Source organism: Papaver somniferum, chromosome 3 (assembly GCF_003573695.1).
Source record: "Papaver somniferum cultivar HN1 chromosome 3, ASM357369v1, whole genome shotgun sequence".
Taxonomy (NCBI): Eukaryota; Viridiplantae; Streptophyta; class Magnoliopsida; order Ranunculales; family Papaveraceae; genus Papaver; species Papaver somniferum.
This window is the reverse complement of record NC_039360.1, coordinates 133,023,697-133,095,785: the sequence shown is the minus strand read 5'-3', so window position 1 is coordinate 133,095,785 and position 72,089 is coordinate 133,023,697. Positions and strand designations below refer to the sequence as shown.

The 72,089-nt window shown below is 38.1% G+C and overlaps 2 protein-coding genes and 2 long non-coding RNA genes across 6 annotated transcripts; 3 read left to right on the top strand and 1 right to left on the bottom strand.

Moving 5' to 3' along the window:
* The first annotated feature begins 20,531 nt into the window (after nucleotides 1-20,531).
* Nucleotides 20,532-22,975, top strand: LOC113361647. The gene is made up of 4 exons (XR_003365246.1): nucleotides 20,532-20,654; nucleotides 20,773-21,054; nucleotides 21,758-22,197; nucleotides 22,645-22,975. It is a non-coding gene; the product is annotated as an uncharacterized LOC113361647 (long non-coding RNA).
* A 17,606-nt stretch (nucleotides 22,976-40,581) lies between these two features.
* LOC113357419 lies at nucleotides 40,582-43,166 on the top strand. Its single transcript, XR_003363617.1, has 3 exons — nucleotides 40,582-41,308; nucleotides 41,407-42,052; nucleotides 42,360-43,166. It is a non-coding gene; the product is annotated as an uncharacterized LOC113357419 (long non-coding RNA).
* A 524-nt stretch (nucleotides 43,167-43,690) lies between these two features.
* LOC113357418 (26S proteasome non-ATPase regulatory subunit 6-like) lies at nucleotides 43,691-46,691 on the top strand. Its single transcript, XM_026600800.1, has 8 exons — nucleotides 43,691-44,090; nucleotides 44,184-44,298; nucleotides 44,828-44,918; nucleotides 45,031-45,176; nucleotides 45,280-45,499; nucleotides 45,591-45,699; nucleotides 45,849-46,017; nucleotides 46,156-46,691. Exons 1-8 carry the CDS (start codon nucleotides 43,955-43,957, stop codon nucleotides 46,205-46,207), a joined length of 1,038 nt encoding a protein of 345 aa, XP_026456585.1. The 5' UTR covers nucleotides 43,691-43,954; the 3' UTR covers nucleotides 46,208-46,691.
* A 975-nt stretch (nucleotides 46,692-47,666) lies between these two features.
* Nucleotides 47,667-53,694, bottom strand: LOC113357417 (DNA annealing helicase and endonuclease ZRANB3-like). Of its 3 annotated transcripts, none has more exons than XM_026600797.1 (24): nucleotides 53,388-53,694; nucleotides 53,234-53,288; nucleotides 53,059-53,150; nucleotides 52,912-52,967; nucleotides 52,717-52,792; nucleotides 52,472-52,538; nucleotides 52,287-52,353; nucleotides 52,058-52,124; nucleotides 51,727-51,810; nucleotides 51,587-51,628; nucleotides 51,248-51,403; nucleotides 51,099-51,176; nucleotides 50,619-50,687; nucleotides 50,452-50,517; nucleotides 50,235-50,363; nucleotides 50,028-50,084; nucleotides 49,683-49,772; nucleotides 49,446-49,511; nucleotides 49,266-49,334; nucleotides 49,090-49,194; nucleotides 48,860-48,985; nucleotides 48,660-48,718; nucleotides 48,539-48,575; nucleotides 47,667-47,984 (listed from the first exon to the last, which is right to left on the bottom strand). In XM_026600797.1, exons 1-24 carry the CDS (start codon nucleotides 53,532-53,534, stop codon nucleotides 47,772-47,774), a joined length of 2,073 nt encoding a protein of 690 aa, XP_026456582.1. In that variant the 5' UTR covers nucleotides 53,535-53,694; the 3' UTR covers nucleotides 47,667-47,771. The 3 variants fall into 3 exon arrangements, with proteins under 3 accessions (XP_026456582.1, XP_026456583.1, XP_026456584.1); XM_026600798.1 differs by having other exon boundaries at nucleotides 53,059-53,144; XM_026600799.1 differs by lacking the exons at nucleotides 52,912-52,967; nucleotides 53,234-53,288; nucleotides 53,388-53,694 and having other exon boundaries at nucleotides 53,059-53,145.
* Nucleotides 53,695-72,089: the final 18,395 nt, after the last annotated feature.

The following is a 72,089-nucleotide window of genomic DNA, read 5'->3' as shown; positions in this document are numbered from 1 at the left end:
CCTCATGAATTCCTTCAACTTGATTGCACGACTTGATCACATTCCATCATGTGTTTGAACACACGTGTCGTAGACCGCCAGACCAAAACCCTAAGTGATATCCCCCCAAAGTGACACGATTGACGTCTCGTGGTTTGTTAGTCAATTGATGACTTCGTGGTTTGATTGGACGATGAGTCCATGTAGTTGCTGAGTTGAACATGATGTTCTGAAACTCATGAATTCAACATGTCATGAGACAGAGGTATAGTTCTTACGATGAAGTGAGCAAGTATTTCTCATTCGATGGATCGTTGAATATTGATTGTTGAACCAATATTCCTTGGTTTGAGCAAATATTTATCATCTGAGCAAGTGTTGCTCATCTGATGGATTATTAGCAGCGTTACCAAAATATTAATTAAAGTACTGGTTGTTGAACCGAGCATAATAAATAAGATTAATGACCATGAGGTCGTCGTAAAATTATTAAGGTTGGAATCTGGAATGATGATCCTTGGATTCAGAAACCCTAATTTGATCAATTGATGATCAATTCATGGTTCGACAGAAGTTTAACCATGGGATGAAGGAGGGAGTGACTACATGGGACCGTGGATCAACCATGTAATGTCCATATGCTCACGTGAGCAAATACAAAGAAATCCTGAAGAGTTGACGATTTGTTGGTGAAAGAATGATTAAATGCTGGTTTAATCATTTATTCGAAAATGCTCGTCTGAGCCTTAGGTGAGAAAACCTAATTAATTATGATGGAGTGAGGGATCGACCATGGGGTCATGAAACCGGACCTTGGTAGTCACGTGACCGCCTGATGATCACTTCATGAAAATCTAAAGTGTTTGGAAGAGTTTTTCACCTAATACGTGCAATTGTGCAAATTAGGTCAAAACTATGAAAATTGATGGAACCGGCTTCCGTGAGCGAAAGAGCTAATCTTGGTCGGTCAAGATAACGTGCTCGTGTCCCCAAGGCGTTCGCGTCTTAGTCCTAAGAATTTTGATATTTTCTGGCGTGCAATTGAGCGTTCATTCGAGAAAATATGCCCTAATTAGGGTTTGCTGAAACGAGGAAAACTTCATGAGATGATAGAAAATAATTATAAAATAAGGAATGAGGAGGCGTGGGACCGCCGTGGTCAAGGCATGGTCGGACGATCGTGACCACGGTCACGTGGTGCCTTTTCCTTCAATTTATAATATTTTGATGATTTTATGAAAATTCTTGAATTTTTGAGAAATTTGATGAATTTAGGGAGTTTCCATGAATTGAAGGAGTTTACATGACTTGAAGGAAGCAAAAAATATTAAAATAATAAAAATAAGGGCGTGTGGGACCATGGAAGGCATTGTCGGCCGGCTTGGGCCAGGTCCCACGAGTTTTCCTAATTTTTGTGTATTTTTCATGTATTTTTGATGAATTGAGGGAATTTTTCCTGATTTGAGAGAAATACCATGAAATCAAGGAATTTGATGAATCCAAGGAAAAGTAATAATAAAATAATAAAACAAAGGGGCGTGTGGGACCGGCTAGGGCATGGCCGGCCGGCTAGGGGCCCGGTCCCACAAGTTTTCATAATTTTATTTTATTTTATTATTTGATGATTTGTACAAAAATACCATGAAATCAAGGAGTTTTTTCATGAAATTACTGAAATAACAATAAAATAATAAGGAACCGTGAGGTGTGGGGCCGGCTGGGACCAAGGCATGGCCGGTTGGCCAATGGTACGCCCCACACTTCTCCTTAATTTTATATTATTTTTTATGAATTTAAGAAAATAACATGAAACCGAGGAGTTTCCTCGGGACGAAGGAGATTTGATAAAATGAGAGAATTTTCATCAAATCATGGAAAATAATAAAAATGCATTAAAAATATAAAACTGGCGTGAGATTGAAGATGACACAGTCGGTCGATCGTGTGTCCGTGCTCCCAGCACCTTGGTCAATATTTTTAATTATTTATTATTTTCTTCCCTATTTACATAGGTTCATCGTTTCGTTATATTTTTAAATACTCGTTCGTGCGGTGACTGTTAGTGTATCGTCGTTAAATACACTTTCACCATTTGAATCGGGGCTTACTTAGAGGTAGCTCAGACGCCCGGTTGTTGGTTATTTATTACTAATTGTGGAATTCAGTGGAGAATAATTCACAAAACTGAGTAATAAGATGTTTATTATTAATTCATAGAACCAGCTGAGGATTCGACTACGAATTCAGAATAATAAAGTGAGCATTACCATTCCATGGGATCGTAGATTCGACCATAGAATCGGAGTAATTAAGATTTATCTATTACCATTTATGAGACCAATTGTGGATTCGATCATGAAATTGGAGTAATGAGATAATATAGTTATTGCTATTCTATGAGATCAAGCCGTGGATTCGATCACAGAATCAGAACAATTGTTATTGCCATTCCATGGGACCAGTCGTGGATTCGACCACAGAATAGGAGCAATTGTTATTTCCACTCCATGGGACCAGTCGTGGATTCGACCATGGAATAGGAGCAATAATAGATTATTCTGGGGAATTCAGTAGCGAATGTCACGGCAGAATTAATCTTAATTAGGAACAATTAACTTTGTGGATGTATACTAGCAGAGCAAGCTGTCTAGGAGCATTAATTATCCCGATATGATCTTGTCGGTAAGTCATATTCTTTATATAGTCAGGGTAAACTCGTTGTTTGTTCCTGAAGACGTTATCGTTCTATACTAGCAGAGCAAGCTGTCTAGGGCCGTCCATCTCGTGATACTATATAGAAATAATCACTGAAAGTGTTCAGTATTCATGAGATATGCCGTTGTCCAGTCATGAGACTACATATCTACATGTACTCTGAGAGAAAGTACTCTCCGTTGAGAATTCGATGAGAGACCCATGTCTCAATACTCACGTCTGATTGCTGGATCAGAGCTTCTTATAATTATGAGTTTACGATTTTAGCCCTTGTCGAAAATCCACCATCTACACATGGAATCATGAAAAATAATAAAATACGAAAAAAATAAAAGGAGAGGGGTTGGGGACTGGCCACGACGGCGTGACCAGCCGACCGGTGGGCCCGGTCCCTAGGCGCCTCTTTTATTATTATTAGAAAAACGGAAATATCCAGTAATTTACAAGGATTTGGCAGGGAGACGCGCAACAAGTTGCGCCCCAAATAAATAATAAATGCAATAATAATAATAATAATAATAATAACAACGGGCCCCTAGCTCAGCTGGTCATCCCCGTTCCCCAAGGTTTAATGTTAATGCGTTCCAGGAGGTCCCAGGTTCGAGTCCCCAATGTCGTAATATTGCAGGAATTAACATGGAAGGTAGTGTTAGTTTGGCCCCCTTGTGACACAATCTCATCCCCCCTCCCGCCGTTTCGGCTCCCTTGGCTAGGTTACTCATGAGGCTCGCTGGTAGGTTAGCACAACAACCTGTTCATTAATGTAGTAGAATGTCGTTGGAGCTTAGCTTGTTAGGCTTCCAACTAGTTTCATGTAATAATATCTATCCAATAATATAATAAAATAATAATATGTAATAATAATAATAATAATAATAATAAACGCAAGTAATATGAGGAATCGTTGGAGTTATCGTGTTATTAGTCTAGGATTTATCTTTTTAACGGTTGGTATTCTTTCAGGAGCAGTGTGGGCTAATGAGGCGTGGGGGTCATATTGGAATTGGGACCCCAAAGAAACTTGGGCATTTATTACTTGGACTATATTTGCTATTTATTTACATATTAGAACCAACCTAATATTTATTATGTAGGGTTCCTCATTTTTCCATCATTAGTACAAAACACATCATGGCTAAGTTTTCCTTTGTTAGTGGTAGTCAGGATTTGTCCTGGCAAAGATAAATCAAGGGTTGTGGTTCTCCTGACCATCCCATACGATTCGCACGCGTGGAATTAATTCCAATATTACGAATGAAAAATGAATAATCAAGTCAAGATATGGATTTTCAAAAATTATAACGGAGATTTTCGAACTCATGACCTATTGTGTTGTAAGAATGACCTCTAACCAGTGTTCCACCTTGGTTGGAATTGATAGAAAAGATAAATCAATGGTGGTGGTTTGTTCGACTTAAATACCATAATTTTTTATTAATTAGTGTTTCACTAATGGCACATAATAAATAATCTATTCATTATAAAGTGCTTTATTGATTAGTGTTTCACTAATTTCTCATAATAAATGACTAATCATTTTTTAATTATAAATGGTTTCTTAATTAATTATAATATTTATTTCTATTAATAAGTAATCTTGATAAATAATATAAATAGACATTTTCGACGACAATGAGTAGTAGAAGAGGTGGAGGCCGAAAGATTAGTGGTGGTTAAGGGCGGCGTCAAGCACAATTGTATTTATTTTTGTTCTTTTATCGTAAAATGGGATACAAAGTCCATTTTTCACATGTATCCAATTTGCCAAGAATTTTTTATCCCTCTTTCCTCAAAATCATGTCTCCGTCCCTGGTTTGTGGTGGAAGAAGTAGTGACGGTGAGTGCTGGTGAATATTGACAGACAATATTAATTTTATGTTTTCGTTACAACATCGAAAACATCGTAGTGTGAAAGATGTGGTCGGTTTTTTTAAAACTTTTTATAAAGGAAGGTACCATATATTTTAGGGATGATATCATACAAGCCAATATTTTCATGATCGTAGTTGGATCACCCAAATGGTACCCCTGTTATCTTTGGTACTATATCGTATAAATCATAATTTTTTAATATTAAAATAAAATGGATTGCAATACAAAAAAGAATATATACACGGAATAATAATAATGAAACTAATCAATTGACGACATTTTGTTCAGTCTAAACCTTATACATGGCATTTGTGATTGAAAATTAGAATTGCGTCCAACAACCTACATGGGATGGGCGGCAGTGGTGGAGTCAAAAATTGACATTGAGGAGGCCTATTTTTTTTAAAAAATAAACATGTAAACTTTGGTGGACTAAACCATAAATATATATGGACAAAGTACTACTTATAAAATAAACCAAAAAATTTATGTAGTTATTAAAATTTTAAGGGGTTAGAGCCAGGTTAGTCAACCCTTGGTTCTGCCACTAGGTGGTGGTGGATAAAAAAATGGATTCATTCACTGGGTTAGAAGGTATAGTAAAAACAGATGGGTAGATCACACAAAGAAGAACATGACTGAGAATACTTCAATAATTTGGTCAAGAAATAAGGTCAAAATTTTAAGATCAACTTTCTATAGGACTAAGTAGATCGGCTTCGATATGAGCCGACTAAAATATGGATTAATAATAATTTCCACGTAAGACAATTGCAAAACATAGTTTGGCTAACTCTGCCTATGTAAAGAGTGGTCAAGATTTTTCCTTCCTCAATTGCTATGTTATGTGAGAAGAAGGTGATATCTAAGATTGAGGTATAATTCAAATCTATTAGATTCATACCATTTACAACTGGATGCCTTGAAAAAAATTGACGTGTTGTTATTATTATTACAGGCAAGGGATATGTTGACCATACTTGCGCAAATAACTCACTTCGCAAATGATTGGTGTTGCATGTACTGTCTAGAATGCAACGAGGAATTTGAGGAAACAAGGTACCAGAAGCAGTGTCCAGAGTATTTTGGATATAGTACCTTAGACCCGATGTAATACTTATGTTCTTTTTTTTAGTTCTTTCACAATCTATTTATTTAAGAAAAATGAACGTTACAAATACATAACATCAACAAAAATTAGGCAGATTGCGTTTGAAAATAATGGCTATTGATGGTCCGGAAACGACAAACAAACGAATTGTTGTAAAATAATTGCTGGGATATACAACGGATTACTTGATACGAATGAAAGAGGTATAACTATTTCGATTCTGAAATCACATAACGCTCACAATAGAAGATGACATCAAGTTTAAAGTTAGTAACAAACATAATATGGCTAACTAAAATGTTAAAAACAAACAAGATATATAAACTTAGAAAGTCATGGGACTTGAAGAGGCCAACTTTGAAAACTACAATCTTAGGAAGCAACGACGAATCAAGGGTTGTGGTTCTCCTGACCATCCCCTACAACTCGCACGCGTGACGTTAGTTCCAATATTATGAATGAAAAGTGAATACTCAAGTCAAGATATGGAATTTCAAAAATTATAACGGGGAGGTTCGAACTAATGACCTATTGTGTCATAAGAGTGGCCTCTAACCAGTGTTCCACCTTGGTTGGAATTAATAGAAAAGATAAATCAACAACGGTGGTTTGTTCAACTTAAATACCATAATTTATTTATTAATTAGTGTTTCACTAATTGCACATAATAAATAATCTATTCATTATAAAGTGCTTTATTGATTAGTGTTTTACTAATTTCTCATAATAAATGACTAATCATTTTTTAATTATAAATGTTTTCTTAATTAATTATAATATTTATTTCTATTAATAAGTAATCTTGATAAAAAATATAAATAGACATTTTTGGCGATAATGAGTAGTAGAAGAGGTGGAGCCCGAAAGATTAGTGGTGGTTAAGGACGGAGCCAAGCATAATTGTATTTATTTTTGTTCTTTTATCGTAAAATGGGATACAAAGTCCATTTTTCACATGTATCCAACTTGAGAAGAATTTTTTCTCCCTCTTTTCTCAAAATCCTGGATCCGCCCTGGTTTGTGGTGGAAGAAGTAGTGACGGTGAGTAGTGACGGATAATATTAATTTTATGTTGTTGTTACAACATCGAAACATCATAGTGTGGAAGACGTGGTTGGTTGTTTTTAACACTTTTGATAAAGGAAGGTACCATATATTTCAGGGATGATATCATACAAGACAATATTTTCATGATCGTAGTTTGATCACCCAAATGGTACCCCTGTTATCTTTGGTACTATATCGTATAAATCATGATTTTTTAATGTTAAAATAAAATTGATTGCAATACAAAAAACAATATATACACGGAAAAATAATAATGAAACTAATCAATTGACGACATTTTGTTCAACCTAAACCTTATACATGGCATTTGTGATTTAAAATTAGAATTGCGTGCAACAACCTACATGGGATGGGCGGCAGTGATGATGGCAGTGGTGGAGTCATAAATTGGCATTGAGGAGGCCTACTTTTTTTTAAAAAAGAAACATGTAAACTTTGGTGGACTAAACCATAAATATATATGGAGAAAGTACTATTTATAAAATAAACCAATAAATTTATGTAGTTATTAAAAATTTAAGGGGTTAGAGCCAGGTTAGCCAACCCTTGGTTCTGCCACTAGGTGGTGGTGGATAGAAAAAATGGATTCATTCACTGGTTTAGAAGGTAGAGTAGACACACTGGGTAGATCACACAATGAAGAACATGACTGAGAATACTTCAATCTTAGAAAGCAGCGATCCACAATACCATAATATTTTTTTATAAATATTCAACATAGGATATGTCAACTTTTGGTAAAGTATCTATTGACGACCTATTAATTTGAAATAGGATCAGAGAGCACAATATGTATTCAAGGTTCTTTATGAAGTAATGTGTCTCCAGATTGTATTCCAAGTGAAGGTAGGAACATACGGAAGTGACAAAATGTCCAAGACTTTTGAAGTTACCAAAAGCTTCGTTAAGGCGAACTGCTAGACACAATACTTTGTTGAAGATTTAATTGCAGAGGTTCTCATATATACGATCCCTTTGAAAAGGTAATGGGTACACATTTTAAACATTGTCATCTAATGGATGTTGAAAAATTACAGGAAAATCATGTCACATTAGAGAGTTTGTATCATTCGGTCGATGCAAAAAAAAATACTATTCTCTGCCTATTTGGAGGATCGACAACATGACCATGATAGATGAGTCAGCTGGAGAGAAATAGGAGCATGTGGAGACTTTTATATACGATATTGATTAGTTGATTTCACTGAGATGAGCGCTGCTGATGACATATTTCCAAAAAATATTAAAACTTCCATGTTCATGTAGAGCATTATCTCATTATAAGCAATGAACCTAAATAAAAAAGTGTCTGGAAGTTAAGATTATATTTCTTTCGTGTGAGCAAATCTCCTGCGGTAATATATTAAAGGAAAAAAACAAGAAAAAAAGAGAGGAAAATCCCAACTATTTTTATGACAAACACATATTAAATCATAAGGAGTTGACAAGTATTCGGGACACAAATTATACGAGATATTAAAAATGAACCAACATCATGGCCCCTGCCGTTATGGCACGGGTTAAGGGCTAGTATTTATTTACATATTACTTGTATTTATTATTATTATTATTATATTATTTAGATAGATATTATTACATGAAACTAGTTGGAAGCCTAACAAGCTAAGCTCCAACGACATACTATTACATTAATTGAACAGGTTGCTGTGTTAATCTACCAGCGAGCCTCATGGGTAACCTAGCCAAGGGAGCCGAAACGGCGGGAGGGGGGCTGAGATTGTGTCACAAGGGAGCAAACTAACACTACCTTCCATGTTAATTCCTGCAATATTACGCCATCGGGACTCGAACCTGGGACCTCCTGGAGCGCATTAAACTTTGGGGAACGGGGATGACCAGCTGAGCTAGGGGACCGTTCTTCTTCTTATTATTATTATTATTATTATTATTATTATGAAAGGGGGCCACTGAGGCATTTATTAAGCAAACCAAAAGAGAAAACTACAATGACTTGGTTGGGAGTCGCGCAATAATTTGCGCACCAACACCTTTCTGAATAATAATATGTAGCCTATGAAATAGAATACTGCCTAAATGATTATTCACATCTTGATCTGCCATACAGTTCTTCAATCTCTTCACGAAATCAATGACGTCGTCTCCTAGTTCCCCTAAGGTTGAAAATGCTAACCCACCGAAACTGTACCCATGAGCGGAACATATATCAGCATACTTGTTACGCTTGCGGGTAATAGCGGCTGAAATAGCATATCCTGGGGTGAAACTTCGGTTACCGCCTTTAGAAAATGGGGAGACGCCCGTGACGTCGAAACATATGTCGCGTCCATTTTCCCAATTATAGACCATGATATCTGCTGGTTTGAGAGGAGTGTTCTTGTTTGTTGTGAGGCCAAGTGCGACTTCTTTCCTTGCTGCAACTCCAGCTTTGTAACATAATTCCGCAAAGAGATCTCTTACCATATCGTGTCGATATTTCAAACCAACCTCACTAGCACAGTGGATGGCGTGATCCCCGAACCGATCCATGGATCTTTTGCAGCAAGAACAAATGTTATCGTCGTCTAAAAGAGGAATCCCAAGACGGTATCGTAGCACTGCCCTGAATTGACGCGGCCCAATGGACTGATTCAGACCCTGAATGGGAACAGCCTTAAGGTAGTCTTGTGCGTGTGTTTTCTTGTTGCACTGCCATAGAATGGCATCCCGTTCTGACATGGTATAAGTGGTTGATATAGTTTTCATAACAACCTCAAAATAACACTTCGCCAGGAGGTGCATAGGCTGGGGGGCGAAGTCTCTGATGTTGAAAGAAGAAGTAGATAAACCACAAAATTGCATGAAAGAAGCAACTGCACTATGAAAGTTAGGGCCGAGATCAGTTGAAATAGGTAGGAGTTTGCTTTGCAGGTGTTCGGTTTGATAGCAGGAGGCGATGTAATAGTATTGGATGGTGTCTTCCATAGAATAAACTCCCAGACCTCCACAATTGATAGGTAAGGTAGCTATGCGCTGTTGCAGTTGTCCAAAGCCTGGACCATCAGCAGTGATTATATACTGCAGGAACTGAATAAGGTGTTGATCAAAACGTCTCTGTGCAGCCTGCATGACTTGGGGCCGTGTTGTACGCATAGAAAAATACAATTTGGAGACACCAGCACAGTTACGGAGGAGTAGCAGCTCACTCTGGGGCTGTTTTAACTTTTTGATGCAGTCCATCAGGTGTATAGTTTTGTTGACCCTAGCCATGATTGTGTCGCTGCAGTATTGGTCATTTAAGCTGACAGGTCCTCCCAATAAGCGCACACCATCAGAAGGTCTGCAAATCTCTGCCGGAAAAGCCGCTCTACTTCTGGGGTCTGAGTTAGGCCAAAAAACTTCAGTTTTTCGAATGTTTAAACCAAACCTCTTGCAGGTCCATCATCTTGTATGATCTGTAGTGCTTTAGCCACTTCCAAGGTATCCCCAATTAATGTACCGTCATCTAAATACCATGCATTGAGGTCCAAAGAACACTGTGATGCTATTTTACAAACAAGAGGATGTAGTGCCAAAGAGAAGAGTAGGGGACCAAGAGGGTCTCCTTGTTGAACTCCTTGTGCGGAAGATAAGGTGAACTCATTGTAATATAATTTGGCAGGTTTTGCATAGCAAAATTCTACCCACTTCGATATACTTGGGCATTTCGCACGAACCTCATTGATTATGACAGTTCTATTGACCACATTAAAGGCATTAGAAAAATCGACTAGTAGCATAGTCAAGTTGTCATGGGTACCTTTCAGTTCCAATAGTCGATTTGCAGAGTGTAGTATACCTTCACCACCACATGGAATGCCCACTCCGAATTGATGTTTACCAAGGTATGTCGTCATGTCTTGAAGGACCGCTGTAGCAGCTAATTTGGAGCATAATCTCCTCCAGATTGTACCCACTGCAATCGGTCGAAGGCCTCCACCAGGCTTAAGCAATGGGGTTAACGGTGCACTCGCTATGTATTGGCCAAGAGATGATGGGCATTTTTATTATTATTATTATTATTTTCTCTCTCCCGTTTTATGCAGGATTCCTCATTTGTCCATATTTTCGAATGCTCGTTCGTGCATTTGGGTGCTCATTTTTACATCATTGTCGAGTACACTTGCACCATTTTCTTTGGGGCTTAGTCGGTAATAATCCAAATGCCCGATTGTTGAATATTTATTACTAATTCATGAAACGGAGTAATAAAATGAGTTGAGTGTTTATTACTAATCCATGGAACTCATTCAGGGAATTCAGGGAACGGAGTAATAAAATAAAATGGTTATCTATTACTAATACATGGAATCATCCGGGGGTAGCCATGAAACAGAGTGTTGAGATAAAAATAGATTATTTTATAGGAATTCAGTCGGTGAATGTCACGGTAGAATTAATCTATTAATTGTAGAATCGAGATATGAGATAGTTGAAGCATCATACTCATTCTGAAAGGTGCATAGTCAGGGAACAACGTGCAGCGTTGTTGACGTCCTAAAGGCTTTTAGCCCTCCAGCAAAAAATTATGTCCACAGAGCCGCCTGAATCTACACACGGTCTCTCTACATAGTCAGGGAACAATGAGTATGCCGACGTCCTGAATGCGTTAAGCCCTCCGACAAACAATTATGTCCATAGAAACTCCCAATCGTTCTTCTACGTAGAGGGGGGGTATCTCTATGTAGTCAGGAAACAACGAGTGTCGCCGACATCCTGAAGGCGTTAAGCCCTCTGACAAACAATTATGTCCATAGAACCGCCCAATCGTTCTTCTACATAGAGGGAACGATGAAATGTGCAACATCGAACACTCAGCTAGTGGGAGGCCTTTCGAAAATCATATTCATCGAGAATCTGAGAGGTACTCGATCAAAGATCGTGAAAACGGTTCACGGATCGTAAAATATGAATCGTCACATGCATTCCTGAAGCCGGGTCAGAAACACGCATTATCATGATTTTACGAATTTGACCTTTGTCGAAAATCCACCATCAACATTAAGTCCCATGTTTAGTGAGGGACAGTCATGTGCCGCAGTAAGCATTAGATGGTGATTTTTTACGAGACGAGCACCTGAACTCAGTCGTACAAAGGTATTTTCATAATCCCTAATTTGCTCCAATGGTGTCATGTACAAACAAACGCTTAGGTGAGGATCCTAATAGTATGATAGAGTATCATCTCGTGATCACGGATAGATGAAGCACTGCTGATTTGGACGGTCAGAAGTCCGGTTTTGGTCGGTTTAGCGTTTACGGGTCCAGACCCAAAAAGGAAATCCTTGTTTTATTAGGCTTTTGGAAATAAACTTTTTTTTTATTTCACATTGATTTACCAACCAAGTATCTCTTCTCCCTCACGTCCGGGCAGAGGAAAAAAAAATATTTGTACGCCGGAGCTCCACCATCACCGACTGTCGTCGGCCGATTTCCAGCGAACTCCGGCACCGACAAAAAGGTACGTGAATTTATTTTTTTGCCGTGTTTTTTATTTGTTCATGAATTATCCATGAGTTGTTCAAAAACCTATATACGTTCATGCATGCATGAGTTTTATGAAAGCTTTCTATTGAGAAAATAGGTTCGTTATCCTAAGAAACAAGCAATAATCTCTAATATGAAAGAGATATATAAATTCTTGAAGAGACATAGTCTAGTTGTAGTAGACAAAATTTTATTTATAAGGTTTCATGAAAATAAAATTTTATTTTGAATATGAAGATTTTCACACAAGTAGAAAAAACCCTCATTTCGTGAATAAACACTCGTTTGAGCGAAATCAAAGATTTTTTTTAACAATAGTTCACGTAAAAAGAGATTTTATTTTTTTTGAAATTTACATGATTTATTTACTCACATATTTTTTTTGCATACGTGAGTTTAAAAACTTTGTTGAAAAAATTAATTTTGTTTTTTTGAATAATTATTGGGAGCAAACAATCATACGTGATGAAGTGTTGTTTATATGAATTTATGATGTATGTCCCATAATAGAAAATCAATGAGTGTTCATACGAAAGAATCATATGGATTATTCATAATTTCGTGAAAAGTCAGGTGTCAGACTCTAAATAATGAACTTTGCTCGTCTTCGTAGGTTTTGAAGGAGCGAGCAAGTTTTAAATCTTTACGTTATTATCACTACAGCTAGTGAAACCGTAAATAGATAAGAGTTGAGAATTACCATTTTGTAGATACTATGTGTGCATCCTGGCTATTCTGTTGTGCTTTAATTCCATTCTATTGATGAAATTTGTGTATGGATGTTACAACAACTTCGCAAAGATGACTGATTCTCGTGACAACATTTCTGAAGACGATGCTCTAGGGAGGAAGCTTTCAGTGAGAGTGCTTCTACAGATGCATCTTCCAGCAATGATGATTCTGGGACTTCTGGGAAAGAAGAAGAAATTCCAAGACTTCGGAACATTCCGAATACTAATGATGAGTTCTTCGTATTTTTGTATAGACCCGAAAAACGTCCCTCAGGTTCCTCGTTTATAAATCCTGGAAGTACTACTCAGAACATATTGGTATCTCCTCAAGCAATAATTCGGTTCTGTTTGCAAGGGAGACACTATTTGGCTTCACATGTGGAATTCAAACTTTCCCGAAAGCCTTTGACAGACTTTTATAGATGGGCAATACACATGTTGGGTTATACCCATTTAAGAGTTATGTAGGATCGTGCACAGGTGACGCGAGCAATTCAAGCGTCTGGAGATTTAGTCATTCATCATGATACACGAGGTATGACGGCTTTGCTTGCTCATTGGTTCATTTATACTCATACTTTCATATGCATATGGGAAGAGTTCACCATCACTTTGGAAGATGTAGTTGCTTTATTGCGTCTCCAAGTTACTGGCAATTTTCCTAAAGAGCTCTCAACAGAGGAGACTACAATATGTGACACACTGAAAGTTGTGAGGCATGATCTCAACAAGTCACACAAACTTTGTTATATTCGATGGTTGAAGCACTGGTGGCCAAGAGATAGAATTCATGAAGAACCTGTAGATGGTGTATTAACTATTGCTGCTTTCTTATGCTTGTGGCTCTTTAGAGACGTCCTTGAGGATAGTGGACATGTTTTGAAGCCAGTCGTGATCCATTTTGCCATTAAAATGGACAAATGTGAGAAACTTCCTATCAGTAGTCTGTTTTTGGGTTCACTGTTTTCCAATTTAGACTCCTTAGTCATAGACTCTAGCGTTTCCAACGGCTTTATGAAAATTGAGACGTGTGTTAGCACAATGTTTCTCCAAGCTTTGGTGTGGGATCACTTTGAGAATTATTCTCTGACTCCTCGTAGCATCTTGCAAGGACAAAATATCGACACTCATCATGCTTTCCTTGAGAAAGACAACGTCAGGATTATGCGGTGGTCCAAAAAGCAACCACGACGCAAGACACGCCTCACCACTATTTTAGACAACGAGTCTGAGTTTAATTTCCGTCCTTGGGTATCAGTTCCTATTCTCCTTTCACAATTGATCACTTTCAATGTTGCTTAAGAGAATGCCACTTTGAAATCTGGCATCGGGCTGAGCGATGGAGAAAAATATTTTATACTGAGTTGCACTCCTGGTTATTTAGTATCAGTAATTCATGGAGAGTTCCAAGTGGAAGAATATAACATCGACAGAGCAGCTCGACAGATGGGTCTCGATCAGTGTTCTCCAGGTCATCGAACAAATAATCCATCGGTTGAGCATATGAAGGCTCATCTAGATTGCACACGTGTGGAAGGAAATGATTACTGTTAGAGCATGGCTCGGTTGAACCCACCAAGCGTTGGTATGTCAAGTTTGGTTGTCATATTTTAGTGAATCAAAACTCATGTTAAGAGTCGCTTGATTATGTACTAGAGTTAAACTTCGTATAGGTTAGCTTGAAAGCATTAGGATATGAGACATTACAAGTATTGCGAAGTCTTGAATATGTGAAGAAGAAAGGAGTTATAACGACAACAATCATCCTTCCACTTGAGGTTAGTGATATTTTACTTGAACTGTTTCATTCCCTAACTTATCTTTCAAGTTGTGCATATTGAAAACATAACTGCGAAGTATATTTGAACTCTAGATAGACATAGTATTAAGGAATACAATACAAGGTTTATTGCTTAACCATTAAACTTTGTAGATAAGACATCGCCATAATCATTTGAATGCTATTGTGATTATGTATGGGTATGAGGTGAGTATTTCATCCTAGGGAACAATGTTTACATGTGTTCTAAGGAAGTAAGTTCATAAACTTGTTTTGTGAACCGAAAAGGAAATTTCCAGGTGTTATTGGTTTTGTTATTCATTGCATATCTTATGAACAACCAATATGTGTGATAAAGTAGAACTGCTCACAACTTGTTGTGTTTTTGGTAGAACTATTCACAAAGGCCTGCCTTTTGTATTGGTATAACTTTTATTAGTAAAACCAATCTTAAGTAATCACCTTGGTATGATCGGATCATGTCTTCCTTGGGGAAAGGGAACCGATCATTGTAAGGGAAAGGGGAACCGATCCTAGTAAGGGAAAGGGGGAACCGATCCTTGTAAGGGGAGCAATACATCAAGGGGAACTGATCCTTGTATGGGGTGCAGCAAGGTTTACAGCAGAAAGGGGAACCGATCCTGTGAACATGTGCAACACATATAAGTTAGATACCATATATATGTGGGGAACCGATCCTAGTACCTAGTCACTGAATCTTTTGGGAAGCTAGTGTGACTATGCATAGTACTTACATGGAGGTAGAACCGAAACTTGTTTTGGTATAACCGTAAACCCATGATTGTGATTGAATGTTGGTTTGATCAATCATATAGTTCTTGAAAGTCAGATGAACCAATTCTAAACTTGTTTGGAAGTGTAGCAAATCGGTTTCAAGGTTGTAAGTGTGAAAGAGAACTTACAAAGTTAAGATGTCGACAAACTTTGAACACGTGCTGTGAATGTTTATTTCTATAATTGTTCAAAGATATTCCTTAACGGCTAAGGGAGAGAATCTCAGGATCAAAAGATAAGTAAGTTAAGAATCTTTTAATTAAGGTTATTAATTTATCTTTGTAGGGAAATTATGGAATTAGTAATGTGCATTTACTAATTAGATTTTCCGAGAGATTTCGAATGTTATTTTTGGACAGAGCATTTCCAAGAATTATGAAAACCGAATCTGTGCTTTTATGAATATCTTGAGAATATTTTCGGTTTTGGAAATTCCTTGGTGTCCAAACTTCCTTGTCTATAAATACACGAAGTTTGCCTTTCTAGCAAACTAATCCTTCGTAAAAATATACTTCCTCTTTTGTCTTTGTTACTGGTATAGCCGCCTATCGGAGAGGAGAGTAATCTAATTAGGTGAAATCTCTTACGGCCGCTCGTTTTAAAGTCTTCTTCGGGATTGAGAAGCTTTAGCGCGACCCGTTGGTGGGAAACTAGATAATTGCGGTTTATCTTTGTTTTCGATTGATTTGATTGACTAACGGTGGTTGAAATCTGATTGCACATAGTTTGTTTATTCTTGAGAATCTTCTCTTCTGATATAAGATTCACTCAAACTAGTTCAGAGTTTCGACAGGGATCTTTAGACTGTTGTTAGTTCTAAAGACGATCTTGTGATAATCCATTATTAACAGACTCCGTTCTGTGCGTGATTGATCACAAGAGATTCTAGTCATTGTGTGCAGGTTTTTATTGAAGATTTAAGAAAATTTGAAGACAAAGAAGATATTTAAGATCTGACTTGGGTTTTATAATCTTTGGTGTCGCTAGTCGGAAAAATGACAGATCTCACGAGTCATTAAATGTTTAACAGTTTGAATGCGTAAAATAATTTTTATCTGATATATTACACCAGTAATCTGTCGATTTTGAGGTTTCTGTTTTCCATTTCCTTAAATTTCCACCCCTATCGGCTAAAATAAGGGAAAGACGGATCGACGGTTTCAGAAACTGTTTAGGATCGGTATGAAACAAGGTTCGAAAAACGGGTCACGGCCCAGGTCACAGGTACTAGGCGTGACCGTTATAACGTGTTTTGACGGGTGTGAGCACGTTTTGGGTCAAAAACGCGTTATATAGGAATAAAACGCGTTTTTTTGACGTTTTTTAAAATAACGGGTGTGATAACGGTTAAATAAGAAAAATAAATAATTTGTGATCTGAATTTCCTATGTAACGGTAATTACAGCTGTGAAAACGGTTACAACGGGTCTAAATAACGTTGTTACTACGTTTTTTCATTTTTTATCTAAGAAATGTTTTAAGAAATATAGATTTTTTGTTCATTTTATTATCATTTATTTAAGAAATGTTTTAATAAATGTTAATATTCATAATTAAATAGTCCATCAACTTGAATCAGTTGGCACGTAAAAAATCATTGTTTCTTTATAAAAAAAAATGGCATGATGATTTGATATATGTCACTTATTGCTATGTGAAATTTCCTACTTACAGAATATAATGGAAGGATCAACATCTGCAAAACGAGATGTTTTTCATGCATATTGTATTGTAATGAGTGATGGTAAAAAGTTGAAGTGTAATTTTTGTGAAAAAGAAGTGTCTGCGGGAATTTCGCGTTTCAAAATGCATTTGGCACAACAAAGAGGTACAATTACTCCCTGCATGCATGTGCCACCTGAGATTAAAAATTTAGCAAAAGTATGGGTGCAAGACAGAAACAAAGCAAAACGGCAACGAGTACTAGAAACTGAATATGAAGATACAGAAATTCAAGATATGTATGAAAATGAACCGTGAAACCCTGTGCATGATATAGATGAAGAAGAACAAGCGCCGGTAACACAAAAGAAAATGGGCGGGTTATCGAAGTTGAAGAACCTTTTTGGACGAAAAAGTAAGAATACTAATGTCGGAGAAGGTACATCACAGCGTCCACAGGCCTCTATGGACATACCTAGTTCTTCAATGCGTACACCACACCAAGCACCTAGGATGTCTGTAGATATGGGAGGACAATATAATACTAATAGGGATTCTCAACCTAGCATGGCGAATTTTGGGAGAAGTAAAACATGCCGGGAAAAAGTTGATTCTTCTGTTGGACGTTTTTTCTATGCTAATGATATTCCCTTCAATGTGGCCAACTCAACTCAGTACCACGAGGCATTCAATGCAGTTGCAAATTTCGGAAAATCATACAGAGCTCCCTCAAGAACAAGCGACATGCATGCTAGAGGTGTGAATTTTTATTAACAATTAATTTCGTAATTATATGAATTTCTATTCACAGTTTTTGATATTTTTAGGCGGGAAGAATGCAAATGATGCAAGGCCAATTTGCATCACCATCAGCAAGATTGGCTGCTCTGCAAGGTGATCCTGTAAGCTGGTGGTTGTCATACGGTGCTCAGTTTCCATCACTCCAGAGGATCGCGGTAAAGATACTAAGCTAGACAAACACATCGTCTGGATCCGAGAGGAATTGGAGTGTGTTTGAAAGAATTCACACCAAACTATGCAACCATTTAGTTTCGTCAAGAATAAACGATTTGGTATATGTTCAGTACAATTTAAGATTGGAGCAGCAAAGAGTTCAAGGTAAAGCAAAGCGACATAACATCGATGTCCACGATGTTCATAGCCTGCTGACAGATGAAAATATGCTTGATTGGATAGCAGGGGATGATGAAACACCAGTTTTACCTCAGGAAGAACATTGGTTAAATGAATTGGAAGAGGAAGCAGCTAATAATCCAGAGCCTCTCCCTCCACCATACGAATGGCATGATCCAGAAGTTGAAATCTCATATCAAAGGTTGCCAGTGAGTAACTTTGTTTATGACTTTGGTAACCTAACATTTGGAGACAATACACAAGGTCATGAAAATGAAAATCCCATATACAATTCTCATTACACTGAAGATCGTCCAGAAGAAGATACCCGAGGAATTAATGAAGAGTATAATTCCAATATTAATATCAATAATGAAGTAGATAATCGTAATGATAATGAGGAAGAAGACTATGGTTATGAAGATGACGATACTGTTAACTACGACAGCAAAAATGCATTACGCGAACCAATATGAGGCGGAGGAAGAGGAGGAGGAATCAACTGAGAATCGTCGAGAAAACAGAAAATACTTGAATAAGTCGAAAAAAATGCCGGTACAAGTTGGTTTGTCTAAGTTTAAAATTTCAAGCACTACTGTCACTAGGTTACTGATTGTAAGTTTATAAAATTTGAAGTGTTTAATGATTATTTATGAAATTTTAGTTGTAAGTTTGAAATTAAAAATTGTATAAGAATTTCTCCAACTCAAATTTTTTTTCCTTAAAAACGGGTTTAACCGGTATGAAAACGGAAAATACGGTGTAAAAAACGTGTGTTAAAATGTTATTTAGAAGAAAAAAACTGAAATATTAATTTTAGAAAAAAGGTAATCACAGGTGTGAAAACGGTTATAACGGGTCTAAATAACGCCATTTTTTCCTATTTATCGGTGTTATTTAGGTAAGCGTGTTGGTGAGCCTCACGGGCACGGTATATGGGCGTGAGCGTTATAACGGACGTTTTTTTGGGAAAAAACAGCCGTTTTTCAAACCTTGGTATGAAATTTATTATTAATTCTTTTCCTTTGATAAATATGATCTAACGGTTCATGATCAGAAACTTATCATTTTTCTTTGACTACAAGTAGGACTGGCAACGGATAAATATCCGTCGGATATTGGAAGTATCGATAAGGTTAAGGTTAAGTATTATCGGATATCCGGTATCCGATAATATCCGGCGGATATCAAAAATTTCATATCGATAAGGTTAAGGATAAGCTATCGGATATCGGACATTTATCCGATAAAATCCGATAACTAAGGAGGGTTTCTATCGGAGTTGACATAATTCACAAACCCTCATTGTTATTCCTTGAACCCATGTCAGGTCTTGACTTTACCAGTGCTTACAGTGTAGTCGAAAAGGTGAAAGACATTGCTCGAGGTAGAAGTATTGTGCTTATGACTATCCATCAACCCTCTTTCAGAATTCAGATGCTCCTAGACCGGATTACTGTTCTCGCAAGGTAATCATAAATGCTCAGCAATTTAAAGTTGCAACCAATACTTGGTTTTCTTGAACTACAGCTATAAGAACATGATTTTGCGTTTATATGTACTTGCAGGGGTAGGCTGGTGTATATGGGAAGCCCAACTACCTCTCTGGAATCGGCAGGCCAGTTCCTGACAGTGAGAACAGTATGGAGTATCTCCTGGATGTGTTCAAAGAGTATGATGAATCCACAATTGGGCTAGATCCTCTCATTTTCTACCAAAGTGAAGGAATGGAACCTGATCAAGTCACAGCGACTCCAATTCGTAAAGTCAAAACACCATCCCGTACTCCTCATAGAAACACAATCCCTCTTCGCAGTCAAGCATTCTCCAGAGGAAATCAGACACCTAGTTGGCATTCTGTCCAGTTAGAATATTTCGACGATGATGATGATGAAGAAGAAGATTTTGACAACTCTCTTGAGCGTAATACCAAGTGGAATTTATAATCCAAGGCTAGCTTATCAGTTTTATGAATATGAATATTAACTTTCTTATCGGATATCGGATATTAACCTAACGGAAGCAGCCTATTCCGATATCGATATCGTTAAGAGGAAATATCCGATAGAATATCCGATTCCGATATCCGATATGTCGGATTAAATCTTATAGGATGTCGGATTTCGGAAATGGATATCGGATATCGGTTATCCGTTGCCAGCCCTAACTACAAGCGAAACTTCTGAAAACTGAAACACTAGGCTCCCATATTTTCCTCCTTGTGTTTATCAAAGAAACGATATTTTCTCATTTGATCTCTTCGATTCTTATGATTTTTTCTCACATATCGTTCCAAAAATGTCAATGCGAAGAAATGCAGAGCGTAAGTAAAGATTCTTCTGACTTCGATCGAATACATTGATTTTTTTTAATCGCATATTTTTGTTTATTGTATATCAAATCCCTAATTGGAGATTCTTCTTATTTATCTATCTGGACAGTTTTGATAATATGGGTTTGAAGTTTCAGATGATGGTTTGGAGTAGAATGACGTGATTCAATTAAAAGAACTACTATATTTGAGTTTAGGGTGTCCGAAAATTTTCTATTTATTTTTTTCTTTAGAGGTTTTATTTTGGGGATTTTGAGAATGGAAACTGAATTGAAATGGATTCAATTGAGATTCGGAGTCACAAATGGATTCAACTAGTTTCCTGAAGAGATCAAAATAGAAGCACGCCAAAATCATCAAAAATCAAAGGCAAGAGCGGAGAAAAATTGAGGTACTTTGTTCTTTTTGGGTGTTGAATTCTTATTATGTTTACTTGAAAAAGGTTGGTTTCTAAAATCAAAATATTGTTAGTATTGACACAATCTACTGTTCTTTTAGCTTAAATGTTGTATCACAAAATATGTTCATGGTGTCTGTGGTACATTGGGGTTAATGGATCCTAGTGGACACCTTCTAATCAACAAACCATTATAAAGTTTTGCTAGCTTACGTTTTGAATTGGTTCTACAGTAATCTTTTTTTTTTAATCTTTTTGTGGATTTGGCTACATGGTTGGTATGATTTTTCAAGTATTATGAATTTCCTCTTCAAGAGACAAAATCCATTTTTATATCATTCTTTTACAAGCAGTGCATTATAGAAATAATCAATTCTTTTGGGATAGTCATGATTTTCTATTCATAAGCTTCACATTAGTATTGTATCCCAAACCAAATCTAAACGATCAATATCAGTGAGTGAAAAATGTCTTGTTCTCTTTACTTGTCCATCCTCGTATAAGATGTTATTTTATCACATGATTTGCATTATATGGATACTTACATCTTATGAAGACCTTTCCTCTCTCCCTTCCTTGTGCATATTTTTTTATTTTGCTCTTGCTTTGATCAGTGACTATATAGTTAGTTTGTTGAATGATACCATTAACACCTAATTATTTTATTTTATTTTATTTTATGACTTATTTGCTGCAGGTTGGGTACATAGAAACATCATGTTTACGAGAACCACGATTTTTTGAGATTGGTTAATAATTCTGAACGCAGCAATATTATTGACTGCAATGAAACAACTCAGTGCCTGGATTTATTTGAGAAGTAATTTGTGAATAAAAGAAATAGAAATAAGTCAAATTTCTTTTCACCACCTTGGTATCTTTTTGATTTTTGTTTTACTTTATATGCTTGTATACCAGTCATGCTCAAGTTCAGTGCATAGATGTTAACTCATTTTATATTTTTTCTCTCATGCTCCAACATTGCTTCATATTTGTACACTGGATTACTCTCTACATTTATCTTTTTTTACCAAACCTCATTCGATGGATGTTTCAATTAGGCTTTACAGGTGGGGAATATGGATGAAAGAGAGTCTGGTGAATCATCGACACCTGTTGTCCAAAAGTAACTGTAAGGTAAATGACTGAGATATTTTTCTGAACCAAGTTAAGATTCAATGTACTGACAAGTAACTAGAGTTGCATTACTTATATCAGATTTCTAGTAACGACCACTTATTAGAATGAAAGATGCACTACTATGCCTTCTAAGGTGGTTTAGGAAGAATCCTGGTCCTGTCAATAGAGATGGGTGGTGCTATGCTCATAGATAGGATCACCGATAAATACAACTACGTACTAGATGTGGGTTCACTAGTTGATGCTGAAACACATTCCTTATAGGCACAGTTCTTTAGAGATTTTTTATTTGGATATCAGTTTACAAATATTAATAAGTCGTTTAAAAGTTTGAATAATTGTTGTTGTACGCCGTTTAATATGAATCTGAATTACCATGGATTAAACTAGTATGTCGGTCGATCAAGGCATGTGAAGTTAAGTGTTTTATTTAATTGTGGACAGGAACTAGTGATTGGATGCATCTTGAGGAATCTAAATAAGAAAAAGAAATTAGTTGTGCCTGGGAGTGTTAATTTTAGTACACCACCAAATGATGAAAGTTACAGCATCTTATGATGAAATTATCAAAAGCAACGTGGATCTATGTGTTGGAGATGGATTTTTTTCCCGGGGATAGCTTGAAGGGCCACAAAGTAGCTTTTGTTGTTTTTGTTTCTTCTTTGTTGTTTTGATGTAGCTTTTGTTGTTGAATTCAGAGATGCTTGGGCTGTTAAGTTGTTAGCTGAAATCAAAGATAGTAATTTTTATAGAATGGGCTGCATTTCGTACAAAATTCATATGTTGGCTTGTTTTTGTATTCTTAATCTAAAAACAATAACAAAAAATAAAATAAAAAATATCTTATTGACTCAATTAGATTCAGCTGAAACTGAGTCACCTGAATCAGATTTGGCTGAAACTGACTCACCTGAAATAGATTCGGTTGAATCTGCTATCATAGAATTTCGACAATTGTCATTCGTCGTTTTATTTGGACAGAAATAATGCGTTGTAAATTTTGGACAAGAATGAACCGTCCTATAATAAATAGTACACAAAAAATATGACAGATTTTAGGACAGATCATATTTGTCCTATAAATCTGTTTTCGACAGTTTCGGCCTGTCCTAAATTCCGCATTCTGGACTAGTGTGCACAATACTTGTTTCGGTAAAAGAGGATCCAATTAATAATCGATTTATCCTTGTTGTAGATTGGATTGATTAATTGAGTAGATCGGCATCAACACGTTTCTTCGGATTAATGGTGTTGTTGGCTTAATCTTACACGATTACCTTCGGGTGATTGAACATAAGATAGATCTAGACCCGACGAAGGAGTTTATGTTAAGATAAACGGAAGAGCCTTTGTCTGACTCATATCACTTGGTTGAATAGAGTTGATACCAAACAGATTTCTTGTTCCTTCACTGTTTGGAATACGAACCAAAGGGATTGTTCCAAGTATCTGACTTATTCACAAGTCGGAGATGTGGGAATACAGACATAACTAAGTGAACTATAGGGTTAGTTACTTGGTCTCAACTATACGAAGTTAGGTGTAATTTTGTGTAGCGGCTTAATCCTGAGAGTAATCAATTCTGGACTAGGTCCCGGGGTTTTTTCTGCATTTGCAGTTTCCTCCTTAACAAAATCTTGTTGTGTCATTTACTTTTATATTCCGCATTATAATTGTTTTTATTATAATTAAAGTAAATTACACAAACGTTAATTCCTATTTACTTGATAAGAAATCCTATTGTGTTTGGTTAAGTCCGCACCTTTGTATCAAGTAAACATACTTCGTTGTTGTATTGTCTCGATCTCGTATCCATAGACGATCACACGAAGTGTGAACCGATTAGTTGTATTGTCTCGACTCAGTCCATAAACAATCATTTTCGGAGAAAGGACTTATAGGTAGGGAAAGTTTTAGCTTGAGGTATATTTGGGTATCCTCGCCTTTTCAATTACTTTTTCCCTTGTTCCAACCGAGCTACCTATGCAACTCCAGGATATGTTGACTTCTGGCATCAACAACTTGAGAGCTTGCATAAGTTTGCGATAGACGTTAAGTCCCTGGTAAGTGAGTTTCCCCCTGCTAGTATGATCTCTGATCAACCAAGGTTGAAATATCTTTCTAGAGTTGTGTTGATGGTGGCTTTTAGTTCAGGGCTAAAATTGTAAAACCATGCGTTTAATAGGCCGTCACTCTGCAAAGAGACAGAGCCATGTAAAAGTTATGAGTGTTCAACCTCTTCACTGGCACACTTATTGAGCAACTCAATATTTTCTCATGAAATTTACCCAGAATGGTGCATGTAGCAACAATCCCAGATATTCTGTAAATTTTGGCACCTTGCCTATTGACCGGTTGTCAGCCGTGCAAATATAATTTCACTTTCTCACTCAAGAGATATAAATATAGTATGTGATAAGAAAGAGTTTGTTCCACAGAGAGGCTTTTGTTGTTATCAATTTTCAGTTTCTTAGTAACCAAAGGGGGGGTTTTGTTTTATCTAAATAAACATTGCAATAAAAGTAATCGAAAGCAATAAAATAATTTGAATAATCAATAAGAAGAAGATATTTGTCATGGGATAGTATCATTCACAAACATGTATTTTCATCAACGACTAGAATTGGAAATTTAATCTCTCATTTACTAAAAGTCCTAGGATATCTTGATAGCAAGAATATCCCGTTTATTTCCCGATTTTATCATAAACAACATTAAAAGATGCTATTGTGAAATCTACCTAGAAAGCAACCTAAAGTGTAAAAGCACAATTAATTTTAACTCCCTAAGAGCAATAAGTTCTATGAAATAAGACTAAACAAGGCAATCAAACGTGTAAAAGCACTAATTAAATTTAACTAAGGTTATGATTCATATGTGACTAGTAGAATATATCACTACAAGTACTACTCACACTATGCTACTTATAATAAGGGATAAACAACTATTTTGTATTGAAAATCCTAATCTAGCAATAGAGTGAAGACTAATCTAATTGATTCCGGACTCAACCACACTAGCATTCAAATCATAAAACAATATCAACAATGAAACATAAACAATAAAGTTTTGAGACAAAACTAATTCATTGAATCAAATCTCATGCTTGAGAAATCAATTTTTATCTCATAACCAATAATTGAGTTTAGTTACTCATAACAATGGAGTTCATCATAATCATAATCATAAAATAATTGAAGAAGATGAAAAATATACGAAAGCAAACCCTAGTTGTAGCTAGCTCCAAGAATAATACGTCCTAAAAGAAAATAGAAAACTTTTCTTTTTGTAGCTTTTCTCCCTTCCAACACTAGGTCAAATCTCAAAAGCCCATCACCAAGAAGTCCACCAAGCCCATGTGTGTGGAGAACCCATGTAGAAAATATGTCCAAAAATTGTCGCCGGAAATTGGTTGGAAACCGGCTGGAAACTCGCCGGAAAACATCTCAGGTGACTGGCAAAGTCAAACCGGCCACCGGTCAAACGAGTCGAATCGGGTCAACTCAGTCAAGCCACTGAGTCACAACCGAGTCAATTACGAGTCAGTTCATTGAGTCAGAAAGTCAGGTCTAGTCAGCATCTGACTAGTCTGAATTGATTCTGGCCAAGGTCATTGCACAGGCCATATCTTTGTTACACAATGATTGTGCTTCATGTCTTCAGTGTTGCACCACCATGGTGTAATATCCTTCTCAGGCTCAGTTTCAGCTGCAATTCTTATCATCACCTGCACTGCTTAACACAGTACACAACTCATTCCTAACTCACTTCACTGCTCCATTCTGCAACAACACAAGCACTAATGCACCTGCGATGCTCCAGTTCAGCCTAAACTTCATTGCAGTTCATACATTCTTTCCTGTTCATCTCAGCTTTAATTGCAGCTGCAATTGAACACTTGCAGACCAGCCATCATACAGTATTCTCTCGCAAATCCATGACCTGCAATGTCTCAACTACAACAACTCCACAGTTCACTTGCCACCCTTCAGCTCAACAAAACTATCTGCAGTTAATACATCTCGACCCACCACTGACATCAACATAAACTGCAGCCATTGCTTAGTCTTCTCTGCTGTAGCTTATTGCACCGTTCACATTTCACAACCGTTCCAAAAGACCCATCACTTCAAAGCCACCATTCTTTGCATTTAAATACCAAATCCAGGCAACACTGAACCAATCTTTTTTTCCATTTTGCATCTCAGCACCATCATTACCAGCTGCACCATTTCAACAGATTCCCATCAGTAACATACAACATACTTCCCAATCCTGCACACAACTCATCCATCAGGCATACCCATCTTCAGTTCACGCTTGAAATTCATCTCTGAAATTACATTTTCCTGTCCTGAATCAAACCTAGCCATTCATCTATTTATCAGCAAAAAAATCCTTTATAGACCACCAACAACAACTCAAGCCAAAACCACAAGCTTAGAACCCATTAGCTTCACCTGAGTTCATCCATCCACAAGACCCATTCAACATCCACTCCATAACATCACTGTTGCACTACCGATCCACCAGCTAATACTATACATCCTCAAGCCAAATCACCACCAAACAGTCATTGTCATCACCTTCCCATCCATTTATTATTAACAGATGCAGTTCATAACTCCAATTCCATCCAGCTGCGATTTCTCGACCAACACCAAAATTGTTTATTCCATTGCATCTCAATCAGGTTCTGAATCCCAGCCAACTTTGCTGCAATGTAAACTTCATCCAACCCCAGAATTCACCAACACTCCTCTCTTCCTTCAACTTCTTCTCGATCTGTAGCAGTATCAGTGACTATCCCACTTCAAACTTCCAGTTCGTTAATGCCATGAATGACATCAACTTCATCACCAGTACCTTCAGTAACTGAATAAAAACCCTATCTAATTCTCAACAACAGCTTCTTGTTTTTTGACCTTGCAACTTCAGAAATCTAATTTCACAACCTCAGATTCAAACCCACTCTTCATCTTGAGTTGGACTCGCCTTCAACAACAAATTCCGACCGAAACCATACTGCATAATTCTGAGCAAAACATTCACACGATCGAATTCAAGCAGAACCCTAGCTCCTTCTTGTCTGATTCAAAATTTCTCCATCGAACTGCCACAGGTTCATCTCAAACCCCAATCTAAAATCCTCATAACATCACAGATCCAACTCTATAATTCAATATGAGAATAAACCAAGCTTCCAATTCTTCTTCCCATTTCTCCAATCTCATATCCATTCAAACTCGATCTGCAGAAACCCATTAATTCAACACGGGATTCCCTTTAATCTTCTTCTGATGATGATGAATTATGCCAAATTTTAGGTTCATCATATTCTCCTGCTTCAGTTCCTCCTCTTCCATGGAAAGATTATCTCCTCGATCTCCTTTCTGTGTTCGTCGACCTCTTAATGGCGCAGCCATTTCTCACTCTGAAATTTAGGTAAACTGTAATGAAGAAGAAGAACGATTCGGTCGAGGGTTGTGTAGTGTAGATAACTGGGACGGCTATCAACACCCATGGGTGTTTTTAGCAATTCTTTTAGACTCCAACTGGTTTTCCCTTATCTACGACTGGGATCCGAATAGTACTTACAATGAAATGACGCTTTTGCCTCTTTTTGCTCCAAATGCACAACTTCTCCTCCTTTCACTCAAGATGACTCAATTACACCGAATAAATTCAAAACTAAACATAAGAGATGCAATTCACAAATATAATAACAAAGAAAGCATAAATACTAGATATAAAATTAGGTGTTTTACAACACCTATCACCTATATTCACTTAATATAAGTTTCTTTGAATACTTTCTGTGTTATGTTCCCCGGCTGAACCCTTAATGTTGATATGGCATGACAATTTGTGTTCACTCGCAGCAGAGTAGCACGAATTTCCAAGTATCAAGGATAAGGTTTTTGCATAAGGTATTCAATCAGAAAGCATGCTGCTCTCTGGCAATGAACTTAAAAGAGCTCTGCGTCAACACATAGAATTCAATCAATTACCCTGACTAATTTGCAAAAGTTAGGGTTTTGCTCCCTGCGCAGTATATCATACCTTGCTTGTCGAAATTAAGCCTAGGAAAACTAGGTGATTAATTCGCCATGGATTAGTAGGTGCAAAATCTTGCCCAGAATCAGAAAACAAGGAGCCGCAGGATAAGAGCAGCAGCAAAGGGAGGCGTGGCCATGCCTTAAGCCAGCCGACGCCATTTTCCATTGGCCACGCCCCATCCTAAACCGACCCTATTTTCCTCGACCAATCAGGTCGCCTTAAACTCGCCACACGCACATAAGTTATGACTGGGCCCATACTTGCCAGCTCCATTTCCCATCGACCAATCAGGTCGCTCGAAATCCGCCACACTCACACCGGAAGTGTAGCCACGCCCATGCTTGGTCGGACCTTTTTTTAACCAATCAGGTTACTCTAAACTCGCCACAGTGTTAAAAAGGGGAAACTGCACCATATGGTCACGAAGCCAATTGGCTTTCCAAAAACTGCGCCAACATGCCAAACGTGCCATGTTGCGCCAATGAGATGAGCGGAATGCCAACATGCCACTTTGTGGCAGCATGCCAAAACATGCCATAAATTGCGCCTTGTGTGCTAACCTACCTCTTGTTCGTGGCCAACGCCATGATAAGCTTAAATTAAGGTTTTCTAGTTAGAAGCACGACTCTGCATTAACCAAAGCCCTAATTTCCAGTCGTGGAAAAAATTATGCCACTTCGACCCCACAACATGCCACGAGCCGTGTGGGACCCAGGAAGCCCTAAGAATGGCGCCATATCATAGCCACCCATGGCAATCATTACTCTTGTGGTCGTCTCCACACTATGGCTTTGCTATAGTTCCTTTGGCACAGCTATGACACCGTTTGTACAAGAAGTATCGCCATGCCGCGTCTGCATGCCACACACACTAATTAGGGTTTCGGCATGCTAAATCCTAATTTAGGAAAATTTGCTACGCCAACCAAGTCAAGTAATGTTCCCCATAGCACTGGGATTGATGTGGCAAGAAGGCCAATGTTGTCATGACACATTTCGGGTCTAACACCAATGTGTCAAAACCTAGCAGCCATGGCTACGTCAGGCGCTACTTGCATCATTGTGCCACTAGCATGCTCCAGCTGTGTCAGCCACGCCACTGTGCCGCAATGCACGTGCTAATTAAGGTTTCGATACGCCAAACCATAGTTTAGCTGAAGTCGCCATGCCAACTAGGTTAAGTGATTCTCCTAAGGCCTTAAGTGCAACAGGGTCAATGTTGCCAGAGCCATATTTTGGTCTAACACCAATATGCCAAAACAGCTGCCACGGCTACGCCACTGGCATGCCGCTATGCCATGGCTACGCCAAACGACACTATGCCAATGGCGCCACTTTGCTATACAACAAGATATGGCCATAATCAATAGCCATTCTTTCTCATGAGATGCAATCTCAGCCATCCGAATTAGCCACCGAACTGACAGACTTGTGGAAAGTTTTAGGCGACTAGCCGCTTAAATCTCGTTCCCATGGCTACGCCAGGTGCCACTTATACCACCGTGCCACTGGCATGCACGAGTTATACCAGTCATGCCGCAGTGCCACTGGCATACACCAAAAATGCCATTGTGCCATTAACAGGCGCCAACAGAAGGTATCCATACTAAACGGCTACCCTTCCTCATGAGATGCAATCTCAACCATCCAAGTTGGCCACCGAACTGACGGACTTGTGGCAAGATTTAGGCGACCAGCCAAGATGTGCCTAATAGCATCACATGCTATTATCCTGCGTCAAGACTCTTGACTTTGGCTTGCCGCATATAGTAACCTGCTACACATTTTCCACGAAAACACTCGAGACATCAAACATGTCACAAACTGGGGGATACTCATCAGGGTATTGGTCTGGCGGTTTACAGCGTGCGGCGTGCAATACGCCCGTTACAAGAAAGTGTCATGAAGCAGGACAATAGTGGCGGCAAGAAGTAACGGGTGTAAACGGATCCACTTCCTTCATCATAGAAGAATGGGTTTCTGACGGTTATACGTTACTCAACTCTTCCATCACCCAATCGTTCCCACTTCCTACGAGACCAGTGTACGTTTAAATATGAATTTATAAATAGGCTTCACCTATTTTCCACCAAATAACAAGTTTTTGGTCAGCAAGCCTGGAACGACCATTCTTGGTTTAGGCCAGGATTGTTCAGATTGATCACTCGAATCAAAAGTACTCCCGTGCAGTGCATTATTTAGGGTTTAGATTCGTTTCTCATCCACACACCCAAAATTACCCAAATCAGCAGAAATAGTTTTCACCCACAAACACGGTGATAAAAGAAAAATGCATCCAGAATGTTCACAAGTAAGTATTTTCCTTGTGATTTTTGGTGGAAGCATGATAACCGTACTTTAATTATTTCATTAACCTCATCACAGGATGGTCGTGTTGCGAGATCTCAAATTCATGTAGACTTATCGGAGGTGCAAGACAGTCCCCAGGGTAGAGAAGACAGGAGTAGGGCGAAGTTTAGAATGATATCGAATTAGGTGCGGTCTTCGGCCGCTTATTTGGTGACTTATTAATATCCCTAATACTGTGACTTTTTCTTTGTCTGTGTAGTTAGGATCATGAAACCAATGTTTGTTGTTGTTCCATGATTTTGCTCCGTCAAGTATTGATGGTCTCCGTCTAGCTCCAGTCGAATCAACAACTCGTGAATCCAGCGAAGAAGAGGTTGATGTAAGTACTTCTTCGTATAATTAATCATGGTGTTTCTCGAATAAAATGATAATGATTATTGTTGATATATCCAAGAGGAGATTATTGTGGAAAACCAACACAGCCACGTTGTCCATTCGTCTTCAAATGGTGGTGAGAAAAAGAACCTCCAAGAGTCGAGACCGAATGAAAGTAATGGTGCTCCCAATGTTGATGCCGACCATATTGATCATTCGAATGATTTGAAAACCCCTCAAATAAGCATCCATTCTGAATTTTCTTCATAGAAGTATAATATTGCTGATTTGTTGACGAACATATGATAATTCCCATGAATAAATGAAAAGTTTTACCGAAATACGTCACCAGAAAATTCAGAACTCAGTTTTTTAGCAAAAACGCCATAAAATCTTCATCTGATGTCAGATTTTCGCGATCTACCCATTATCTTCATTCCCAGAAAATTTCCAAGCTTTGGAGAAGAAGACTTTTGAGCATGTTTAGAGGGTGAAATCAGTGAAACAGTAAACTTCCAGGAGACCTTCAGAAAATTTTCAGCTGGCATGTAGTTTAATGTTTTGGCCACATTTTTTTGCTCGTTTATACGATTTTCATGAAATTGTGATATGTAGTAAAGGACATCCATATGAAGAGAATGGTATATAAATCAACCTTATATTCCTTATCAATTGCTCCCATTTCGTCATATTATACAAGGCAGTATAAAATCTCTTCAGACGAGCTTGTTGAAAAACGTGTTTTATGACTTTTACACTATTTGCTCGTGTCTTGGATGCATAGTAAAGAACTTAGATAGTGTTAGTTCACTCACATGTTGAATTTCACGATTGCTTTTGGTTTCCATGCTTGGATTGCTCTAATTTCAAGTAATCTTCATATTAGGTGCCAAATGCCGAAGTTGAGAATAATGGAACCAATAATGATGATTCGAGCAATCTCGGAGCTATGAATAACGAGACAACCATCTCTGCACTTTAGGGCCATGAGACGATTGTTGCTAAAACCGTTGAGGCGACCGAAACTTCAATCGTGTCCGCTTCATAAATGGAAGAAACCGGGTCAAGAATGGAAGAGACTGCTCCATAGGAAACTGTTCCCATTGTTTTTGAGGTTGCTCCAGTGATTTGAGAGTCGCATGATAGTGCAAGAATACCCTAATGCAGGGATTGCTTGTGTTCCTCCATTTGGTGAGACACTCTCATATTATACATTAAATGGTGGATTCAGCGTTCCCGTTAATTGGCTATTCCCATATGTATGATAAGTTAAGGAAGATGTACGATCACATTATTGTTACAAAATATTCGAAACATAGTTACTTCCTGACAATGCAACTAGGAGACATATTGCGTGTTATAGACGATATGCGGACAAGAGCTAGAAATATTGTTACTCAAGATTTACTCTTTGATTGGGAGTACAACTTGAAGAAAGCTGAAGAACTCGGCTTTAATTTTAAGTGGCTTCGTCAAAGGATCAACACCATCAAGGATGCAATGGAAAACAATACACCTTTCGCCAGCGATGCTGTGACGAAAAAAATGGCCAAGATTGCTGAATTGACCGAAAAGTTGGAGTTGGAGATAGCGTCTTTGCAACTCTTGGAGAATGCAGAAAAGCAGAAATATTACTTTGTCGGCTTCCTTTAGTTTTCTTTCCATAATCTCTTGAACCTTGAACTTATGAGAGATGTGAGGCTTTATTTTGGTTTTGATTTTTTGATTGGTTTTTGATAAGTGAGTGATTGAGGATTTTCTTTTGGATTTGATAGAGATTTTTTTTTAAAATACAATACTTTGATAAATTGCTGAATTCAAGTACTGGATGCAATTATTACAAACATTTTGGAGGAATTGAAAATGCATGTGAAAGAAAATCCTAAGAACGAATCAGGTATTTCTGTATCTCGAGCAGATAACATCCCAGAATGTTGAATACCTCAGGCGTCAAAAGTTTTGAGATGATTTTTGTGAATCACTGACACACATGTCTTGCCCTTCATATCAGCCAATTTATAGTAACCTCCAGCAACCGACTTAGCAATCATAAATGGCCCTTACCAGCTAGAGTTCCTTGTGGAATGGAGATTACGTTTAGTTACCTTGAGAACTAAATCCCCTTCATGAAATTTGTTAGGTTTGGTTGCCCGTGCCCTGAATATTTTCTGCTGGTTTGGAATTCCTCGTACATTGGAGTTGCATGTTGGCGGAGCTTTCCAATTTTGCGGTACATATGGACACTCACGCAAGGGAAAACACACGGGGTATTGCTTGTTGAACTCGAACATTATTCCAGAAATGACCATATCAGTGGAATGCTGAATTGTGAGAGATTCTGCATCTAACCACTTGGTGAAGTATTGCTGAGGTGAAACCAACCACTCATAGCGTTTGGTGAGTGCTAGATTATTAGCAAAATTGAGTTCGCGGACCAGGGTAACACGCTTGAAAGTTGATAATACGGACGCATGCGGAGGAATGAGACTTTCCTGAGAGCGGAACCTTTTGATGAAAGCATGTGCATTTTCTTCAGGTTTTTGTGTCAGCTCCGTCAAGGCCTTGAATTCCTCCAGATGCTCGAATGATGGAGTATCCTCTACTTCTTCTGAATCAGAGCTTTCCCCAACAAAGAAATGTGCAATTGAAGATGTTGGAGTTGTCTTCTCAGCATGGATCCATGTTCGTCCAAGAATCATATCGTATCATGTATCTTCCCTGATTATGTGAAATTTGGTTTTTGTCCAGGTTGAACCAGTTTTTATCTTGAGAATGATGAAACCATATGCATCCCTGGAGACTCCTTCATGATCGCTGACTGAGACAGGAGCGTGAGTAGCTACTTGTAGAGTAATGCCCGTGGCTCTGAGAGTCTTCAAAGGAATGATGTTGATAGCTGTGCCAATATCAACTAACACTCTTCTGAATTCATTCCCTTTGAGATGCACTGTGGTGACCAGTCCCTAGTCATACATCTCTTTGTCATTAGCATGAGGTTCAGGGAACACTTCTGGAATAGATAGACGTTTCCCAGAAACTATATGGTTCAAAGCTATGAACATGTCTCCCCTTTGAGCCTTTGATAGATAAAGCAATTTACAGACATGCTCGATCAATAACTGAACTGCTTCTTCGACTGGTTGTTCAGAGATGGTGAAAGTTCTGATTGAGATAGGATTCTTGTGCACTCCTTCAGTCCCCAGTTCTCCTGAATCAGCCTTTTCCTTGAAAATGTGTTTCAAGGTTCTGCAGTTACTTGTTGGATGACTGACATACCTATGAAAGCGGCAGTAACGTGGATTCTCCATTTCCTTCTCTATTGGTTCTTTCCTGACGGGAGGTAACTTGATCGCACCGTCTTGGATCCAGACTTCCAATAACTCGACCACCTCCTCCATGGGGAAAGGAAAGTCTGGTTTTTCCTGATCGTTTTTTTGACGCTGAGTTGGTGGCGTGCTTTGATTGTTTTTCCTTGGCGCTTTTGTTGGATAAGATGTTGGAGGAGCGTTTTCATGTTGTTGAACCTCAGCTTTTATCTTGCTTCCTTCAGCAACATTCATGGAGGGTTGAACATTGTATTGTTTGTTAATTAGACGCCGGGTACTGCTTCGAGCGTCTCGCGGCTCCTCGACTTTTACAGTCGTTGTTCTTTCTAGCAAGGCCGGGGCAGTAGTTGTTGATCGCTTGGCCGCTTCATGAAGTTCTGAGAAAGTCTGGAACCTGAAATTTTCCAGTAAAACTCTGTAAACCGGGATCATCCCGTTGATGCACAAGTCCACCAATTGCTGCTCAGTAACATTTGGATCGTGACTGTCTAAAGTCTGAAGCCTGAACCTCTTTACGTACTCGTCCGGATGCTCCCAACCTTCTGAGACATTCTTCCTAAGTCAGAAAGAGTAATTTTCTCTGAGACGAGGAAGTATTTGCGATAAAATACGTTAACCATATTTCCCCAACTGGTGATACTCCCTGGTGCACTGTTATTGTATTATGTGTACGCTCGGCCTGTCAGAGATTTCGAGAATTCCTTCAACGGATAACATGGTTGTGCTCATGTTAAATCGAGAGACATGTTCTTGAGCGTTCCTTGTTCCACTATACAGCGTGAACATGGGACAAATGTAGCCTTTTGGGAGAGGGGTCCTTTGTGTAGCATCAGGATACGAAGGTTGATGACAATGGACAGACAGTGTCTTGTTTTTTCCTCGATCCTCCATAAAACATTACAGATCTTCACGAGTTATGAAGCCAGCAGGCTCCTTTGTCGTTTCTGCAGCTTTGTGGACTTCATCATCGTCAACTACGTGGACTGGAATAAGTTCAGGATCAGCAGAAGACGTTTCTTTGGATCTCCCTTTCACCTGAGTCTTCTCTGACACCTTGTCGGTGAGAGTTTTGAGATAGTTGCAAGGCTCTTTCTGCGTTGCAGCCATGTCAGTCTGATTTTTGGAGAGAGTCTCTTGCATCTTTATGAGATCAGCTATGGTATGTGTATTTTCTCTAATTTCCTCAGGGAAGCGACCAAACAGAGGATGGTCCTCAGTGTTGGCTTGAGGAGCAGTAATATCACCACCATCGTTGGAAGCAGGGATGGTTTCTGGAACACCATCGTTGTTGCTAGTGCTAGCGTCGTTTGTGTTGGGATTTGTAACTAACCTAGACCTAAGACCAGTCATTTTCGTGAATTGAGATTGCAACCGAGAGATTAATCTCTCATTGTGGTCGCCAATCTGTAGAAGGGAAAAAATGATTTGCTATTTTTTTAGGAAATGAAGAGATGACCGAGCGAACAAGACTCCTCAACCGAGCAAACTGCTTAACCTCAAACAGATGCACTGCACGGGAGTGCTTTTAAGTTCGAGAGATCAATCTGTAGGACTCCGGCCTAAACCAAGTCAATGGTCGTTCTAGAGTCAATTCGATCACAAAGAGGGAGATAGGTTGATCTATAGGAGGGAAGTTGAGAATTGTGTGAGATCAATGATGGTCAAGGATTGTGGATGTGTTGTACGGTTCTGCAATAATTGATGAACTGCTGAGTGAGTTATGTGAATAAGTTTCGATCGAGAGAATTTTTTTTGTTTTTCAGTCATCGACACAGGTTATATTTATATTGTCAGAATAGTGAACACATTAATCCCTGTAAGTGTGACGGTTTCTTGAGTGAAAGAGTGGGAAAGTGGGAGATCGTGGTAAAATCAGTTCCATGTCGTGTGGAGACTTTATTAATCGTCCACCCACTACTTTGCTCCCTCAACCGGTTGCACAACTTACGCACATTTCTTATCGTGGATGAAGACACATATCGTAGGCCGCCAGACCAAAACCCTAATTAATATCCCCCATGTGACGTGATTGATGTCTCATGAACGTGGAGTCTGCAAGGCAGACGTGTATTAATTGGTTAATTATTGACTGATTAGACGGTGAGTCTAAGTATTGTTCAGTTGAGCATGATTGTCGAATGCTCTAGAATTCATGAATTGAACATGTCTGCAGAGACATGTAGTTCTTGAGTAAATGTTGATAATTGGATCAACATGATGAAATATTGATGAATTGAGGAAATATTGCTTATTCGAGCAAATACTGCTTGTATGACGAATTTTTGGATATTGATAGTTGAACCAATATTGATGAATTGAGCAAATATTTGGCAATTATTTGATAAATTATTGAATATTAGTACTTGAATCGAGTGTCTGATCAAGTATTGCTCATTCGATAAATTACCGAATATTGATGGTTTAATCAATATTCGAGCAGATGAGCAAGTATTGCCCATTCAATGAATTACTAGTAGTGTGACCAAATAATAATTAATTAAAATATTGGTAGTTGTAGCGAATATTGTATAATTAATTTATATGTTGATTTCTGGATCAATCATAAAATTATCAGTGTTTGAACTTGCTCAGGATTGCGATTTGTTGAGCGTTTGTTCGAAACCCTAATTTTTGATCAATTGTTCGTCAATTGATGAATTACTGAATATGGGTCACTGGGTGAAGGAAGGACCGACCACATGGGATAATGGACGACCATGTGGCGCCTGAGTGCTCGAGTGAGAATGCACCAAAGTCTTTTGTTGACCAGTTGGTGAAAGGATGATTAAATGATGATTTAATCATTTACTAAAATAGTGTTCGTTTGAGCATTAGGTGATAAAACCTAATTATGGAGAAGTGAATGACCGACCAAGAGGTCATGGGACCGTCCCTTGGTGGTCGTGGGACCAGTGATGGTCGTTTGAGCAAATTCGAAGTTGGTTGGAAAGAGTTTGGACCCAATATGAGCAATTGAGTAAATTAGGTCAAAATTATAAGGATGTGTGGGACCGGATCCGTGCAAACCTTAGGCCCGTACTTGGTCGGTCAAGGAAGCATGCACGTGTCGCCATAATGTTCGTGTCTCAGTTCTGAGAGTTTGGTATTTTCTGATGTGAGTTTGAGCAATATTTCGGATTTTCAGAAGAGTTTGATCTTGACTGAAATTCTTGATTTTTGCTCGAATGAGCAAGTAGAACTTTGCTTGTTTGATCAATATTTTGAGAATATTAAAATTGACCCAATGGTCAGGGGCCTAATGTTGATACATGAAAACTATTACCCCTTAGTAGGGCTAGGGAACCCCTAAGTGAAATCTACTGTGAGACCCATTTTACAGATTTTTTCCACTGAGAAACCCACCTCCACATAAAGTCACGGCGCACCCATTTTTTAGGTCAAAATTTTCTCACACACATATTTTCTTAAATTATTTCTTCCCTTGTTCTTCCTCCATTTTTTTTTCATGGCTTCTTTTATCATGAGAACTTTCTTCTTCAAGTGTTGGCTTCTTCTTCAACTAGATTTCATCTGAATTATGGGTCGAGATTGAGATTTGGATTCAGCTAATGGAGTAGTAAATGGCATCACTGGAATAATCAAATTAATGGTTTTGTTGTCGATTTATGTGAATCAATGGATCGATTTTGAGCTCGAGATGGAGACTTGAAGGATGGATTCTCAGTGATGCTCTACAACAGCAAACACAATCGATCTGGTGTTGTGTTTGATTGAAGAAGGTGTTAGAAAGCATGAGAACGAATGGGTACTTGATTGAACAACAAATTTAACAGCAAAAACAATGGATTTATGGTGATGATTGGATGGAAATGAAGATTCATGTTGGTTGAATTGGTTTGTTGTGGTCTGAATTTGAGGAGTAGTGGCCGGAATTTTGATCGATTGGGAAATTGGTGTTATATATGTAAATGAAGATGGTATATTGCATGGGTATTTGAGAAACCAAAATTCACCTCAATACCAAATGCTAAGCCGCTATTTACGGAGGATGAAATTACGGTTGTGTTGTTGCAGCAGCCTATTATGACAACCCGAGATCTCGTTGCTAAGTTCAGATCAAAACTGAATACACCAGAGGATAAATTGGCTTTCTCTGAAGTTATGAGGAGAATTTGCAAGATACAGACAAGGGAAAACGGAACCCGCTACGTAATGTTGATAAAGAATGGCTACTAACTACAAGTATTATGTAAAGAAAGAACTCTTCAGATGGACAGGTCGTATTGCCATTCAGTAAGTATTATAGGTGAATGGTGGCAAGGATTTTGGCAGAAAAATTTAACCGCATAATCAAGCAGATAGAATGTTCAGTTTGGTAGGATGAACTACAGTTTTTGATTTCACTTACTCTGATATACTCTTGCTCTGGATTGCTTTCCAGTGAATTTTGGTGATAGTTGTTGTTTTCATTTTAATATTTCTTGGTTTTTTGATGTTGACTATATTCCATTTCTGTCTTTCAGTTGACTATATTCCATTTCTGTGCTAAAAAGATGCTGCAGTGGCAAGGCAAAGGAGATGAAAGTGCAGATGAGTTTGGTGTGCGTGTGACACGCGTGTATTTAAAAGAAAATGGAGGTGTGAATAGTGATGCATCTACAAATTTGTTGCATAACTTGTTATGCATTCTCGAAATTGGTTGCATAACACGTTCGACAGTTTTTTGTTTTTTTTTGCATAACTTGTTATGCAGTCCAGAAAACGGTTGCATAACACGTTATGCAGCTACTTTTTTCTTAGTATTGAAACCAACAAAAAATAAGGTTGCATAACTTGTCATGCACCTACAATAATATCTACATAACATGTTATGCAGTCGTGAAAATATGAGTGCATGATGCATAATGCATCGAGAAAATTGTTGCACAATCTTTTATGCATCGAGAAAATAGATGCATAACCTGATATGCATCCGTAAATATGGATGCATACTGCATTATGCATCAATTTTTTATGTACACATTAAAATCAACCAAAACAATGGTTACATAACTTGTTATGCAGATGCATAATTTGTTATGCAGTCGAGAAAATGGTTGCATAATTCGTTATGCGTCTGCAGAATGTATTATGCATCTTTTTTGATGGCTGCATAATGGTTATGTAGTCAGTTTTCGAAATTTTGCCTAAAATGATGATCACCTCCGACTTTTTCGTGAAAAACAAAATTTGATATTGTTGTTTGTACTCGTTGTGTAGCTCTCTTAAAAATATTTCCAAAGATATAAAATTTGTAAAATTCCAAGGCGCGGATTTTTAGATATGTTATATCCAAGTTGTGTTGCCAATTATACCCCTGATGCATAACCCGTTATGCGGATGCATAATCCGTCATGCAGACGTTTTTAAAAATTTCATATAATTATGGGTGTCACGGTACCTAAAATTAATTGCGGGCTTGACAATGAGAATATTTTTTTGGGGGGCTGCGCCTAATTTTCCCAACCCCTAAAGGAGAGGTAAGCCCAACATGAAGTATAGGGACTTGGGGACTAAAGCCCAAGTCCACTAAGGAATATCCATGAGAAGGAAGGGACAAATAAGGGAGAAGAGAGATGTCATATTAGAGAATGAATGACATTAGTAGTAATTAGGGAGGTTTAGGACATGTGTCATAATGTCATAAAAGGAATGGCTTTTGGGAAAGTGAGGTACATAGTACAATAGAAAGCGAGCTCTCTCTCATACTATTCCTAGAAACTAGAGCCACTTGATATGACTAGGACGGGTAGGACTAAAACCATATTCCACCCTCAACAATAATCTTCCCTTTAAACTAATAAAAGAGAGTTTTCCGGCTTACATGTTTGCCTTAGTATCTTGTATTCCTGTTGATTTGATAATACTCCCCTAATTCTATGAAGCATAAACATGACATTAACCCCTTTATAATATGAGCTACATCATTGGTAAAGAGAAAATCTATGTAAGTTTTCTGTTGCATAATTCAGAAAAGTTGGGTGTTTGGTTGTTTACATAGGTGCAAACTTATAAGGCGAAAATTTGTCAAGGACATTTGCAGTTATGACACTTGCCAAGGCCAAAAACTACTGCCCACCCGGACCAAAAAAAAAAAGTCTTGGGGCAATGGCTTCCTGTTTTGAGTTTCCCCATTAAAAGAAAAGAAAGATCACCTCTTCGATAAGTAAAAGTGGGAATGTTACAGAGACTCTTACTATCCATGGATCTATTACAAATATCCTTATCAGTCTTTGCAAATACCCTAATGGCATAATTGAAATTATGAACCAAAAAATAATTCATATAATCCCCTTTTAACCTTCACATCTTATACTCGAGCTTCTTCTATATTTCGCACTCGAGAAAATATAATGGAATTCTCCACCATCTTCATCACTGCTTGCCGCCACCATCTCCATCTTCGTCGCCACCACAACCAACGCCACCAACACTAGAATCGTCTCCATAGCCATCATCACTATAGATAGTAGTTATCACTCTATAATTTCACATCTAAAAAAAACTCTTCTCTTTCTCTCCGGAAATCACCACCACCACCATCTCCTCCGCCAACTGATTCAGATTTAATGGGAAATTATTATCAGCAACAGATGGTTCATATTCTGAAAGACCTTCTTCTTCTAAAAATTAATTTCAAAATCTGTTTCAAAAAGATTGAGATCCGATTTTAGTCTTTGATTTCTGATAATTTCATCTCGATTTCAACTGGATTGGGATTGAAGAACCTAAAATCGATGATTACAGTTGGTTAATACATATTTTTCCGCATCGATTTGGCATTTATTTATTATCTTCTTTCTTTTGCTTTGAAGTTTCTGCTGGTGTTGGTGGTATTGTAACTGGTGGTGATGTAGATCGAAAGAGGTTAGATTAAGAACGGCGGAATTGATGGAGATTGCGGTGTGGTTCTGGTTGGAATGGTGAAATTTGGCGATTGAGACAGTGGTGGTGGTTGAAGATGGTGGTGGTGGTGATATCTTCCGGATGGGAAATAAGAAGAGTATCCAAATGATGGTGGTGTAGCTTATTGCCAAGGTATGGTTTACACCCTGAAATTATTTATTGAAATTGATTTTAAGGATGAATTGAGTAATTAAAATTTGGGTTCATATGAATGAACTGTGTTGAAATAGGAAGAAGGGGTATGGAATGAACGTTAGGGGTTGTGGCAGAGTTTGGATGGATCTGTAAATGAATGTTTGGAATGGCAGTAAATAGTTGCAGGATAGAACAAGGTGAAAGAGAGCTAATATATGAGCAGAATGAGCAGGTGTTGCAGTGGGTATGTGCGTGGTGCTGCAGTTGAATAGAAGTTTGTTCTTGGTGGTTAAAATTACTGCAGTTACTGTTGGTGTCTCTTGGATGTCTACAGACTGATCGGTGGGAAGCTGAATTAAGGGACAGGATGAAGATGGCCAGGGTATAGAAGTGTGGTTAGGTGCTGGCCAGAATTTAAAATGTTGTTGGTTGTGGTGCTGTGGTCAGTTTAAAAGTGTTGGTGGACTGTGATTCAGCAACATGTGAATGGTCGAAGGGGTCGAATTCTTATTTTAATGAGAAATGATTTCAGTAAATGCTCTATTGAGTTCGTGGTTCTCGACTCAATGGGAAGGTTAGACACGAAGGGATTTAACAGCACAATGGAATGGGAATTTGCTCCACTTTTATGCACCATGTTGTATATGTTTTGGTAATGAATGAATGATGGAATGGTCTGCTGCAATTTATGGACTTTGGGGGCTGTCTACTCATTTTTCCAATGATCTTTTTAGTTTTCAGGTACAATTTTAACCTTTGCTCGATCTCTGACCTCATATACTTGGTAGCTGGTAAGTATCACACAGTAAAAGTGGATAACTCATGTTGGAACGCGAGTAACTAGATCCCCCGGTGTGGTTCCTGGAAACAAATATGGTTAACTGTCTTATGAAAATATAAGTTGTCGATTCATCCACTGATTGCGTGGAATGTTCTTGATTCACGTAAACAAACACCTGATAGTGGTGGGTTATTTTCTTTTGCAAGTTTTGCACATTATTGGGCATAATAAAATGAATTCACTTTTGTTTCGTATACCTTGCTCCAGCGATGTTTGGGTTATTTGCATACAAGGATGCTGCTCTGGTTCAAGTTTACAGAGACAATGAAGACTTGAAGTTGATCTTTCCAGGTGGCGATGAATATTCAAATGAGTGAACAGTAGTCCCCCTCGTGTTCACTGCTGCACCATTAAGTCTTAAGCAGTGCATGCAGTGACTCAATTTTGGCGGATGGCCCATACAGCGGTTGCAGATGTTATTCAGATTGTTATGAACAGTTGTTGTTGTTTTTCCATTTGTGTGCCACCCATAGTGGTTATGTATAATCAGTCGAATAAATTGTTATGTACTTAATAGTGCAGTTGAGGGTTACTTAATGAACTTGCTTGTTCTAAATGTTTTTTGTGCTAGATTGAGGATTAGCAACTCTCGGTGGTATACGGTGATGAAGCAATGAGTTAGGCTTTGTGTGTTGTTTTGTGTGAGTGTTGTTGGAGTTGGAAGGAATCGGCTTCAGAACCGCGAAGAGAACTGAACATACATAAATAGGCAATGACATGACTTTGGTAATGGAACTGGAATTTCTTGTTCTATGGTATTAAGTTATTCAGGTGGTTGAAACCAGTGGTGCCGAGATTGGTTTATATCAACAAATGGGTAACTGTAGAAGATGCTGAGATAGAGAAGCGATAGCAATCACGACTTTATTTTTTTGCATACATCTTAAAGTAATCACGATGAATCTGTGGTGCAATGGTAGCACAACTGACTAGATATCAGAAGATGGGTGTTCGATTCACACTTGGTTCACTCATTTGTGTATAATTTTTATTTTTTGGAGACAACTCGTGCTAGTTGCTTCCATATCTAGAGACAACTCGTGCTAGTTGCTTTCACTTTTGAAGACAACTTTGTGCTAGTTGCCTTCATTTTTGAAGACAACTTGAGTTAGTTGGTTCCATTTTGCTTTGCAACTTGTTCATATACACTATTTATTGGAGACATCTTCAGCTAGTTGCCTGCACTTTGGAGACAACTTGAGCTAGTTGCCTCTGATATGGACACTATTTATTGGAGACAACTTGAGCTAGTTGCCTCCGATATGGACACAACTTCAACAAGCTGACTCCACTTGGTAGTGGTGGTCGTCGTCGTCGGTGATTGGCGGTGGTGGTTGGCGGCAACGGTGGGTGGCGGTTATTGGCGGCGGCGGTGGACATTGGTAGTGATGGTTAGCGGCGACGGTGGTTGGCGGTGGTGGTGGACAGTGGTGGTGGTCGTCGGTGGTGGTGGTTGGCGGTGGTGGACAGTGGTGATCATCGGTGGTGGTTGGTGGTGGTGGTGGTTGGTGGTGGTGGGCGGCGGTGGATAGTGGTGGTGGTGATTGGCGGTGGACACTGGTGGCGGGTAGTAGAGGTAGTCTTTTTTTTTTTTTGAATAGTAGTTAGTGGTTTTGTAGATACACTATACAAAAGAGAGTATTTTAGTAATGTAGTATGATTTAAGTTGGAAAGAGTATTTTTCAATAGGTCTCATACTAGGGGTATGCAGATAATGTTCCCAAAGTAAAACCCCCAAGTTAAAGAAGGCGAGAGGAGAAAGCCAAGAAGATCACTAGATAGAGTGTAAATAATCATAATCAATGGAAGGTCAAGAAGAAAATCAAGAGAAGAGATTAGTGTTAGCTAACAAACTTTCCCACTTGACTCATTCTGATGTCTCCGACATCGACAAAGTTCGTATTCGTGAAGAAGTTTTGGATGCTGTCAAATCCGATGGTAATAATTAATGAAACTCAAAACCCTAATTATTTCTTTCTTTTGTTCATGGATTCTGAAACCCCTAATTTTTATCTTTTGTTCTTTATGCAGACATGGCTCCACTATATGAAACCCTTGTTTCAGCTAATGTGTTAGACATGGATTCGAAGCTTCTCGAATCGATGCGTGCTAAAAATGCTGAAGAACTTAGGAAAATTGATGAAAAGTGAGTTAGCATCTTTGACCTAATTTTAGTATGTCAATTTTGGTTTACTTCGGTGTGCTGTGATTTTGCAACATGTCATGGTTGTTAGTCTTGTTCTTCCCAAGCCAGCAAGCAAACTCATAGTTGCACTTGAATTTTGTATATGTACAAAGAACAAGTGTATTTTGCTCTATTGTTGGCTTCCATTCTCGGTATTTTGGTGTTTTAGGGCGAATTATGAAAGCAATGGGCATAGTTACATAACACAAATTGAGAAAATGTCTTCTTTTGATTTTCGATACCATGTGAATACTATAGTTCATTTGTTTCAAGACCAGCTCATTAGCTAAGGAACATAGTACATTGGGTCTTTCTCATTGTCCAGATTCTTCACGTATTTTGGCTGTAGCCATACTGTCCTCTAGGATTATAAATCTATAGATATAAGGCTGTTCAGATCTCTCAAAGGAGCTGCGGCTTGGTTGTTCTGCAATCAGATTGTTGTGTCCCTTTATTATAATTATGTTTTTTATCTGATTCAAATAAACAGAGTTGCTGATGCTGAAGAGAACTTAGGTGAAAGCGAAGTTCGAGAAGCTCATTTAGCTAGATCCTTATTCTTTATTCGAATTGGTGACAAGGTATGTATTTCTTTCCCTGTATTAGGTGTCCGGATACTTTCCTAGTTAACTTCAATTGATTTTGCTATATGAATTGTAACTCTCTGGCTAACTGTTCAACTCGAACCATCAGGAAAAAGCATTGGAGCAGCTTAAGGTAACTGAAAGCAAAACAGTTGCCGTGGGACAAAAGATGGATTTAGTGTTCTATACCCTGCAGATGGGTTTTTTCAGCATGGATTTTGATCTCATCTCCAAAAGTATTGATAAAGCTAAGAAGTGAGACAAAAATTCAATCTTCTCTTTTTTCTCTGCTTCCTTTTAGAGCCATCTTTGGATTTTCTAACATTGAATCCCTTAACTAACTGGATAACTATTGCAGTTTGTTTGATGAGGGAGGTGATTGGGAAAGGAAGAATCGTTTGAAGGTGTATGAAGGCTTGTTTTGCATGTCCACGAGGAACTTTAAGAAAGCTGCTGATCTGTTTCTTGATTCCATATCTACCTTCACAACTTATGAGCTTTTATCCTATGACACTTTCATCTTTTACACCGTACTTACTAGCATTATATCACTAGACAGAGTTTCTTTGAAACAGAAGGTATATTGCACTTCCTCGTTATACGTGGTTCTATCTCATTATGTGGTTGCAATGTTTCTCAAGGTGAATAATTATTTATTTTGTCTGGCAGGTGGTTGACGCCCCAGAAATCCTAACTGTGCTAGGGAAGATTCCACATCTCTCAGAATTTATGAACTCTCTGTATGATTGCCAGTACAAGTCGTTCTTCATAGCATTTGGTGAGGGTCGTCTCCTATTTTTCTGAAGTTGTAGTTTAAATGGGGTGTTGTGGGGGATGCTTCTTTTGGATATCTCGTTTCTTCTGCATCTTTTGTATTGTCTATTTGATATTTATGTAATGATTTGTCAAAATCGTGTGATTACCCAGCTGGCTTAACCGAGCAAATCAAATTGGACCGCTATCTACATCCTCATTTCCGGTATTACATGAGGGAAATCCGAACTGTTGTCTACTCTCAGTTTTTGGAATCTTACAAGAGTGTAACTATGGAAGCAATGGCGACTGCTTTTGGAGTGACAGTTGAATTCATTGATTTGTAAGTATTATGTTAATCAGTTTTTGCCCAACATTTCGATAGTTGTGAAGTGGGTTACATTATCGTCCCGCTCTGTGTTCTTGAGATCATGTTGGGGTCGAGATCTGATTTCTTTTCTTCCTTGTATACGATGCACAGGGAACTTTCACGGTTTATTGCAGCAGGGAAACTACACTGCAAGATAGATTAAGTTGCTGGAGTTTTAGAAACAAACAGACCTGATGCAAAGAATGCACTCTACCAAGCAACCATCAAGCAAGGAGACTTCCTTCTGAACAGGATCCAGAAGCTGTCTCGGGTGATTGACCTGTGAGAGGTGTTACCATCGCAAATAAAGTTCTGAAACAAGCAATTGTTTTGATTGATCTAAGCAACAAAATACTTCAGGATCTAGAAGATGCCCAAGTGGTCAATCTCTTGATACATACTGAGGCTTTACTTGTTTTGTTTTTTTTTAACCGTGGTGGTGGTGGTAATGGTGGAAATTAGAACTTCTTTGAAGTTTCCTTATATAGAGTAGTATTTAAAGTTCTGAAACAAAACCAGAAAAGGAATGAAATCAAATATTAGAAACTACGGAGATTTGGGAATCAACAAGAGTCTTTCCTTAAATAGAGCCCTGTTAACTATTCCTTGTTCCTATTTATACAGGCAGATTTTTTTTTTTTTTTGTACAGACAGATTTTCTATTCTACATCTAAATCTCTTTCACCTCCTTCACCGCTCCTCTCTTAAGCAATGGCTGCTACTGGTCATGTAGAAGATGTTTACCCACATGATGTTCAACAACTAGTCCTGGAGGCTGGAGCACTCCAAGTACCCAACTGCTTGTATGATTTATTTTGCAGCCTCTAACATGAGTAACGGGAACATAACCGAACAAAACCGTAGGGATTTTGAAATTGAATTGGATTCGATGGAAAAACTGCATCCCAAACTGAACCTTTGTAGGAATTACCTATGCGTAATGCTTCCTTTGTGGCAATTAAAACACTAACGGAAAGTGAGATGTCTCTCTGCAGAGAATTGCTTTACAAGGTCCCAAACATTCAAAGAATGCCTCAGTTTGCAGAACTTTCAACGATTGTCTATTAGTCATGCACTAGAAGCAAAAAGGAAGGAGAAAGCAGTTGCTAGTTATGGTGCACAGGCTGAAGTACTCAAGGCACTATTGGCTTGCTACACTCCACTAGAACTTTCTCAAATACTCCAGGTACGACTAGATTTGATTAAAGAATTGACGGCCAACTTTCCAACTTCCAGAAATCCACCTGAACATGCTATAGTGCTCAAGAAGCTAACAGCAACCATGGATCCACGAGAACCCAGTCAGATAATCGACCATATCCTTGGCAAGTTGAAAGGTATTTCCCCACAAATTGAAGAGCATGATGCACGGGCTAGGAGCTGTGGGGAATTGGTTCGAAGTGTCAAATTACTTCATCGACACCTTGAGACTCTGGTTGGGAATCTTGAATAAGGAAAGAAAGGAGAACAAGATGAGACAAAAGAAAAACGCCAAAAGTATGCAAAGGCTTCGATAAGACTGCAAAATCGAGGTACAGGGAGTTCTGAGATGTGAGCAGCAAAGTGACCAAATTTCGTGGAAATAGTGTTAATCTATATTCTGTTGCATCCAAGTGTAACCATTTTTGTGGGAACCTTTATTTTATTTATTACAAAAGATGTATATACAAAACAGTATCCAAATTAATACCGTGGTTGATGTATGATTCAGTAGCCAAAATGATACATTAGCTTCTTGGTATTTTGAATTTTGGAAGATGGCCTTCTACATCAGAATTTTCAGTAACCACAGGAGACTGGCAACGCTTCATGAAAGAGTCTAGCGTTTTTTGCTTTCCAAGGCTGCTCCTTGGTTGCAAATCAAACCTTTTTTGCTTCATAGGGCTACTACTGCCTTGGGATTCTGACACTTGCAAGGTGTTCTCTTGACCATCAAGCATCTACATTGATAAACATAAAACCATTAGAAATCAACAAAATAACTAAACTTTAAATATTTTATATAGACGCCTTAGCCTGTAAATAACCCCTCTCAGCAATTTTATCAATAGTGGAGTCTGTCACAAGGAAAAGATGTTTACCCTAGACCCTTGTCCTGGATATCATCAAACTATGGGACCACCAAGTATACGTAACTACCTAGGTTTACAGAGTTTTCAGGTTCAGCAACATTAAATCTACCGAGTGGGACGAATTTTCACTTACACGGAAGATTGATGATAAGACAAGACGACACTTAAGGTTTTTATTTTTTTTTGCTAAGCAAGAAAAATCCATTAATCACAAAGAGAAGAAGAGTTTAACGTCATCCCTCCATGCAGCAAATAACAAAAAAATAGGGAGGGACGACACGACCCACATGACACAACTTTCATAATCTGGCCGTTCTGCTAGTTCATCAGCCAGATCATTCCTATCTCTAAGACAAGTGCACCCAACCAGAAATGAGCTCTAAGATAGACAAGTGAACCCAACCAGAAATCAGTAAGCTTACCTGCCCCAAATTTTCCAACTTGCTCTGAACAACATCCCTGAATGGAGAAGACACTTATTAGGTCTATCCCACGACCAAATGATAATTTACAAAAAGAATGATCTATGCGAAGAGACCCTACCAGATTATATCATCAACGGTGTCATTAGCTAGCAGGAAATATACGTTAACCGATGATACCTGCAAATTTATGACCAGACAACGGAATGCATATATAACAGGTATTAGACTTTTAGCGTGAGACAGATATGATGCATCTATTGTAAAATCGCTTTTGCATCATCGAAAGTAACACTCATTTTCTGATACAATAAATGTTACCTGGCCAATACGATGAGCACGGTCTTCTGCTTGAATTATATCTCCTGGAGTCCATGATAGCTCTGCAAAGAAGACAGTACTTGCAGCTGTCAAAGTTAACCCAACCCCTCCAGCTTTGATGGATAGCTGAAAACAAATGTTGACAATTAATTGTTACAATCATACAAGAAGAAACACGACTTTATGCCAGCAGGAACTATTTAAGATATATAAGTATCCATGAAACATACAACTGCAGCTTTAATATCATCTTTCTCTTGAAAATCTGATACCATAGCATGCCTTAATGATGGCGTGGTACCACCATCAATTCGAATACAACGCACTTTCTTCTTCTGGAATTCAAAAATGTCATATTAGAAAATGGATCAATCTTGAATAAGGCTCGAGAAAAATAATATCCTACCAGTAGGTATTCATGTATAGCCTCTATCATAGACTGATGGTGTGCAAATATTAGAAATTTGCAACCTGCCTGCGAAAATGAGTAGAGAAACCTCCGTCACAAACACTGACTTTCAAAAGTACCATCTATTTGAGGACGACTACTCTAAGATTAGGGTAAAGAATCTTGCAAAAGAATTACCTCAATGACAGTTTCCAAGTAATCTTTAACAGCCGGAATCTTAGCTTCTGCAGAATCATTGTAGATCTGCAGTTTAATTACAAGGACAAGAAGAGGTAGAACAAATTTAGTTCAGCAGAGGAATAATTAGGGAACACAAAACCATAATTATTTTTCCTAAAGGTCCACGTAAAACAAGTTTCAAATGTATAAATAAACAAGAGAAATTGCACAATGTTTAAAGTTCGGTTCACATACCTTATTGATAAGATTCTTCTCGGAGAACTTAAGTTTGTCAACGTCCTCCTTGGATGCACAGGCCTTGATTTTGGTTTTTACTATCTCCAGCTAAATAAAACATAACAAATAAGGTAACCTAGAAACAACCAAATCCCCTATTGGAACTCTTCCAGCATTGAGATACAACACTGTACAAGAATAATATATCCCTGCGGAACTGTTCCTGTGTGTATACTACCAGGTGTATCAATGAAGAATTGAAGAGGGCATGTCACAGAAGCAAGGTTTTCCACTAATGATGCAATTCCATTAGATTCAAAGTAAACATTTTGATAGTGCTCAAAAAATTCAAATTAACATTACCTCACGAAATAGAGCATTAATTTGTCTCATGTCCTTCTCGGCTATATCCAGGAAAACCTGAGAAAAAAAACATGGATTCTAAAATGACATTGCAAATTCAACAAATAAAACTATCGCTCCAACATTATGGAACCACTAACATATGCATCCAGAAATATCAAACGAAACCATTTCCAGTTTACATAGAGGGGAACTAGCACACTTTACTTGTTGTCTGCGCTTCACAGGAAGCTCAGAAAGAACATCTTTTTTAAGCCTCCGAATCATAGTAGTTGCTTTTATCATGTTGTGAAGCTCATCATGATTACTTGCGCCTTGGTATAGTCCAAAGAAACCCTGAAATTATTATGAGATTTTGGACCAGAGACGATTAGAGTGAGAGTGAATGTCATCATAATTTAGACAGACAGATATTACAACTTACGCCCTTGCAGTATCGTTCTCCGTATTCACGAACATTTTTGTATACATCAGGATGCAGCGCTTCTAGCTGAGGAGTTTTAAAAAGAACGAATTAAAAGGACGGTTCAACATGTTTTAGTATCACTGAAAAGTCAAAGCATCATTAACGTGCAACAACCGCGAATTAACCTGCTTGAATAGCTCAATAGGTCGAGATAAAGCAGGAGTCCCACTAAGCAGCATCACATATTGCGCTTTCTGGAAGTTCAAACATTTTAACATTCTCAGCACCAGTAAAAAGGAAAAAAGAAAGAATGACCAAGGAAAATATTTCACATAAAAATATAACAAAATCATTTCAGAGTATGACGCTACGAGCAGCAGGTGGGGTGGCTATATGTCATGAACAAAAATAACTAAATACAATCAGACATGTTCAAGAATTGGCATTATAAGTACACAGGTGCCAAAGGCTGAACTTGTTCTCCAGAATGCTTCATGAGTAGTTGGGAAATCTTCTCATCAACAACTCCAATCAGACATGTTCTTTTAGAATTATTTTGTTCAACATTCGAGTTTTACTATACAAAATTTGTATGTTTGAGCATTAATGCATCAACAGGAAATGAAAAGCGCATTCACATTTCTTGCTAATCGACAACAATGAACCTGTAACACTGGAATTGATGCAATAGTCCTTTTAGCTTGAGCGTTCTTCAAGTAGTGTGACTCATCTGCAATCACAATCTGTAAAACGAACTTTTGATTAATCTGTAAATGTGGACGAGATTAACATCTAGACAGGATATAATACTTGCCTTAAAGTTCAAGTTCATAAGCATATGTTGTAGTTTAGGTACAACATCATAAGAGATAATGTTAAATAAACCATCAAGAGGGATAGTTCCTTTAGAGCTTGAGGGTACTATTGTGAACCCTCCCTTGTTTGATCCAGAACATTGGGATAACACCACCTGCAAAGTGCAAACAACATTTTTTCTATCACTTTGAAGTGAAAGTATACCTGAATTACAGAATCCCTGGTTTCAGTTCCATAAAGCTACTATAGTTTACAAGAAAAGCATATATCAAGCAGAACACAAAAAAAAAAAAAAAAAAAAAAAAAAAAAAAGGTAGTTTAAGTGTTTAACACATACAAGTATTTCATTTGAAGGGATACTGAGCCATTCTTTAATCATCTGCAAGAACCAGATCATGTATGGCACTTATACCAGATATTTTGTGTCAATGTTTTTAACTTGAGCCAACAAGACTTTTAAGGGATGGAGAAGCTTACAGAAGCCCATTGCAAACGCAAGGAGGATGGGGTGATAACAAGAACAGGCCAAGAGTCACGGAAGCATGCTGCAAATGCAATTGCCTGCAGAAAATAGAAAACATTTAATATGCGAGGCAACATATGATATAGGACACTACTGATAATTAGTAATGCTGTTCATTGTGTTTACGCCAAAAGGAGAAAAACACCGACAGTTAAAAGTAGACAGAATAATGTCACCTTCTCAATATTAAAAAAACTGAAACAAAGAGAGTTTCATTTCCCTCTATATTCTTAAAACAAAAAGTACTCTTTCAGTAAAATTGATCGAGGTTGGTGAATTCCATGCCTGCAAAGTCTTCCCGAGGCCCATCTCATCAGCCAAGAGAGCACGCCCTCCATGCTGCAACACAAACCTAAAAGCAGAGATGGGAAAATGAACAGGGGTGAAAAGATTACACTAGACGAGACAGAGTAGAATGCATCCTATTAAGTGGTAAACAAGCTTCAAACAGCAACTGTGTAAAGATAAGGTAACATCTCAGCATCTGAGTGCTGAAAAAGGTGATGCTACGTACTTGACCCCATCTCGCTGAAATGGCAAAAGCTTTGATTCGACAGAGCTTGGCATTCTATCATATAAATCTGGTTCACAGAATTTGTTTTAGTACGGAAGAAGTATAAAGAAAATGTAAAACAAAAGAAAGGAATAGCAAACTAAAAGAATCTCAGTCCAAGAGAATGCATAGAAAACAATGTTTACCTCGTAGATCTGGAACAGCTGAAGCAGCAACAATAGCCCGGTGTACCAGGGGATCTAACTTCTCTAGCTGTCAGATGTAAACAGCAAGCAACCAGATAAGATAAACACAAACTGTAACCATACATAACAAATCACATTCTGATATAGCACATATATGATCCTGCTGATCTACAAAATCCCAAAAATGTTTTTTTTTTTTGGAATAACAACACAAAAAGAATTATCAAACAAGGGCATGGGTGAACCTCGACGCTTATCCCCTTAATTTCACTGAGAATTTTCTCTACGGATGACAATGAAGACATCGGAAACATCCATAATCTGCACAGTCATCAAGAAGCCATCAATAGTAATCAAACATCTGATCTAACAGCATGCATTAGTAAAGGTTTTGACATTGACATTTCATATTTCTAACGCAATACGAGGAAACAAGGTACCTTTCTTTACCAGACCACCAAGCTTGGGGCATACTACGAAATGCGCTTACAACAATCTATTAATGAGAGAACTTATTTAGTATACATGAATGAATAAATAAAGCCCTAAATTAAAATAAAATCGCATTACAAGGTAAAAAAACATACTTCATTGTATGTAAATTTTGCCGCAATTTTCCCACTGGAATGTAGAATTAACTTGATGCAAACTTTCTGCAACTCCTTTGCATTGTCTTTCGCTTCAACACATGAAGCACATGATCATTCATATAAACCATAAAATCACTTTACATAAAGAGAGAGACAAAGATGGATAATTTACCAGTTATTACTCCGACTTGAGTGTTTCTGATTGATGAAGGTGGCAAATTCGGTACCTGATTCATAGACATTCACATTATTACGACCTAATGGACACACAAGATACATTAAAAGTAAAATTATAAGAAACCCTAGAAAGAAATAAAGTGTGGTACTTTGTTAAAGTAAGATTCTTGAGAAGAGGAACTAATTGAAGCTGTTGCTGAAGATGATTTTCTTTCAGCAACTATTCTTAGAGCATCTCTTTCTAAGGTATCGAGTTCTTCTTGACTGAAATTCCAATCATCATCGCCTAACTCCATTTTTTAGGGGGTTTTGGGGGAAAGGGTTGAAGGGGTAAGAAAAGGGGGGCTATGGTGGGGAATTATTAGAAAAATGAGAGAGAAAGGGGAATTTTGTGGAGTTCGTATTTGAGGGGGGAATGGTGGGAAAAACTGAGACTTGTGTGGGGGGACTTTGAAGCTTTGGCAGAATTGGAAAATGGCTGTGGAATAGAAATTCCCGGGTACATAGTTCATTGTGTGACTCGGATAGGTCGTCATGGAACAGTACAATCCCGATTTGTATTTTCGGTAAAAAAATTTAGTGGTGTTTTTCTTTTTCTTTTCCTTTATCCGCAAAGAACTGGTGTTGGTGAGTTTGGAATTCAGTCACTGTATTATCTATCACCCGATGATTTTACCAGTTTTACTAATAAACGCTTGTAAATCCAATTCTTTTAGGATGGGACAAAAAAATTTACCGTGGAGGTACTTACTAGAGGTTTTGTTCACGCAAAACAAATTTAAAAAATATTCAGAAAATAGTACTTAGGTGATACACCTTTCATTTGTGGACGACTATTTGTTATTTGCTAAAGCTGATATCCATGAGAGCCATCAAGTGGTATGGGTTCGAACCTCGTAATTTCCAAACCAACTCCAATTTGACGGAATTTGGATGTAGTCCAGGGTCCATTGTACAACCCTATAAAAAACTGATATTCATAATGTGAATAATTTACTCTGAATCTGAGTAATCAATAAATTCAATGAAGCATCCGACCAGCAAATTAATTTTTAGAAATTAGTCGTTTTCTTCTCAGAGTACATCCACCTCATACATTGAAGAGTATTATTAAGGAGAGTGAAAACGAAGAGAATGTGTTTAGAATAAAAATATCCTTATATTTTGTCATTTCTAAACAGAAGAAAAACTACTTCCTTTTCTAGTTTAGTCCATGATATAAAGCCAAGGTTATCTAAATGGAAAGGGAAATTTAATAAACCAGGCGCGGGAAGGTTTTTAATGATCAACACTATACAGAATGCCATGCCCTCACATCATCTAGGAGTCTTCAAAGTGCCGAAAGAAATTATTAAAGAGATGGACAAAGTTCGGCGAAATTTAAGTGGACTAAAGTTTGCAGGAACAAACATCTAGGTGGCATGGGATTCAGAGATTTTGTTTGTTTTGATCGAGCACTAGTCAGAGAATATGTCATCATAAAGATCAATTCTGGGCTAATGCGTTGAAACGCAGATGCAATCTGACCACTACTGCCCTATTTTCCAAGAAGAAAAGAACTCTACTTGGGCTTGTTAGAGCATTTAAAGTAGTATGGACTTAACGAGAAAATTTAGTTTTGGGGTTCTAAGTGATGGTGGCAATATTCAAATTAGGAATGACATATGTATATTTGGCAGTCAGACTCCACCCACTCTAGTTTTTTCTTTTGGGGAAGCGAACAACTATACCATGGTATCTGATTTAGTCACTCAAGATACTAAACCACCGAAAGTTAATATAGTGTAGAGAATTTTCAGTTGGGATGATGTAGAGAAAATCCTTCAAACACGCATCCGTTGATGGTGGATTTTGACGAAGGTCGTATTCATAAAATCACGACTAAAAATTATGGATCTTTGATCAGTATCTGAATCATAAGAAATTTGTATCTTCACAAGGTGAATCACATTTTTGTAATATCACGACAATAATAATATATGATGGCGACATTATGGTTTCTAAGGCAGAACTTTTAATATTCCAAATATTTCATGATTAAAACTGAAAGACTCGGCACATTTTATTGAATTCAGAATTCATCTTTGGTGTCAGAATTAACCCTGAACAATATATGATACTTATCACATCATATCTAAATGCTCCTAGACATATTGCATGTTAGTATAGAGCAACGAATTAATTAAATCTAGTCGTAGTATTCATCGGATTGAATTCCCAGAAGTTATGCGCTAATTAAACTGTAAATTTCACTTACTCAAGATTCATGGATTTTCTCGGTCGAATCCCATGGAAAGTAATGGATATTTACCTTTTGGGGAATTTGGGGCACCCCCGAGTAAGAGGCATGGGTGTATTTAGTAATAATGCTGAAAGAAGCATTCATGAAAGAACTAAGATTGGAAGTCTGATCAAAGAAGGAAAAGGAAGAGATATAAATAATAATAATAATAATTTAAAATTAGGGAAACCATGTGGGTGGGCCCATCGGCCGGCAGGCTAGGCATGCCGCCGGTTCTGATCGGTCCCTTGTCCTTTTCCTTAACATTTTATTATTATTTTAGTGTTTCCTCTTTCAAGGGTTCTTCTTTTAATCAAAACTCATGAAACTTCCATATTTCTCCACAGCCATGTGGTTAGCAAAGCAAGTGGTCCCGCAACCACATGGCTTGTCTTTCTACCATCATGAGAAATATGAAGATAATATTATTTTAATATTTTTAATAGGGGTTAAATTGTGTTTGGAAGGCACATTTGGGGGTATATTGTTACTCAATACCACGGCTTCCAAAAACATAATATAAACTTCCCCCAGGTTTCCAATATACCAGAGCCGGGTATTATCTAATCAGCGAATGACGAATGGATGTCTTAGAACTAGAGTGCTGAGAAACTCTTAAGCATCTTCGTGAAAATTTATGAGGAAATTGATGGTATTTGGAGTCGCTGAAGAACTTCTTGGAGAAAGGGGTTTCAATGTCTAGCATCTGATGGTATGGTCTTTTGTGATAATTTGTTTTTTGTGTGTTGGTGTTACTTTTTTTGCGAAGCAGGGAAGTGTTTTGGTTTTTTAGAATCAACCGTTTCTTTGAAGGTGAAGTATTTTGCAGGGGAGCAGTAGTAAGGAAGGTCTGACTTTGTTTTGTAGCTTGGATTGCAAAGTTACAACCTAGATTTTTTTTGTTGTACTAATGGGTTGTAATGCAGTAAAAGGATTTTCGGAGTTTCTAGGTTGAATGTCTTTTTTATTTCTATATTTTTGGGATGTAATGAAGCTGGCTTATACAAATATGAACTCTTCTTAGTACTTGAAATGTGTCTGGTATTATTTTGCTTTGTATTCAATCGATTTTCTGTTTTTCGGGTTAGTTTGAATCCTCTGTGACAGTTTTTTCCCTGTCCTCTGTCCCGACCACTAACAAATAGCCACATGGAATCGTTTTTAATTAATTTTAGATAAATAATTTGTTTTTTAAGTAGTTAATTTACAGCTTTAATTGGAGAAAAATTAGGAAATCATTATTGTTTCTTGATGCTTTGAAGTTGATATTTTATAAAAGCTCCTTCCGTAAACAGTGTTCCCTAAATTATTAATTAGGTTTTCTAGTTCGTCATCTATTTTTGGTTTTTGATAATCAAGTCCTCATTATAACATGCGCGCAAAAATCCCCCTGGGATTATGAATTGTAAAACTAACCTTGTGGCATCAGGTCATTTATCTTTTGATTAAGATTTTATTGTTGATTCATCGATTTATAGTAAGTTAGTTTTGGATTTATACAACGCGATGTACTTTTTTAAAGTAGAGAACTACAAGAGCAGGTCTGTTAGTTGAAGTGTTTGATCTTTAAAGTGTTTCATGGAAACTCTGTTTTACATTTTCTTTCATCATGCCGAAGGTAATTTTAGTACAAGTAATAAGCGATAAACGAAATGTAAAACACAAGGAATATAGGGAAGATGAAATAAAAAATCGGGTTATTTGGTTTTTGGTACTTATATTTTGTCCAACATTAGCGTTTGGTCTAACATTTGTCCAGCTTTGTGTTTGGTACTTGAAAATAGCGTTGACTGTCTTTGACCGTTCTTGACCAGATAATAACGAATTTTAATTTAGAAATATACTGAATTTACAAATGTATCCTGAAGTGGCCTTAATATCTAACGGCTTTGATGAAATCATTTAACCTACGGTGAGAGATCATATAACACTAACCCTAACTTTTTCCTCCACTGCTCCACGTCCAAAACTATTTTTCTTCCCCTTCGTGAAAACCAGTTTCCTACATAAAACAAAATCTCAAGAACAACACATTAATTCACTGAATCTCCAATTTCTGAATGAAACAAAACTTAACTTATCTTACTCAACCAAATCGATACCCCAATTTATGAATCAAACAAAACCCTAACTTACAAAACCAAATTAAAAGCCCGATTTCACCAAATCGAAATTCTTATATCTGAATCAAAGAAAACCCTTATTTATTGCGTCAAACTGAAATCCAATTTCTTAATTAAAACCCTATTTTCATTAAATGGGAACCTGGTGTGCTTGGGAACGACACACAAAAGACTTGCAAGTATACAAGGCCAAGTTTTAGTATAGAGAGTAAGCAAGGGATCAGTCCACAGGGAGTGGGAGCATACGAGAAATTTTCCTAAGCTAGCAATGGAGACAAGGCACTATGGCAGTGAGCAAGGCAAAGTAATATGGCAATTGCAAAGAACCAAAACAGTTAACAAAGCAAAGATGACAAAACAGCATGGAACCAAGGCTGTGAGCCAAGGGCAGGGGTGAGTTTGTGCACTGATTTCAATGCACAACAGGCTTCAAAATACAAGAAATAAACAGCAAGATAGCTAAGAAATTTAGCTGAGCAGGGAGCAAAATAAGACTGAAATTGTAAGTGACTGAAATAAGGTATTGTGGTCTAAGCTAAGGCTTAGAGTCCACCTTTGTGTCCTAGCCAAACAATGTGATCCTAGGTTGAGTTGAATATCCTATGCATACATCTAGAATGGGAGGAAAACTAATTTGCTCACTAGTTTTCCCCTAGCATTGACTGTCTTTTGACAGAACAATCAATCACAGGCACTATGAGCATTAGTATCTTCCCATTGCTCAATCAAAACATACATCAAGTAACTATCCTAGCAATTCACCATTTGACAATGCACTAGGCTTCATCTGAGCCTCAGCCTAATGCAGTTTAGCTCATGCTAAACATGTAACTAGCAATAACATTCATTGAGTATGATAATTCAAGCAACATTCAACATTCGAGATAATTGAAAACAACATGCACACATTCACTATTGACTGCATAAGAAGAACTGAAATTGGAATTGCATCAAAATAAATTTGTTTCCATTCTCTACTGGCTAGTCCAGAGATTCCGAAGTTTACAACCCCTAACACCCTTTTATAGTTACAGCCAAAAAAAAATCCAAAATCCCCAAATCAGTGAAATTAGGGTTTTACAAAAAATCCTTACCTAATCTCTGAAAACGATTGATAGATATCACCCATGCTTCCTTGTCGTCTGCTGATGCTACCCATGCCTTCGATTTATCCTCTAACCTCACCTATTTCATCAACTCCTAACCTAGGGTTCCTGTGAGATGAAACGATTAGGAGGTGATGTAATAAGTGGCTAGAAAAGTAGGTCTTGGTTGTTAGAAGTGATGATGGCTCGAGTGGTGGTGATTGAGTGATTTGGGGGGAGAAGATGGTTGAGTGATTTGGGGGAAGAAGATGGTTGCAGAGAAGAAAAAGGATGGAAGAGAACTCGACGGAATTGGAGAAGGGTGCGTTTGGTGCGGGTATAGGGTTAGGTTGCTTAGGTGTTAAACGGGATCATCAAATTTGATGTTTTGTGAAGGGAATCCGTGGATGGAAACTTCTGGATGATGATCCAACGACGCGATGGAGATGGATGTGGATAGACCGTTGGATCTGAGATACATCAAAACTGACGGTCAAGATGGAGCTAGGTGTTGTAGTGTTTGACAGGAGCTTTAGACTTCGATGCACGACGATGAAGCGACCGTAGGATGCTGAGATGATCCAATCTGACGGCTAGAAGAAACGGGTATGGATATGGAAATGGGTTTGGGTGAGGGTTTTGGGCTTGGGTATGCCAAGCCCATATCTTCTTTAAGAACAATTCTTCCTCTTCAAGCCCACTTCTAGCCTTTTGGTCTTGTGCACAACATTCTTCGCGGCTTCCTTGTGTAATTCCTCCCGGCTTTTCACTACTTTTCTGCTCTTTTCGCTCCGCTATTCATCCAAACTTTATTTATTACCTAAAAATGCAAAATTAATTAATAAAAATATTTATTCTTGAAAACAATGAAAATACAGAATATGGGATAAAATGTAGAATTAATGCACAAAAGATGAGTTAAATGCCAAAAAAATATATAGAAATATGCACTTTTTAGCACTCATCAAATACCCCCAAACCTGAATTTTACTTGTCCTCAAGTAAAACAAAACTAAGGAAATCCTACCTATACCACTGTCGCTGGTCTCTCGAATGCATTTAGCGTATGCACTAAGCCTTTTAAACCACTAAGTGTCCCTAGTGGACGAGTGTGAAGTCTCGTGAAGGTTTGCTTAGAACGTACCTACAAAGTTCTAGGTCAAAATATAAGCTCAGATTCCATCAAATGTGACATGTGCAAGTCAGTTTAAGCTCACAGCAAAATGGAGATGTCAATCTAGCTATCTAAGGCACAATCCTAGCACTGATAACAATAAAGACATGTGATAAGAGTGTAAAGTGTATCTACACATTCTAGAATGACCTGAAGTTATGACTACTAATCACCAAGAGATAGTTTTTAGGCTAAGAACCGAATTCTAAGCCAAGCTAGCTGTCCGGCTTTACGAGAATTGTGAATGTTCACCCAATGAGTTGGTGATATTTCATTACCGCGTTATACATCGATGGCTCACCCTCCTTGCTTATTACAAGACTATTTACAACAAAAAGATACTCTTTACATGACTCTTATTTACATTGATTACTCTCTTTTATTTTTGGAACAAGAGAACTATGTCTTTAACATGACAAAACATGATAAATACTTGATATTTTTTTTTTTTTTGATATTTTTTTTTTTTTTTGATTTTTTTTTTTTTTTTTTTTTTTTTTTTTTGAAGAAAAACTTTGATTTTACAACATATGACACTTTTGATACATGAACAAAAGAAAAACAAATTACATGACTTGCAAGAGGTGGCCCTTTCGATGCATCCAGTCAAATTCTATGGTTGCTTTCTTAACGTATCCTCCACTTCTATCCCACCAACCAAAGAACAAGCTAGTCAAGTCTCATTCAGTATTCTAAAGTGATTGGCAATCTAACTTCCTATCAAACACCTTGAAGATCGAGGCTATACATGTATTGGTAGATCGTGCGCGTGCAAATTTCTTATCACTATGTGAATTGTGCTAGAATCAGGGTGCCTAAATATCTAGACTAAGACTCCTAATAATTACATATTTGCACAAGAGTCAACATTTCAAGGTAAATGAGCTCCATTTTTATTTTTTTATTTTATTTTATTTTATTTTATTTTTATTTTTTTGAATTTTTAAATTTTTCAAAAAGAAGGAGTTCTTGTTTTCAATTATGGCATATTATCGTGGTATCTACTCTATACCCCCAAACCTAAACTAAACATTGTCCTCAATGTTTAAAAATATGGAAAGAATTAAAATGCAACATATGGAAAGGGACATGCTGAGTAGAGTAAAAGGAGAGAGAATACCCGATTTCGGCGAAAGCAGAATTAAAACTCCGTTATCCAAGGAAAAACTCCAACATATTCGGAGTCACAATGGATGAGCACAAAATATATACAAAAGGAAATTTAACTAACACATTATCTACAAGAAAATTTGGTTTTTAATGGGATTGGACTTTTTGGGAAAAATTTGGTTTTGTCGGGAGTGAAAACTTTTTGGTTTTTTAGGGAAAAAGGCTTTTTGGTTTTCAAGGGAAGAAAACGCACTACTTATGTACAAGGGTGGACCAGCTTAGTCCACATAGACTGGGTCCTCCAGGTTGGTTGTTTCAGTGTCGGGTGGGAATGGTTCAAGGAATGGTTTTAATCTCTGCCCGTTGACTTTGAAAATGTTCTTGTTGGAGACATCTTCAAGCTCTACAGCTCCATGAGGAAAACTGTGCGTACTAGGTACGGTCCCTTCCATCTGGAACGCAGTTTTCCTGGAAAAAGATGTAACCGGGAGTCATACAGCAAGACTTTCTGACCAGGAGTGAAGGATTTGCGTAGAATACGCTTGTCATGAAATATCTTCATCTTCTGCTTATATAACCTGGCACTGTCATAAGCCTCATTTCTCAATTCTTCCAACTCGTTGAGTTGAAGTTTCCGTTGAATTCCAGCTTCGTCCAGAGAAAAGTTCAGTTGCTTGATTGCCCATAAGCTCGATGTTCTAACTCCACAGGAAGATGGCACGGCTTTCCATACACTAGACGATAGGGGGACATGCCAATTGGTGTCTTATACGCTGTTCTATAGGCCCACAAAGCATCATTCAATCTTATTGACCAATCTTTCCTAGACGGGTTAACCGTTTTCTAGAATGTGCTTGATTTCCCTATTAGACACTTCCACTTGTCCACTGGTCTGAGGGTGGTACGGAGTAGCAACCTTGTGAGTTATTCCATACTTGCGTACTAAAACTCGAAGTGCCTATTGCAGAAATGTGAACCACCGTCACTGATGATAGCTCTCGGGGTACCAAAACGTGAAAATATGTTTTCCTTTAAAAAGGAAAGTACCACCTTGTGGTCATTTGTTCTGGTTGCGATGGCTTCTACCCACTTGGAGACGTAGTCAACGGCGACTAAGATGTACAACTTGCTGTCAGACATGGGAAATGGACCCATGAAGTCGATCCCCCAAACATCAAAAATCTCAACAATCAGAATAGGATTCAATGGCATCATGTTTCTCCTTGAAATGCTTCCAGCTTCTGACAACGTTCACAGGCAACACAGTAATCATGGCAGTCCTTGAACAACGATGGCCAATAGAACCCACACTGCAAGATCTTTGCAGCGGTTTTCTTGGCACTGAAATGGCCTCCACAGGCTTGGTCATGACAGAAAGATATCACATCTTTCTGTTCGGTGTTGGGGACACATTTCCTAATGATTTGGTCTGGGCAGTACTTAAACAAATATGGGTCATCCCAAAGGAAATGTTTAACTTCAGCCAGGAATTTAGAGCGGTCTTGTCTCGACCAACGTGAGGGCATCCTACCTGTAGCGAGGTAGTTAACAATATCAGCAAACCAAGGAAGGTCTGAGATAGACATCAGCTGTTCATCTGGGAATGATTCTCTAATCAGCTCAAATTCATCAATAGACTCTAAAGTCAATCTAGACAAATGATCAGCAACCACATTCTCACAACCTTTCTTATCACGGATTTCGAGATCGAATTCCTGTAATAATAGTATCCATCGAATAAGGCGAGCTTTAGCATCCTTCTTGGAAAGAAGATACTTCAAAGCCGCATGGTCTGTGTATATGATGATCTTAGACCCTATCAGATAAGATCTAAACTTGTCTAATGCGAAAACGACGGCAAGCAATTCCTTCTCGGTAGTTGAATAATTGAGTTGGGCATCATTAAGGGTTTTGCTAGCATAGTATATCACATATGGTAGTCTATCAACTCGCTGTCCTAAAACAGCACCAACAGCATAATCAGAGGCATCACACATAAGTTCGAACGGAAGCTTCCAATCGGGTGGTCGGACTATAGGAGCGGTGGTGAGAAGGGTTTTTAATTCCTCCCATGCCTTCACACACAAGCAGCATCGAAATTGAAGGCAACATCTTTGGAGAGAAGACTGCACAGAGGTCTGGAGATTTTGCTGAAATCTTTGATGAATCGCCGGTAAAAACCAGCATGACCTAGAAATGATCTGATCTCCTTCACAGAGCGAGGTTGTGGTAGATGTTGAATGAGGTCAACTTTAGCTTTATCCACTTCAATTCCTTTTTCTGAGATGATGTGTCCTAGAACTATTCCTGAATTCACCATAAAATGGCATTTTTCCCAATTTAGAACAAGGTTTTCTTTACATCTGGATATCACGAGGGCAAGATGCTTCAAACATTCGTCAAACGAGGAACCAAAAACAGAGAAATCATCCATAAAGATCTCGAGAAAACTATCTATCATGTCAGAAAAAATGCTCATCATGCAACGCTGAAAAGTAGCAGGTGCATTACACAACCCGAAGGGCATACGTCTATAAGCAAACGTCCCAAATGGACACGTGAATGTAGTTTTTTCCTGATCTTCCGGAGCAATGTGAATTTGGTTATAACCGGAAAAGCCATCTAGAAAACAGTAGTGACTGTGTCCAGACACACGTTCTAGCATTTGGTCAATGAAAGGGAGCGGGAAGTGATCCTTCCTTGTTACTGTGTTCAACTTCCTGTAGTCGATGCATACTCGCCATCCTGTGGTTGTACGAGTAGGGACTAATTCATTCTTGTCGTTCTGAACTACAGTAATGCCTGACTTCTTAGGCACAACTTGAATGGGACTAACCCATTTGCTATCGGGAATTGGGTATATGATACCCGCATCAAGCAGTTTCAGGATTTCTCCTTTGACTACATCTCTCATGTTAGGATTAAGTCTCCTTTGCATTTCCCTAGATGGTTTGGCACTCTCTTCGAGATTAATGTGGTGCATGCAAATGGTAGGACTTATTCCTTTGAGGTCTGAGATGGTCCATCCTAATGCCCTTGTGTTCCTTAAGTACTTCTAAAAGCTTACTTTCCTGTTCCGTGTCTAAACATGATGAAATAATGACAGGTAAAGTATCATAAGAACCTAGGAATGCGTACTTCAACGTACTAGGCAATGTTTTCAATTCAAGCTTGGGTGGCTCAACAATGGATGGAATGAGCTTGGAATCAGAGAGTAAGGGTGGTTCCACTTCATATTTCCTTTCAGTGACGTCCATTTGAGGTACAGATTCGAGCAGAGATAGGACGTCACTACAGTATGCATCATCATAGGAATCTGAGTTAAAGTTCTCCATACATGCTTGAAAGGGATCGACGGATAGAATGTTAGTCAACGAATCTTGTATTAATCCTTCAATCATATTAACTTCATGCACATCATCATCAAGATTCACAGGTTGTTGACTAATATCGAACACATTCAATTCTATCGTCATGTTGCCAAAAGACAGTTTCAACTCCACGACAATTAATAATCGCATTGGACGTAGCTAAGAAAGGACGTCCTAAGATGACTGGAATGTGACAGTCTGGGTTTTGTACAGGTTGAGTGTCTAAGACAATGAAGTCTACGGGAAAATAGAATTTGTCAACCTTGATCAAAACGTCTTCGACCATCCACGAGGAATCTTGACAGATCGGTCTGCCAGTTGTAGAGTGATAGATGTTGGCTTCAACTCCCCAAGACCTAACTGCTCATAAACAGAATATGGCAGAAGGTTAACACTTGCACCAGGTCTAATAACGCTTTATTGACCGTGTGTTCTCCTATAGTGCAAGAAATTGTTGGACATCCTGGATCCCTAAACTTGGGTGGAGTTTTGTTCAGAATGATGGAACTCACCTGCTCAGCTAAGAAAGCACGTTTGTGCACATTGAGCTTGCGCTTTTGAGTACACAAGTCTTTGAGGAATTTGGCATAAGCAGGGATTTGCTTGATTGCTTCAAGAAAAGGAATGTTGATGTTGACTCTCTTGAACAGATCTAACATCTCATTGTAATGGGTACTTTTCTGTTGATAGATCAATCTGAGGAAATGGGGCAACAGGAGAATGAGTTGGCAAAGGGACATTCATAGCGGTAGAATTGTCAGGCTTTCCAACTTGCTCAGATTCTTTGGTTTTCTGGGGTTGTGGAGACAGCGTGGAATTTGTATCAGATTCATTAGGTTCGCCCACTTTGTTCTCGATGACTTTACCACTTCGGAGGGTGGTAATGGCATGTACTTGATCGGGAGAGGTTTCCTTGCAGGATGATGAGCCTGTTTGAAATACTCTTTGGATTTTGTTGGGGTTGGCTCGGAAGTTTACCCTTTTCTCTCTCACTTATGGAATCACAGATTTGACCCATCTTTTGATCAAGACTTTTCTGACTTTGCACCAGACTCTGGACATCTCCTCGATGTGGATAGTCTCTTGTCGGTATTGTGTTGAGGATATGATTGTTGAGGTTTGATTGTTGTTGAGGGTTTCTCGGGTGTTGATAACCTTGATTGTTCTGATATCCCTGATTGTTTTGATAGCTCTGATTGGGTTGAGATGGTCCTCCCTGAGTGGGTCCTTTGGACCATGAAAAGTTAGGGTGGTTTCTCCATCCTGGATTGTAGGTCTGTGAATAGGGGTTATGCTCTTGTTTTTGAAACATGGCATGTGCCTGTTCAAGCCTAGATTCCTGGACTGCAAGCAATCGGGACAATTTTGGAATTGATGGTTGGGATCGTTACAAGCGGCACATACAGACGAAGCGACATGTTCTCGGAGAGTAGTGGTGGAAGGTTTTGAATTTTTATGTAGTTCTAACTCTTCTAATCTCCTAACTATTGATGCCATGTGTTTTTTCCCTCGAAATTGCTTCAATCCTAAAAGCCTTAGCTTCTGATGTAGTCTTTCTGGGTTCACGGATGGATTCCCACTGTTGCGTCTTTTCAGCTACTTCAATCAAGAAGTCCCAAGACGCATCAGCAGTTTTGTCTACGAATAGACCATTACACATCGACTCAACCGTTGTTCGGGTGGACACATCTAGACCTTCATACAAAATTTGCACAAGTCTCCATTTTTCAAAACCATGATGGGGACATTGGAGCAATAATTCATTGAATCTCTCCAGGTATCTAGCTAAGGTCTCACCCTCTAATTGCACAAAGCTATTCAGACTTTGACGAATTGTCGCAGTCTTGTGATTCGGGAAAAACTTTTTGAAAAACTCCTTTATGAGGTCATCCCATGTCATGATGGATTGAGGCTGTAAAGCATAAGCCAGGCCTTTGCCTTATCTTTCAGGGAGAAAGGAAAGAGCCTTAACTTTAGGGTTTCGTCGGACATTTGAGTGAAACGCAGAGTTCCACAAATTCCTCGAATTCTCTCACGTGGTGGTAGGGTTTTCATTCTCAACACCTCTAAAAATAGGAAGCATGTATTGTGCTCGATTTCAGCTCATAATGGCCATTACCTCGGGTAGCACAATACAAGAAGGTTGACTGGCTCTAGTTGGGTACATATAATCCTTGAGGGTACGGGGTTCTCCCATTGTTTCTGGTTGATCTGGACTGTCTCCCTCAGAACTTAGAATTTCGATAGGTTCGTCTGGGTTAATTCTAACAAGTCTGTTTGTTTGGTCTCTGTAGGTCACAATCATGTCCTAGCAGGTACCTTAACTAACATTTTAGTCAGAGCAATCGGAAACAATTTTGGACCACAAAAAGGCCCAATATTTTGGTTTAAAATGGGTTTTGATGATTTGGTTTTGAGTGGGTTTTGGTTTTAATAAGGGATTTTGTTTTTGGTTTAAAATTGGGCTTTGGAATTTTTTTTTTTTTTTGAACTAAACCTAGCATAAATTAGCACAACCCATAAAAGAAAATAAAAACAATAATAATAATTAAGACAAGCCCATAAAAGAAAAAGAAAAAGAAAAAGAAAAATAAAAGAAAAATAAAGACAAAAAAAAATAATTACAATCCCAAATAAAAAAAAAGAAAAATAAAATAAAGGAAAATAAAAATTATTACAATCCCAAATAAATTATTAAATTAATTATTACAAGCCCGAATTTGAATTTAAATGAGGCCCAAGTGGGTTAACTCATGGGTTAGGCTTACTTGATTTTTGGAGGGAAGCCCAAAAATAGGCTTTTGGTCCCCTTTTAGTTGCACAACCCAGTTGGGCTTTAGGATCGTCCTAAGTAGCTCACGCCCAAGCCCAGCAACAGTTGGAGTTGGTTCAGCAACACGAGCCCAGGAGGATCAGCTGCGAAGCCCAGGAGCAGAAGATCACGAGCCCAGCAACAGAAAAAGGCAGAGCCCAGCAGCAGCAGGTGACTAAGCCCAGTTGCAAAGTTTGGCGAAGCCCAGCTCAGGTGGCCAGCAACACAGCTCTGCAGCAACTCAGTGGCACCTGCAATGATAGTGAAGAAGCTCAGACAACTCAGTGCAATGATCACAGTGCAATCATTGTAGTGCAATGATAGCAAGGAAGAACTGCAATGATTGCACAAGCAGTGTGCAATGATAGTGAAGAGGCTAAACAGAAGTTGCAATCATTGCAGTGCAATGATTGCAGAGGTTATGCTGCAATGATCTGGTGCAAGTATGCAATGATTTGCTGCAATGATTGCAGGTCAGGACAGCAAAGGAAATCAGCAGCAGCAAGCACCACTCCCCGGCAGCGGCGCCAAAAACTTGGTGTGCTTGGGAACGACACACAAAAGACTTGCAAGTATACAAGGCCAAGTTTTAGTATAGAGAGTAAGCAAGGGATCAGTCCACAGGGAGTGGGAGCATACGAGAAATTTTCCTAAGCTAGCAATGGAGACAAGGCACTATGGCAGTGAGCAAGGTAAAGTAATATGGCAATTGCAAAGAACCAAAACAGTTAACAAAGCAAAGATGACAAAACAGCATGGAACCAAGGCTGTGAGCCAAGGGCAGGGGTGAGTTTGTGCACTGATTTCAATGCACAACAGGCTTCAAAATACAAGAAATAAACAGCAAGATAGCTAAGAAATTTAGCTGAGCAGGGAGCAAAATAAGACTGAAATTGTAAGTGACTGAAATAAGGTATTGTGGTCTAAGCTAAGGCTTAGAGTCCACCTTTGTGTCCTAGCCAAACAATGTGATCCTAGGTTGAGTTGAATATCCTATGCATACATCTAGAATGGGAGGAAAACTAATTTGCTCACTAGTTTTCCCCTAGCATTGACTGTCTTTTGACAGAACAATCAATCACAGGCACTATGAGCATTAGTCTCTTCCCATTGCTCAATCAAAACAGACATCAAGATAACTATCCTAGCAATTCACCATTTGACAATGCACTAGGCTTCATCTGAGCCTCAGCCTAATGCAGTTTAGCTCATGCTAAACATGTAACTAGCAATAACATTCATTGAGTATGATAATTCAAGCAACATTCAACATTCGAGATAATTGAAAACAACATGCACACATTCACTGTTGACTGCATAAGAAGAACTGAAATTGGAATTGCATCAAAATAAATTTGTTTCCATTCTCTACTGGCTAGTCCAGAGATGCCGAAGTTTACAACCCCTAACACCCTTTTATAGTTACAGCCAAAAAAAATCCAAAATCCCCAAATCAGTGAAATTAGGGTTTTACAAAAAATCCTTACCTAATCTCTGAAAACGATTGATAGCTCTCACCCATGCTTCCTTGTCGTCTGCTGATGCTACCCATGCCTTCGATTTATCCTCTAACCTCACCTATTTCATCAACTCCTAACCTAGGGTTCCTGTGAGATGAAACGATTAGGAGGTGATGTAATAAGTGGCTAGAAAAGTAGGTCTTGGTTGTTAGAAGTGATGATGGCTCGAGTGGTGGTGATTGAGTGATTTGGGGGAGAAGATGGTTGAGTGATTTGGGGGAAGAAGATGGTTGCAGAGAAGAAAAAAGGGATGGAAGAGAAACTCGACGGAATTAGGAGAAGGGTGCGTTTGGTGCGGGTTATAGGGTTAGGTTGCTTAGGTGTTAAACGGGATCATCAAATTTGATGTTTTGTGAAGGGAATCCGTTGGATGGAAAGATGATAGAATGATCCAACGACGCGATGGAGATGGATGTGGATAGACCGTTAGATCTGAGATACATCAAAACTGACGGTCGGAGATAGAGCTAGGTGTTGTAGTGTTTGACAGGAGCTTTAGACTTCGATGCACGACGATGAAGCGACCGTAGGATGCTGAGATGATCCAATCTGACGGCTGAAGATGAATGCGGGTATGGATATTGGAAATGGGTTTGGGTGAGGGTTTTGGGCCTTGGGTATGCCAAGACCATATCTTCTTTAAGAACAATTCTTCCTCTTCAAGCCCACTTCTAGCCTTTTGGTCTTGTGCACAACATTCTTCGCGGCTTCCTTGTGTAATTCCTCCCGGCTTTTCACTACTTTTCTACTCTTTTCGCTCCGCTATTCATCCAAACTTTATTTATTACCTAAAAATGCAAAATTAATTAATAAAAATATTTATTCTTGAAAACAATGAAAATACAGAATATGGGATAAAATGTAGAATTAATGCACAAAAGATGAGTTAAATGCCAAGAAAAATATATAGAAATATGCACTTTTTAGCACTCATCAGAACCCAACTGGTGGTTTGGTGATGGTAGAGTGGTGGCGATGTTTAGGAAGAAGTTAACAATGGAGAATTGGAATGGAGAAAGATTTTTGTCTAATTGATATGCTTGTTTTTTTTCATGAATGGGTTTCTTTGTTTTTTTTTTGTATAATAAGAAATGATATGATAGTGTATATAGATTGAGAGGTATAGATGATATCTCAGTCAACGAGATTAAGTCTCTTACATGTTCTTCAAAATTGCGTCCGATTACTTATAGCTAGAATGAATTGTTTTATTGATTTTGATTATTTTGATAATCGTTTTGATTGGTGAACGTATTGAAATTGGATTTAATCATTCTTCAGGAAGCTTTGACCCCTTTCGATGAATGAATCAAGCTATTTAGGTTCTTGTCGGAAAATGGCGTTGGTGGTGGAGTAAGTCTGTGACTATGAAGATAGAAAAGAGAAGAAGGTTGAGGAGTTGAGTTGGGTGGGTTAGAAATTATAAGCGTGTGAAAAATGTGTGCGTGCGGTTATATGGGTAATTCAGTCCAAGTGAAGGGATATAATAGTCAATGTCTAAATATTTGGATTATAAATTTAATAAGAATTATACTTAACTCAGTCAAACACAGTCAATGGAAGTCAACGTGAATTCGAAGTACCAAACGCAAAGCTGGACAAATGTTATACCAAACACTAAAGTTGGACAAAATGTAAGTACCAAACACCAAATAACCCTAAAAAATCATTGAAGTACTAAATCCATCTTTTTGGTTAAATCATCAAAATGTTTCTGTATCAAACTTGGATTTGAAAACAATATTGATTTGCTAATATTTTTTTCCCCATTTAATTTTGTAAATTAACTAAATTAGATTACGAGTTATTTATCTAATCTATGTGGCGATCTGCTAGTTGAGGAATTAAGACGACGTGGGTTATTGATGAGGTGGATAAAAAATCATCTCTCTTTCATATCGTCTTTTAGCTGCCTGAAAGCTGGTCAAATAGCAATTTCGAATAAAAAATCATGTTTTGCATCCTTTTTAAATGCACATTAACTAAATAAATTCTACCCACACAACAAACACCACACTCATGCTATCAATGGTCGCTCAAACATCTATTGCCTGAAATGAGGGCATACGCCATCAGTCTTTTATTAACTTCTTCTTCTTTTCTTTTTTTTTTTAACGAAAAAATGGAAAATTATATTAAAAAGTAAGATGTCTCAAAGAAAAAAAGAAGTAATAAGCAATTGCCAATCACAGCATCCCAGTTACATTATCATTTTCGTTTTTGTTTTCGTGGATAGACAGTCTAGACTGACACCATCTTCGTAAAGCTAACACTAGACTCCACGAAGAACTGTAGAGGAAGATAAGCAAGTGATGATGACGTACGGCCACATTTCAAGAAAGACAGGTTTGAGCGACAGGTGAGAGAATAAGTTGCGAAACAACATCATTTATCTATGGAAAAGATTATATCCAGAAACAACGAGGATTGTAATTATTTTATTAGAACATCTACTCAAATAGGTGGTTTCTGTCAATCTAATATATATATATATATATACGAATCAAGATGTGCCAAGTGTCTTTTCCGGGGCTACTGCTTCACAAAAGTCCAAGGAAAAAGAAGGCAACAAAATGGAGATGAGGTGTGCCCTCATTTCAAGCACCAGATATTTGTGTGATGGCTGAAAGAATGAGGTGTTGTCACTATGCGAATCCAAAGCATTCATTTCACTATTAAAAAAAATATTACAAAGTATGAGGTTTATAAATCAGTTGCATTGCTCATATTATTCAGGTAGACACTATTTAGTTTCACCGTCATAATTCATCCGTTACCATCACTAATCTCCTTTGCAATTGACCAAGAAAGAGACTACCATCGAGGAAAACTCCTAATCCATTATGACACTGAAGTTGAGAAACCTTTATGACATATCAACCTAAAGTTTGTATTTGTAATCGTTGAAGGTATGGAATGAATATGATTGTTTGAGAGATTCTCTCAGAGTTTGATTGCACTCTAACGTGATCACAGGAGGTTTTAGGAGTTTACTTCGAAGAAAACTGATTTGTTGCGTAAGCACGTAACAGTTACAGTTAACGGAACAACGAAAGTGAAACACAAGCACTATTATAGATTTCAAATCATGCAACGAAGAGGAAGGTAAAAAAATGATGCTGATGTATGCTCTCTCAAGAAACACAAGAGCATATTCTGAATTGCTTAGTTTCTAATCAAGTTCCAGGTTAGCGACCATTGAGTGAATGAGTGTGTGGTGTTTGTTGTGTGAGTAGTATTTAGTAAATTTATTTCAAAAGATGATATAAATGAGCTTCCATAGGTAATTTTTTTTCTTAGTATAACCTCAACATTTAAATATATATATATAGATATACATACACTTCGAGAGTAAAATAGAAAGAAAATGTCCAG

What these genes read in the sequence shown, in the direction of transcription:
- LOC113357418 (XM_026600800.1), top strand. Translation starts at nt 43,955, where the DNA reads ATGGAAGGTCAAGAAGAAAATCAAGAGAAGAGATTAGTGTTAGCTAAC. An exon ending in CTTAGGAAAATTGATGAAAA is followed by an intron (nt 44,299 to 44,827) that starts GTGAGTTAGCAT and finishes TCAAATAAACAG; the next exon opens with AGTTGCTGATGCTGAAGAGA. An exon ending in AGTATTGATAAAGCTAAGAA is followed by an intron (nt 45,177 to 45,279) that starts GTGAGACAAAAA and finishes TAACTATTGCAG; the next exon opens with TTTGTTTGATGAGGGAGGTG.
- LOC113357417 (XM_026600797.1), bottom strand. Translation starts at nt 53,534, where the DNA reads ATGGAGTTAGGCGATGATGATTGGAATTTCAGTCAAGAAGAACTCGAT. An exon ending in TGGTGGTCTGGTAAAGAAAG is followed by an intron (nt 52,793 to 52,911) that starts GTACCTTGTTTC and finishes ATGACTGTGCAG; the next exon opens with ATTATGGATGTTTCCGATGT. An exon ending in ACCGTTGATGATATAATCTG is followed by an intron (nt 48,576 to 48,659) that starts GTAGGGTCTCTT and finishes TTCTCCATTCAG; the next exon opens with GGATGTTGTTCAGAGCAAGT.